Source organism: Microcaecilia unicolor, unplaced genomic scaffold, assembly GCF_901765095.1.
Source record: "Microcaecilia unicolor unplaced genomic scaffold, aMicUni1.1, whole genome shotgun sequence".
NCBI classification, from domain to species: Eukaryota; Metazoa; Chordata; class Amphibia; order Gymnophiona; family Siphonopidae; genus Microcaecilia; species Microcaecilia unicolor.
Window position 1 is genome coordinate 149,460 of NW_021963111.1, and position 54,430 is coordinate 203,889.

At 44.5% G+C, this 54,430-nt stretch overlaps 1 protein-coding gene across 1 annotated transcript; it reads left to right on the forward strand.

Annotated features, from left to right (window-relative positions):
- The first annotated feature begins 1,318 nt into the window (after positions 1-1,318).
- Positions 1,319-40,652, forward strand: LOC115458944 (ancient ubiquitous protein 1-like). The gene is made up of 6 exons (XM_030188803.1): positions 1,319-1,487; positions 10,264-10,401; positions 10,950-11,100; positions 20,366-20,553; positions 34,923-34,995; positions 40,572-40,652. Exons 1-6 carry the CDS (start codon positions 1,447-1,449, stop codon positions 40,650-40,652), a joined length of 672 nt encoding a protein of 223 aa, XP_030044663.1. The 5' UTR covers positions 1,319-1,446.
- Positions 40,653-54,430: the final 13,778 nt, after the last annotated feature.

Consider the following 54,430-nt stretch of genomic DNA (forward strand, 5'->3'; position numbering starts at 1 on the left):
ATGTTGGCCTCTTCACTACAGACTTTGCTTAGAACGTCAGACAAAGAATAATACAGAATTTAGAAAGGTATCCTACATATTAATTACACAGAAAAACATATTCTAAAATAAGCATCCTTATAAGACATATTCTAAATATCAAAAACTTGTAAATACTAATCTATTACCTCTCTCTCTAAATAGTATTTTCTTCTAAGCATTTTAAACTAATCCTAAACAAACTGCCTGCAATATGCCGGCTCATAATAGAATACATATGTGTTTGCTTAGCAATCCATCAATCACAAGGGTCTTTCTGACCTTTCTAACCCAGCCCGGCAAACGCTAGACTTCTAGTAATTAATTCCAGCCTGCATTCCTTTATCTTGCTTGCAAGGTAAAAAGCTAGAATTCAAACACCACTTTTAAACCCCAGATTTTAACAGAATTAACCCTTAATATGATTTCTCAGAATTATTCTTTGCCCATGGCTGCCTCAAGACCACACAGGGAGGGGGGAGGTATCTCTGTCATACACTCTCTCACGGTCAGTGTCTTTCTCTCTCACTCACTATGACTCACACTGTATCACATACACTCTCTATGTGTCACACAGGCGGTCTCACACACTCGCTCTACTACAATCTCGGACTCACAGAGAGTCTGTGTATTGCACATATATTCTCTCACACTCTGTCTCACACACACACACTGTATCTGTGTAAAACACACTCTCTCACACAGTCACTGTCTCACATAGGCACTCGCACACACTCTGTCTCACAGACACACTCGCACCCTCACTCACTCACTCTCTGTCACACACACACTCGCACACTCTCTCACACACTCTCTCTCAAACATACACACTCCCAGGAAAACCTTGCTAGCGCCTGTTTCATTTGTGTCAGAAACAGGCCTTATTTCCTAGTTTATAACAAATTACTACTCTACCTACGAAAAGTAGTTCCGTTATTATACTTCCTCGGTGTACAACCGTATGCTGCACAAGCTGGCATGTTTGAAACAATAAGTGAGATTAAACAGAAATGCTACCAACAATAAAGAACGACAACGTGGATGCAGCAGCACATTGGTTTGCTTGCTTTGTTTTGAGTGTACTCCGAACTAAGGCTGCGTGAGTGCGTGGGGAAGGGGAAACACAGACCAACAGTGGCTTCAATGTTTAGACGTCAGGCCGTCTCCTGTACCTCATTGGGCTCATCTCGTCTCCAGTTTTCATCCAATCCCCTGGGTGACGCGTATCCGCACGCCCACCCCGGAAGGAATCCTTTTCAACTTTAACTCTGGAAATTGTACCATGGGAGCCCCCCCTCCCCCGGGCTGCGTCACACTTCCGGAAGGTGTCTTTCCATTCCCCCAGCGTGCCCCACGCGGGCTAGCAAGCGGCGGGTGAGATGTGGGGTGTTGGCGGCGAGTGAAGGCACTGGGCCCGGCGGGAGAGAGATGGAAGCACCGACGGCCGAGAGGCTGTTCGACTTGCGGAGGTGAGAGCGGTTGCTGCGTGTCTCCCCGTTTGGTTTTGAGAGAAGATGTAGCCAGTTTGCTCCGTTCCCTTCCACTACGGAGCTGATAGGCAAGTGGAGGGGGGATAGTCGTGGCCTTCGACCCCTTTGCTCGCTGATCCTGCCGCTAATATATTCAGCACTGTGAGGGTCAGGCGGCTGCGCCAACACCTGCAACGGTAATGTTTCCCACACCACCTCCATGAGGCGATAAAGAGAAAAGAGCACGAAAGTAGGATTTCATCATTGGGCTGGTGCTCAGTAAGGAGTGGAAGTGCCAAGAAATCAAGTACAAGGCCACAAACTGAACCCTGTGGTTGTTCATGCACTTTGGATGTCTATCTGTATATACGTTTTAAATAGGAAAGGCTGTGCTTTTCAAAAATATTTAGTTGTGGTATTAAATTCTGGGTCATGTACCCTAGTGGCTGGCTCTCTGTAGTGGAACTGGTCGCTTTTTGATTTGGGGTTACCAGTTTCATGGAACCGGAGACACGGAGGGCGCCGATTCAGTTAAATCAACAATACGTCGCTGTTAAATTTGTGTGGATTCAGTTGACGATGAAGTTGTTTTTTTAATTATACTTGCTCCTCTTAGCCACTCCCATCGTGAGGCTAACCACATAACAAAACGGAGTAAGTGTGGTTCCAGTGCACATCTGTCTCTTGCGTGCATGCAGCATTCTAATCTATATATAGGGTTTCGAAAGCGCGTTCGTTGTGCCTTTTGTCATTGAGTAAATGTAACTAAACGTGGCAGCGAATACCTTAGTCCACAGGAAGGTTATGTGCTACTTTCGGATTCCTAATATCTAGACTTGTGTAAACGTATAAAACTTAGTGGTAGTCACATATGTTAGCAGGGACTCCCTGCTTTTTTTGTCTGGCTACGTAGCGTTCTTAACTGTTGAGCCAATGCAAACTTATTTTCTCCGGTTACAACTTGAAAAAAAAGACATTGGGGCTCATTTTCAAAGCACTTAGCCTTCGGAAGGCTAAGTGCTTTGAAAATATGCCTCATTGTATACCTTTTTGCAATCTAAAAAAAAAAGCCCTCAAGACTGAAACAATTGAGAAATCTTTGAAGTAAACGTTTTTGTTTTTTGGTGAAAACAACAATACAAATACACATGTCAGTATGCACTAACTGCCAAAGAGGAGCAGAACAATTACCAACATGAAAACATGAGCATCAGCATACAATTTTCAGGGTATCTCCCCCCCCCCCCCCCCAATACTGCCTCCATCCAATGGCAAAACAGAACAAATGTAATGCAAATGAATGGTGTCTGAAGCAGTGCCTCCCCCCCCCCCCAAACCCTCACCCAAAACTAACCCATTCATAGTATGGAGTCACAGAACTCTAGGTAATAAACCAAGGATAATATAGAGCAGTGGTTCCCAAACCTGATCCTGGAGGCATCCCAGTCAGGTTTTTGGGCTATTCATAATGAATATTCATACAATATACTCAACAACTATTGCACTTATATTTATCTTTATTACATCAATTAATCTCATAAACTAAACAATTGTTGTCTAAAATCCCCATATATCTATCATTCATTCAATCATTCACTCTAATTCAAATCTAATATCAAAAAATTATTACCAACTCTATAACATTAGAATTCCTGGAGTCAAAGTTACATTTATAGTCTTTTAACAAATTATACTCTTATCATTAACAACACTGGTGTGAAACTTTGTTAATTGCTCTGTCAGTCAAAGCACTATTTCTTCTTTGCGATCGTATCTGAACTGATGCAGGTTCTCTGTGGCCGTGTGAGAATCAATCCATTGATAAAGTCAATTACCCACCACAGCAGGTTTAAAACAAAGCTTTACAGTCCATCGTAAACCATGACTGATTTACTAAGTGCAATAATACTGAATGACAGCAGTTCCATTCACCGTAACTCCACTCTTCACGGGACTAATGTTGAACCTTTTCCTAGAACTTCAAAACTGCTTCACAGAAGTTGTCTTCTCTTTTGTTAACTAAAACAATTGTACTCAGACAGACCCTACACGATCGTGTTTCGCAAGATTTGCGTCTTCAGGGGTCGATAATCTAAGTAAACAACAATAATACCATACATTTGTATTACACACAAATTATTTCAACCCTTTTAAAACCCAATATTGTAAACTCTTACCGGCTGTACAAGTAGCCAAACATTCAGAATTTCATGCCATGACATTAATAGAATATTGTCGGGCTTTACGTATTCCTAGGGGTCTACGGCTATATAAAGAGCCGAGATTCCTAGAAGATTCTGACTATGTGAAAAGGTGGAATGATATAATTTCAAGATGTTCTTTGGATTTAATGCTCATCACAATTGATAAATTAAATAAGTTAGTAGATGATAGTACTTGTGAACTAAACACAAAATTGATTGAGTTGAAAAACATGTCAACAGTAGATAATTATGAAGCTAAATACAAAGAACACATGCAAATGATTGAGAAATATCGAGTAGAAATTAGATCTCAAAAAGTATCTAAATACAAGAGAGATGAGTTAGATTATACGAAGGGTTTCATCTATCCGTGGATGAATCAAAGTAGGAAATCTAGACGTAACAAAAAAGGTAAACGAGTCACATTTATTAATTCTTCAAGTGACTCATCAGGAGAAGAACATGGGAATGAGAGTAATATAATGAGAAATGTTGGTGGCCACACTGAGACATCTTTAAAACCAACCATTTTAACAGGGCAACAAATAGCAGAAATGAATACACAGCCCGTAGTACGCCCCAAACGACAGGGCAGAAAGATTCATTGATAGTGTTTAATCTATCATCGAAGTCTTTGAGCCCTATTCAATATCAAATCTTAAGTTTGGGGCTTACATTTGTTCCTACCCAGTTTCATAATGCGTTTGATATCCGCATTAATTTACATAAATTTTTTAGAAAACTACGTTTGAGACTGTTTTTTGGAGAGAATAACCCTATTGAATCTGATATTTCATCTAGTCAATCTAAGTCCTTCTTGCAGACGCACCGATTGCCCTCTACATGGCTTCCTCATGGTCCTATAGATTCGGCTATTGTGACGTTTCAACAATGGGTACTACATGATCTTGAAAAATTAGAAGCAACTTTGGGGAGACAGTATGGTAATTTGACAGCTTTGCAGCGGCAAGCAGTTGTAGATTTACAGAGGGACGAAAACATTATAATTTTGAGAGCTGATAAAGGGGGAGGAGTTGTGGTACAGGATAGATTAAAGTATGAACAGGAAGCATTCACTCAGTTAAATGATTCAACATTTTACAATCCGTTACAGGAAGATCCTACTGCCCAGTATCAATCACGGGTGTATGAGTTGTTAAAGGATGCTTGTGAGAAAGGTGTTATCTCCATTCAAATATTTCGATACTTGTTTAAACAATTTCCAAAAATACCCACCATTTACTTCACCCCAAAAATACATAAAAGTTTGGAAAATCCTCCGGGCCGTCCCATTGTTTCTGGATGTGAATCGCTGTTTGAACCGCTTTCTCAGTTTTTGGATTTTTATTTACAACCCTGTTTAAAGTCCATAACGTCTTTTGTGAGAGATTCAGATCACTTGCTTAATATTTTGCAAAATGTACAAGTTGATGCTAATTTAGAGGTATGTTTGATAACATTAGATGTTACTGCATTATACACAAACATTCCACAAAGGGAAGCTGTGATTATGATCAAGGGATTATTGGAAACTTTGGAGTTATCTAATCAATTAATAACTTTACTTGGCCAAATAGCTGAGTTAGTTATTTACTATAACTTTTTTAAGTTTAAAGAGAAATTTTTCCATCAAATAAAAGGAGTTGCGATGGGGGCTACAGTAGCCCCTACCATTGCATGTTTGTATATGGACCAGTTAGAGAAGCAGTATATATATACAAATCAATATTTTAAGGGTGTAGTTAAATGGCTGCGATACATAGACGATATTCTGGTAATATGGCAAGGGACAGAAGATAATTTATTAAAGCTGCTGGAAATTTTAAATACAGTGAGCCCCCATATAAAATTTGTACACTGTATTGGTCGTCGAGAGGTGAATTTTTTGGATGTTAATATTCAATGGGATGATGGTAAATTTATTACCAAGATTTTCCGTAAGGAGACAGATCGTAACACAATACTGCATTATCGCAGCCATCACCCTTCTGGCTTAAAAAATAGTATACCTTCGAGTCAATTGCTACGAGTCCTTAGGTTGTGTAGTTCTCGTGAAGAATACACTCATCAAGCCTTTCAGATGATCTCACGTTTTCAATGTAGAGGTTATCCTGATAGAATTTTAAAGAAAGCGGCTAAGAGAGCGTTTAATAATTATAATGAATGGCATCCATCTTGTGATAACCAAAAGAATAGATCTGTAAAAAACGATCCGTTGACTTGTGTGTTACCTTATACTAAATCATCTAGCCAAATTATACAAATTATGAAACATCACTGGTCTATATTAGGTATTCATAAAGTTTTTCAACAGTTCCCTCGTTTTGCATTTTCTCGAGGTAGAAATTTAGGTGAACAACTGGCAAGTCACAATAATGCCTGTAATGTAATACATGGGGATTCGGGCCATGTGAGTTGCAATCGGTGTGTATATTGTAGTTATGCTATGCAAGTTAAGGAAGTGCATGTTCCTCATTCAGAGAAAATATACCGTTTGCAGGCTCACACTGATTGTAATACGGCTAATTGTGTGTATGGTATAAAATGTCCTTGCGAATTATGGTATATTGGGTTAACTACTAAGAAGATTAAAATTAGGATAGCGCAGCATCTTAGTAACCTTCGTACTAAACGAATGGAAGCTCCACTGGTTTCACATTGGGTGGATGTTAAACATGAAGTACAGGATCTTCGTTTTGTAGTTTTGAACCACATTAGTTTTGAAAGGGGAGGAAACGTGCCTCGTATGCTGTTGCGAAAAGAACAAAGGTTAATTTACCTTTGGAACACTGTAAGCCCTAATGGGTTAAACAAAGAAGTAGAATGGTTAAACTTGTGAGAGGTTATTCTAATTCAGGTTCTTTTGAAGTTCTGGCATGCATATGCGTGGGCGTCTTTGGAGGCGTGGCCACCGGCACGTCCAGGATCAGTAAATTTGAGCTAGGGTATTTAAATTCAGTCTCCCTGAAGCCTTGGTATGCGCATGTGTGGGCGTCTTTTCAGGCGTTGCCACCAGCACATCCAGATTGTTGAATGTTTGGCTACTTGTACAGCCGGTAAGAGTTTACAATATTGGGTTTTAAAAGGGTTGAAATAATTTTTGTGTAATACAAATGTATGGTATTATTGTTGTTTACTTAGATTATCGACCCCTGAAGACGCAAATCTTGCGAAACACGATCGTGTAGGGTCTGTCTGAGTACAATTGTTTTAGTTAACAAAAGAGAAGACAACTTCTGTGAAGCAGTTTTGAAGTTCTAGGAAAAGGTTCAACATTAGTCCCGTGAAGAGTGGAGTTACGGTGAATGGAACTGCTGTCATTCAGTATTATTGCACTTAGTAAATCAGTCATGGTTTACGATGGACTGTAAAGCTTTGTTTTAAACCTGCTGTGGTGGGTAATTGACTTTATCAATGGATTGATTCTCACACGGCCACAGAGAACCTGCATCAGTTCAGATACGATCGCAAAGAAGAAATAGTGCTTTGACTGACAGAGCAATTAACAAAGTTTCACACCAGTGTTGTTAATGATAAGAGTATAATTTGTTAAAAGACTATAAATGTAACTTTGACTCCAGGAATTCTAATGTTATAGAGTTGGTAATAATTTTTTGATATTAGATTTGAATTAGAGTGAATGATTGAATGAATGATAGATATATGGGGATTTTAGACAACAATTGTTTAGTTTATGAGATTAATTGATGTAATATAAATATAAGTGCAATAGTTGTTGAGTATATTGTATGAATTTAGTGCAACTATTTATTGAATGATACCTTAGACAACATTGTAATGAATATTCATGAGAGAGATTTGCATGTAGTAGAGCAGTGCGTGCAAATATCTGTTATGAATATTAATTGTTGATATCCCAAAATCCTGACTGGCTGGGGTGTCTCCAGGACCAGGGGGCCAGGCTTGGGAACCACTGATAGAGTTAAAAAATATATATATAACCAGTCCCCAGTTGCAAACTGTGGGAGGTGGTGGAAATGAAAACGGTAACGGAATTCAAACATGCGTGGGATAAACATAAAGGAATCCTGTTCAGAAGGAATGGATCCTCAGGAGCTTAGCCGAGATTGGGTGGCAGAGCTGGTGGTGGGAGGCGGGGATAGTGCTGGACAGACTTATATGGTCTGTGCCAGAGCCGGTGGTGGGAGGCAGGGGTAGTGCTGGGCAGACTTATACAGTCTGTGCCCTGAAGAGGACAGGTAGAAATCAAAGTAGGGTATACATAAAAAGTAGCACATATGAGTTTATCTTGTTGGGCAGACTGGATGGACCATTCAGGTCTTTTTCTGCCGTTATCTACTATGTTACTATGTAACTGAGAAATCTTTAAAAGACTCGACATGGGCCGTGTTTCTGCGCTTAGTGGCATCTGCCTCAGTGGTCTGACAGAATAACTTCATAATACAATGTAAACATATATATTGGATTGCAATAGTCAGGAAACAACCAAGTGTACTGGTGTCCCTGCATATAATCGTTATACTTCAAAATAAGTGTCAAAAATATGGCAATTATATGCAGGGACACCAGTACACTTGGTTATTTCCTGACTATTGTATTCTATCTAATATATATATTTGGATTTATTTACCGCCTTTTTGAAAGAATTCACTCAAGGCTGTGTACAGTAAGAATAAATCAAACATATATGTTTACATTGTATTGTAATATTTTTTTGTCAGACCCCTGAGGCAGGAGCCACTCTGCACTGAAACATGGCTCATATTGGGTCTTTTGCATTAAACATTTCTCCATTGCTCCAGTCTTGAGGGATCTTTTTGGTGGGGGGGGGGGGGGGGGGGGTTGTCTTGGTTTTTGTATTTTTGGACCCTCTCTTTTATTACTTATTTCCTTTGCTATATGATCATATGTATATATTAGGAAGTTTACAGTCAACTATTCTTTTGTGAGCAACACCTAAGACACTAAGGGCCCTGTTTACTAAGATGCGCTAGCGTTTTTAGCGCGTGCTAAACGCTAGACACACCCATATATTCCTATCGGTATCTTTAGCGTTTATCATGCACTAATAACTCTAGCGCACCCTTAGCACTGCTTAGTAAACGGGCTCCTAATTGCGAATCTGAGTGTACTGACAGAAATGGTTAATTTTAAAGGCAAATTGGTGGTGGTTCTGCTTGAAATGTTCCCTGATTGTGGGCTTCTGGTATTGTGCAACTCCACAGCCACGTTAGTGGCTGTTGGTTACGTTTACTGTATTGTTAATATTCACCTGGGTAAGTTCATTGCAAAACATTGCGCTTTATAGTATTTTCATTTTTTATGGAACGCATTACCTAAAGCCTTTAACGTGCGGCCACCTAAACTTCCGGAAATCACTAAAAACTAACCTATTTAGGAAGGCATACCCTTCCGATCCAACCTAAATGCCTAACCTCAGCAACATGAGCAAACTAAAGCACGTAATGGTCATAACACAACTCTTCCATTCTACGATTCCCTAATGTGGCTGTGCCACATGTACTTTATCTTACCACGACATCACCTTGTATTTGTTCACACTGGAGCCTGACTCTGTGGAGCATTGTGCTCCTTCCTGGCTCATTTTGGCAGGCGCAGGGCAGCTGTTTTCTTGGGCACGCATGCGCACCTGAGTGTGCAATCTTTCCTGCCGCACTACATGGCAATGCTGAAGCGCCAGCGCTCCCTTGGGGCCCTATTCACCTGCGATTCCGGCAGTTTTATATGCAGGCCTTTCAGAAGATGTGACTGGGGAACTGAGGTGGATCACTCCCAGTTTCTTCATATTTGGTATTTAAGGGTTTCTGAGAAGGAGGCCTGGGGCAGTTTCCAGACTCCTGTGGGAGTCCTCAAGTTTCCCACAGCTTTGAGTCTCCTGCAGCTTCCCAAGGGTGAGGTTGGAGGCCCAGTAGATCCATGTGGCTGTTCTGTGGCAGCGAGAGCCTTAAGCTGCAGCTTGGAAAGTACTTACTCTGAAAGTCTTCTGGTGGACATGCTTGTGCCGTGCTAGGTGATTTATGGTTTGGATGCACCCCCTTACATTTGCACTAAGAATATTTCTGGACTCTCCTCGAGGAGGTTCAGGGTGTGTGTACATTATTAATGGAGGGGAGAAAGGGATCAGGATTAGGGATCCTACTCTAGGGTTTTCACTCTTTTTTTTTTTTTTTCCCTTAGAGCATGGCAGTACAGATAGGGTTTAGCTAGTCAGGCTGTTGACTCCATGTTTCTGTGAGAAATGCTACATTTTTAGGCTACTGAATTGCACTCAGTCACCATGGTAATTCTGCACTCTGTGCTGCCCTGGTGGCATTTGCTCTGTATGCACTGTACATCAAATTAGTTTTATTAAGGAAGGTGGCTTGCCTTTCTGCCTAAAAATTACAGGTTCAAGGGTGGTTTATCCATCCTGTTAGAAACTGTGGACTCGGCTATGTTTCTAATGGGGCATATTTTATTTCATTCTCTTATTGCTTGCCTGATTGGAACAGTTATCACTACACTATTTTACTAAACATTGTCTAATACATCCTGAGGTTAGATGCCTTTTTTTCCCCTCTTAACTCTAGGTTTCCCAGCGATGGAGTCCTTCTCCTGCTCCTCTTCCTGTACACCCCAGTTGGTCTATGCCTGCTGATTCTCAGGATTTTCATCGGTGTTCATATTTTCTTAGTGAGCTGTGCACTCCCAGACAACCTCATCAGAAGGTGAACAATTCTTGGTCATTGGAATTATCTAACAACCAGCCAGGGGCTCTTTTGTTTTCCCCTTCTTTTACACAGCCATCATATAAGCTCCTTGATATTTTTATTGCTGTAATTATTGATAGAAAGGCATGGAAAAGATATTTCTAAACCTAATTTGGTGATTTCTATGGGGTATTTTACCTGGTCAAGTTGACCACACTTTTATGAATTATTTCTATGGCTAGAAATTGTATCTGAAATACTGGGGATCCTTAAAATGCCCACACATCAAGTGCTAACGAGTTTTAGTATTTTTCTTCAAAAGATGGTACAGTTAGCATAATACCCACTTATCCCATGCTGGGACATTGGGTCAATACTAAACAGAAAAATGGCCCTTGTGAGCTACTAATGCCACTTTCTGCGAACAGAGTACTATAGCTCCAAGCCTTTTTCTCTGATGTTTTATTATTTGTCAGTCTGTCTGTGATTGTGTGACCTCTTCTCTGATTCATCATGCATGTGATGTGCTGGAATCTTGCTGTCTTTAGCATCTTGTCTCTCTGCAGATTCATCATGCGGGTGATGTGTTCAGTCCTGGGACTCTGTGTGAAACAGAATGACCCCAGGCTAAGGGATTCAGCTGTGAAGGTGTACATTTCCAATCACATCACACACTTTGATCACAACATCATTAACCTCCTGACCTCATGTAACACGGTGAGTAATTTTTTTTAAGCTCATTTCTCTGTAAAGATCTTGTGCAATAATACATCAGTTTGTACACCTGTGTTCCTGTACATCCTATGAATGCTAGGACAGACATCTGCTTTACCTTCATTCTGTATTTTTAGAGGTTCCTTTCCTAGCAAAAGAAAGGTATACACATTTTGCTATACAGAACATTTACCAACTGGTTCAGCTACCTCTGTGTATAGCAAAAGATCTATTGAAACTTTTTTTCCCCTAGCTTTCAAAGTAGGAACAAAATTTTGCATGCATGAGAAGTTCAGTGGGTTTTTATCTGGGATATCCCAACATGACAGTTCATATCTTAAATGTAAGAGACTTAAAAGACCTTAGGCTTTTGCAGCCTTTGTGTAATTAGGTGGGAAAAGTTAGCTCACCTGCAGGGTCTGGCTGCTGTGTCCTGGTCTGGCTCTGCTGCTGGGGGTGGCTGAAGTAACAGGCTTTGGGTTTGCCATGACTAGGTTTAGCAGCCAGGAGGCCTGGGGAAGCAGGCAGAGGGCAGAACCGTATACCTGTGTCCCGTAAGTGCCTGTGTCTGTGCAAACCAGTGGCATGCCAGGTCTGGTGGGTGTTGCAGGAGGCAACAGGCAGTAGAATTGGGCCCAGAAGCAACAGCCTAGGACTGGCAGAATGCCATAGCACTCACTAGTGTTGCACGGTGGGAGTCCAGGAGCCGGCACATGCACAAGTAAAGAATGAGGGCCAGGAGAGGCCGTGCTAAGCATACACATGGCCTTTAAGTGATTCTGGAGAGGCCTAGGATAGCCATGGGGAGCGGCAGAGGCAGCTGGGGTTCCGCCTTAGTTCGGGCACTAATGGGAGGCCCGTGAGTGCTTGACCATCTACAGCAGTGCTCTGGAGCTGCTGGGGCCCCAAGATTGCTGCAGAAAGCAGATGGCCCAGGACACTGTTAATGGGATTGTTGCATGTTTGAGGGCTTGGATTGTTTGGGGGGGGGGGGGGAGTGGCATTGTAAGTTATTATTTTTTTTAATTCGGGGGTTTTAGCAAAGGTTCAGGGATATGGGGAGTCATGTTAACCTGGTCATGTGCAAGCCTGCTTTAAACAGGGCACTAGGGCAGAGCTGTACGTGGGAATGAGCAGTATTGCGGCTGGATTTTTGAATGTTTGTGGGTGTGTGGGCAGTATAAAAATGGTCGGGAGTGTTTTGGGGCTCTGGTAATATTAGGTGTGTAACTGGTAAGAGAAAAGTGATTTAAGAAATGTTGTTAGGTGGCATACTGTCTAAAGTAACATGGTAAGTGCTTGCTGTGATGTCATCAAGACTGATGACACCTTTAGATTCTAAACTGCACCGTTTTGGCAGTTGGGAGGGTGAACCTTGTTAGGCAGAATGTGTGCTGCTTATTGTCTGTTTGGGTGGCTAATAGGAGTTTGTCTAGTGTGTGAATGGAAGTGACAAGGTGCCTGTCAGAGTAATTGTGTGAGCTAATTTAGAAGGTAGATAGCTGACAGGTATAGATAAGCTCTGCAGACACAGAAGAGAGTTCATGATGGAGGAAGGAAGCAAATATATTTGAGATCTAATTACAGGCTAGCAACCTTTTAGCTGGTAATTGGGAGAATTTGTCTTCCAGTCTGTACTTTTCCTAAAGCTGGAGGCAGCTTTTTGATAACTGGCACTGACAGTTGTACTGGCAGTTCAAAGCAGAGCTGAGCAGGCAATTGACACAAAAGCAGAAGTACATAAGTATTGCCACACTGGTACAGACCAAAGGTCTATCAAGTCTAGCATCCTGTTTCCATCAGTGGACAATCCAGGTCACAAATACCTGGCAAGGTCCCAGAAAAGCTCAATACATTTTAAGTCAATTTAATAATGGTCTATGGACTTCTCCTTTAGGAAGCCTCCAGACCCTTTTTAAACCCCGCTAAGCTAAGCGCCTTTACCACATTCTCTGGCAATGAATTCCAGAGTTTAATTACATGTTGAGTGAAGAAACTTTTTCTCCGAATTGTATTAAATTTACTACTTTTGTACTTTCATCGCATGCCTTTTTGGAAAGAGTAAGCAAACAAGTCACATCTACCCATTCCACTCCACTCATTTTATAGACCTCTATCATATCTTTTCTGAGCCGTCTCTTCTCCAAGCTGAAGGAGCCCTAGATCCCATCCCCTTTATCATTTTCGTCGCCCTTCTCTGTACTTTTTCTAATTCCACTATATCTTTTTTGAGATGCGACGACCAGAATTGAACACAATATTCGAGGTGCGGTCGCACCATGGACCGATACAAAGGCATCATAACGGCCTCACTTTTGTTTTCCATTCCTTTCCTAATAATACCTAACGTTCTATTTGCTTTCTTAGCCGCTGCAGCACACTGAGCAGAGGATTTCAACGTATCATCAACAACAATGCCGAGATCCCTTTCTTGGTCGGTGACTCCTAAGGTGGAACCTTGCATTACATAGCTGTAGTTCGGGCTCCTCTTTCCCACATGCATCACTTTGCACTTGCTCACATTAAACGTCATCTGCCATTTAGATGCCCAGTCTCCCAGTCTTGTAAGGTCCTCTTGTAGTTTTTCACAATCATCTCGCGGTTTAACAACTTTGAATAACTTTGTGTCATCAGCAAATTTAATTTCCTCACTAGTTACTCCCATCTCTAGATCATTTATAAATACATTAAAAAGCAGCGGTCCCAGAACAGACCCCTGAGGAACCACACTATCCACCCTTCTCCATTGAGCATACTGACCATTTAACCCTACTCTCTATTTTCTATCCTTTAACCAGTTTTTTAATCCACAGTAGGACACTACCTCCTATCTCAGCTGAGTTCTTTACATTTAAGGCAGTAATGATGAAAGCAGTCATTTTTAAGTTATAGAAGTTGGCTGCTGTTGCCTAAGCTTTATAAAAGCTGAGAAAGAATGTTCCATTTTGTGTCTTCCTGGAGGTGCCTAGCATTAGAATTATTTTTAAAGAGGAGCACTCTAAAGCTTACACTGTAGTCACCACCTCATCTAGGGTGTTCCACAAGGCTCCATCCTTTTTCTTCTCCTTTTCAATCTGCTTCTTGATTCCAACCATAATAGTGGTTTTTTCCTTTGCTGCGCCTTTTTATTGGAATTCACTCCTACTAGACATTTGTGCTGAAACCTTTCAAAACAAAACTAAAGAGTTCTGTTTTTGCTAATGCCTTTTCTGCAGAGTAAAAATCGCTGTCGCTCTCTGTCCCCTTCCCTGTCCTACCCCTCTGTGTCTCAACCTTTCTATTCTGTCTACTTTCTTGTAAAACTTTGTAGTTCCATTCCTTTTCTCAAACTTGTTTTGATTTTATTGTAAACCACCGAGAGCTGCCAGTCACTCATGGCGGTATAGCAAATTCAAATAAACTATAACCATAGATGATCCCCGGTGTTATAACTTGGTGTTTTGTTTTGGCTTAATTATCCTTGTAAATGTGTTACAAGTACCAGGCAGTTATCAGCTTTTCTGGATTCAGTAGGCTCTCAGTCACATCCTTCTGACCCAATAACTGTCCACTCCATAGAAGTAATGTCTCACGTTTGCTTCTGTTAGGTTATATTTTAATATTATGTTGTCATTTCCTGATTTTTCTTCCTTGTTCCTCTCCTTTAGCTTGTGGACTGTATTGAGGGGGCATTTTTCTTTTTCCTATTTATTTTAAGGGGCATTTTTGATATGACATCTCAAGTCGGATTTTGGATATTTTACACTAAACACCCCAAATGCAAATAAGAAATATGGCCGTTTTTGAAACAGCAAAATGTCTCCCCCCCCCCAGCAAAAAAATGACCACATGCAAGATATTTTCGTGCTTTGTGCATTTATCTTTTGGGGCTATTTTTGGGAAAAGAAAAAGTCCAAGTGAAAAACTTAGAAAATCAAGCCATTGGGATGTGGGAGGAGCCAGCATTCTTAGGACCTGGGATGTCCCTAGGGTGAGGAGCCACACAGACATCCCAGCAGAGCAGTGGGAGCATCATAGGGGGCACTGCAGTGGACTTCATATAAAAGCTTTCAGGTACACATCTCAACGTTACCCTCTTATACTGTATGCTGAGTCCTCCAGAACCCACCAAAAACCTACTGTACGCAACTGTATACCACTGCAGTAGTCCTTATGGGTGAAGGGGTCACCTATATGTGGGTACAGTAGGTTTTGGGGGAGTGTGGGAGAGCTCTCACTTTCCACCACAAGTGTAAGGTAGAGTGGGATATGGGCCTGGATCTTCCTCTCTGTAGTGTGCTGCACTGATACTACACTACTCCAGGGACATGCTTGCTGCTCTAATAGACCTGGCTATAACATCTGAAGCTGTCATAGAGGTGCTGGCAAGTAATATTTTTAATCATATCTTTGGGGGGTGGGAGGGGATCAGTGACCACTGGGGGAGTAAGGGGAGATGATCTCTAATTCCCTTCAGTGGTCATTTAGGGTTTTTGTGCCTTATTCGTTCTTTAAAAAAACAGGTCTAGTCCAAAACGTGAAAGTTTCACCCTAGTTCAGTGGTTCCCAAATCTGATCCTGGAAGCACCCCAGCCAGTCAGGTTTTTGGGATATCTAGCATGAATATTCATGAGAGAGATTTGCATTCATTGGAGGCAGAGTATGAAAATATCTCATGAATATTCATGGTAGATATCCCAAAAACCTGACTGGCTGGGGTGCCTCCAGGACCAGGTTTGGGAACCACTGCCCTAGGTGTTTTCATTTTGCTACATTATGGCTGTAAAATGTCCAAGTGTTAGGAACACCGTAAACCCACCCCTGACACTTGCCCTTGCAATTTGGACGCACTGCAGACTAGTTGCATAGATAAATATCTGCGAAATATGTTTCAAGATAGGTTTAGAAAATACCGATTTGGACGTTTTGAGAAGAAATTCATCCAAATACTGCTTTGACACTTTTTGCAACATTTTTGTGTTTCGAAAATGAGCCCATTGGTTATACTAGGGTTGTTGTAGTATTTTTGAACCCCTCTTGTTTTCTGTATCAAGATGTTTTTTTGTCTTGAATGTAATCTCAAATTTATAAATAAAGTGTCACTGTTCATTTTAGAAGGTTTATGGCTGCTTATAGGTTTGATATACTGTTCTCAATAAACATGTCAGAAGGGAAGGTTGAAAATTTGTAGTGGACTGGTTGATGCTCTGACAGTAGAAAGGCCAAATGTCAAGAAGTTTTAAAGAACCATTGAACTCGGGTGCAACCATTAAGTGTGGGACTACTTAGGATCACTTGATTTATTTTCCTAGTTAGATAGGAGAGAGCAAAGTGATCTTTCATAATTGACAACACCCACTGAGAAAGAGGGTAACTTGCATAATAGGACAATCCCCATGTAGCAGAGAGAGGTAGTTTATTTATGTTAAATCTATTTTATTGATTACAAATAATAAACCAACTATAGGCAACAAAAACATCAGATTGCAAAAACATGTAATATCAGCCAGGAACCCACAGAATTTCTTCATTGTCACCCCCTTATTATCCTAATGTCCCACACAGTATGGTACCTAACACGTGATCTCCCTCTGCCCAGCCCACCTTACCAACCCGATAAATCCCACAAAGACAATGTGCATAGCCACATATTTCAGAAGAGTAAACAAGAACTAGGAAGAAACTAAGGACAAAATAAAGGACCACCTTCCTACGATTCGCAAGCAAAATGGGGAGAACAAAAATAACAAGAATTTGCATGAGAGAGTCTGGGAAATCAAGAGGTGTAGACTAACTAGTTCTGCCTATTAGTCCAAGACACAAAGAAGTAGCTGCTTAAGTTAAACATTAGCTGGGAGATTTTGAAGAACTGCCTTCACTGAAGTAAAAATAAGTGTGTTTAACCATCATAGGCAACCTTAATCGCGCCTGATAAAGTAATGCATTTGAAATCTTCCAAGCATGTAACAACACATAGAGGAACAAAAGCTTTCTGTTGGGTGTGCACTTTGACAGTATATCATGGAAACAGAGGACTTTCCGATTTATCATATTCCAAATTCATCCTTTGACATAGAGCCTTTAGAATAATCTGCTTGTGCACCAGATGGAAAACATGGAACACAGCCACAAAAGGGTGTGCGGTATCACCACTCTTAAAACCTATCATTTGGGCCCACTCAGTTTTAAAGGTATCCTCCAACAACCCCAAATTCAGGATTTTGTGAGCTAAGTCTGCAAATGTCCCACGAGGTCCTCATCCTTCAAAGATTCTGCATTTATAATTCTGTGCAGTATTCTGCTACTTCCTTCATGCCACCCAGCTGCCAAAATTTCTGAGGAGAAAAATGTGGTATCAAATGTGTAAATGTTGAGGGAAAACCACTGATTAGTCCAAGATTTTTTTTCATAATGTTGCAAACTTGTACTACTGTTTGGTGACTTTTGAAAGATTCATATATTTAAATTTAAAACAAGTGTATGTACATATCTGCTTCCATTTTAAGTACAAATGAAGCCCTGCATTATGTGTATAGGAGCAAGTTCACATCTGGCTCTGCCTTGCCTTCAGCTCCACTTTTCTTTTTCTACAAATTAAGCCCTGGCCACACATTAAAAGGCTTGGGGAAAGAGACAGGCTTTCACTTGCTTCCTAAGGTGGAGGTAGGTGAGTTCAGCATGGCCGTTCTGGGAGTGAGTTCCATAGTGTAAGGGCTACTCCTGAGAGCGTTTGCTGGTGAGTTTCACATTATGCAGTTTCCTTTGAAGGTATAGATGGTGATGCGTCTTGAGAGGACCTTCAAGGTGTGTAGAAAGCTAATTTATTCTTTAGGTACTCGGGGGCAGCTAATACTCAAAGCTTACTGCGCTAGCAACGTCTGATTTAAACTGGTTCTACCCAGTCGTGCAATCATGTTATTCAGCGTATAATTCACAAAGGGGTGCTGCATGGTTTTTATTGTTCGGGGTAGCGGCTAGTCCTATGCAAATGTATTACAGACAGCTCATTAGTATTAAAATGAGCATTCCGAGTGATGCATAGAAAGGAGCACCTGCCTTTAACGTGGAAAATTTTCTGTCTGGTCTGGAGGCCTCATGTGAGGAAGACTTCTGGAAGCAACAGTTTGCTTGTATTTTTCAATAGCAAAACTTGTCGGAGAGCAGAGAACAGCTTACAGGGGCAGAGAAACAGCTGGGGAGTGGCTTTCAGCAAGATGATTTTTTTTCTTTTTTCAATAGCAAACTGTCCCAGAGCACCAGAGCAGAGAACAGCTTAGGGGTGGAGAAACAAGCAGACAGCCTATCAGCTAGGGGGGGATTTCAGCAAGAAGTAGATTCCCAAGTGAAATGGAGGGACAGAGGGAAGACAAGCTGCAGGAGGAAGGTTGAGCCAGCACCAGAGCACTGCAAGGGAAAGGAGACGGGAGGATGTTGGACAGTGGAGCCAGCAAGTACTGAAAGGGAAAGGTAAGAGTACACTAGTCCTACCACATGCGCAGAGCAGGGACAAGTTACTGAGAGAGTGTTCTGCACATGTGCTAGGTGCTTTTCCTACCAAGCTGCTCACTAAAATTGCGTGCAACTCATTTGCATGCTTTTTTCCTTTGAGCATCGCTCGCTATTTCCAAGTTGGTAAGTTCTACTGAGAATCTAAACGTACGCAGTTTTTAATGGGGACTTTGTGCATCTGGCCCTCAGGCTTATGTTGCCTGAGTGCCTTGAAATCGGTGTTGAATTTTGACCCTGTAAGTTATGGTAGCCAATTTTTGTTATGATAGCAAAAAATATGAGACAAGGTTTGTGTGTGTTGGGATGCCATGCCTTGTCTTATTCTTTCTTAATATGTGGCTTTTGATGTTAGCTTTTCGATTGGCTGCAACATAGTGTCATACCCATCTGTCTAGGTCTTTGTAGCCAGTCTGATTCCAAAGCTGTATGAGATTTTATGGATTGTAGATTGAATTTCATTTTCAGTCTTATGTAGTAATCTTTGCTGATCTTTATTTTTTAGCAGCGTTTATATTTGTCGCTCCTAGATATTTACATACCTTCCTGTTCAAGTTCTTCTACATTTATCTTCTTAGAGGTTTTTAGTTTTCTGGTAAGGAAGGTTTCCTTTGCTCAATTGTTGAGATCAAGTCATTCTGATGCCTGAGAAATTCTTCATTACTCACGGTACAAATTCAGATTATCCTTAAATTATGTTCATTGTTACCAGAGGGGTCCTTGGTGTTTCTCAAATTAAAGCTAAATCCATAGCAAATGAGTTAATAAAGGTACTGTTTGGTTTCAAAACAAGAATGGTGAAAGGGATTCTCCCTGAAATATTCCTTGCTAGATCTAGGTGTTAAAAATGACAAGTTGTACTTCATAAATCTGATGAAATGTAGCCTTATGCATTTTTGAAGTTTAAGCTTGCTATAGTTGACCACTTCTGGGTTCATTCTGTATGTTTCAAAATAGGGTTGTTTTTTTTACAAGATCCCACGTTTCTGGATGATTTTATGGTCTAGCCATACTATACTGAGGTTTCATTATTTTACAATTCCTCATGATCTTTGTTCAGCACCCACTGTTCTTTGACTTCTATTTTATTGCACTTCTGTTCTGCTGCCCTGTTTAGAATATATAATCACAAACGTATGTAAGTCTCATGCTGAATAACTTAAAATCTTAAGTTGTGAGTAGTTTTGGATACATCAGTTGGGTCTGTTTGGAAGAACACTTCTTCCAAACAGACCCAACTGTCATGTTAACCATTGTGGTAATGGCTGCCTGAACCTCTTTCTAGTTTATCAATTTTGGTCGACAAATATTTAATGTTTAAGGCAAAAGTTGGGCACTCCATCAGCCAGGACGTTTCTCATCCTAATTTCCAAGTTCTCTAGTTGAGTAACAAAGAAAGCACTGATATCTTGGACATGTGGAAAAACAACATATTTCAGTGGAAATCAGTTGCACTGAACAAAATATTAGTCATAACATGTTGTAAGGGAACACCATGTGGAGTAGAACAACAAAGAAAAGAAACCGAAAATAAGGCAGAGCAAAAACCCAGATGATAATATAAAGCAGGGTGAAACTGATTTCTTTTGTTGCAGCCTAATTTTTTCCCCCTGTTATTAATGTATGATTTGGCTTTGCAGTTCATGGTTTAGTTTCCTTACTGTGTTTTATACTTACTGTTTTGCAGTTAAGCTAGATGTTCTTTTGTGCAGTTTCTTTCATGGAGATTTTGTTTTGAGTGAATTTGTTTGGTTGATGCTCACTTTGTGTATTTTTTTTTCAGCCTGTTTCGAAGGGGGCTTCTGGTTTTGTATGTTGGGCCCGGGGTTTCATGGAGTTAAGTGCCATGGGTAACCACCTTGAGCTGATCGAACACCTAAAGCAGTATTCCTCCCAGGGGTACAGCCTACCCCTCCTGCTTTTCCCCGAGGAAGAAACCACCAATGGCAGGGCTGGCCTGCTCAAGTTCAGGTAACTGAGCTCACTCCAGGATAGAGTTGGACTTTTCTATTGGACTTTACCAGCTTACAGTAAACTATAGGTCAAAATTGTTTTTTAAAAGGAGAGGGTGAAAAAAATCAGCCTTCTACCTGAGGCTAGTTAAGTGTTTTTGTTCAGGTGAGGTTGTAAAACACTTGCTCGGTGCTTCGGCAACCATAGTATTTTGGGCTAAATTACTGGAGAATAATAGAATATAATCAAGGGGAATACAGATGGGAAGAAACATGCAAAAGTTCTCTTTTCTAGAGAAAGGTACCTTGTAAACTTCTTCCCCATGTTAACCCAAAGGTAATAAGGCATGATCCCACCCCACTGTTCTGGGATGTAAAGGAATAGTCAGTGGTGACAAAAATATTTGTCATGCAGCAGGATATTTGGAGTACCACTGTAAATGGCATGCCAAGTATCTTTTATGAGGATATGTGTATATGTTGAATGTCAAACACAGCAGTGTGAAGTGAAAGCTACCAATGCAGGGGATTCCAGATGGCTTTTTCCTGAGAACCTAACCCAGACCAAGGATCTTAATTAAAATTAAACTTCAGACATATCCCTCCCGGGTTTTTGTATGAGTGTAATACGAGCTACTCGCAAGTCACTGTGTTTCATTTGCAAATCATATAGTGCCTGATAATAAACTTGGGTGCAGAAGTAAAGGCCCAATAAAATTCAGCTGTATAAAATCGGGCCTAGGGATCTTAGTAGGTGAGGCAGCTAGTATGTCTTTGATCTCCTTCACCACAATGGGCTTCTTAAATTTCAAACTTGGCAGTGCTTTTTTTTGAGGTTTTAAACACATCCAATGTCACTCCTGACACTCGCTTCAGACTGGAACAGCGAGGTATGAAATTTTTCAAAGCTATTTGAGAATCGTGCTAAGGTAACCCCATCTCATCCCTGTGAGTAATGAGCTGTTGCCTGTGCCCTTTCAAAAATGAGCTAATAGCTGGCCTCCCTTATCTTCCAGCATATTAATGGCCAGATGTTTTAATAAAAATAACCTGACCTGCTTGCTGTCTCAACAGCTTATTGTACAAGTATTTGTGCTTAAAGCCCACCTCTTCAAAGCTGCCTTCGGCACCTAACTCTTACCTTCTGGATATCCAGACTGCCCCAATTTGACTGCCCCTATCGAACTGACTATTCACTTGTCCTTTAGATTGTAAGCTCTTTGAGCAGGGACTGTCCTTTTATGTTAAATTGTACAGCGCTGCGTAACCCTAGTAGCGCTTTAGAAATGTTAAATAGTAGTAGTATAGTAATTTTGAGTATAATCTAATGTCTGATTTTGATATATTGACTCTCCAAAGACCTGATTTCCTGATCTAAATTATTAGGGTTTTTTAGGTCCTGTTTATTGGCTATTCCTTTTGGCAGAAAAATCTCTCCCCGAGAGAGGCCTAGCTTCTCACACCAATTTGGGATGAATATAATCTTAATTCTTCCTCTGGAAGAAGTCTGATTTGCACCTGCGAGTTTTGACATTTACATTAGTCTAACAGCCTATTATTAAAGTAACAGTATGAAGCTGTAAACAATCTGAGTGTTACGTTCCTCACCTGATTCCAGGCCTGCGCGTCTGATTTGCTGGCGAGGTGCGGTCCGGCAGAGCTAGCCGGCTTTTTGATGTTTCTCCAGGATGGGTCTGTTTCAGTTTCCCAAGTCTGGCAGCCGTCATTTGGCTTGGAGCACGGGCAGTGGCCATCTTGGCTAGCTCAGGAGGGGACGGCCATCTTGTATAAACAAGATCAGGAAGGAGCTCCATATTTGGTCTTGGGAGGAACTCCTATGGGGGCAGCCATGTTGGCTTCACCTGAGTTTGGTTTGCTCAGATTGCTCCACTATTTAAAGCACTGCCTCCAGGCCTTCATTGCTTTGGCCTCATTTGTTCTGAGGAGTTGCTGTCGGAGTGCTGTTCACCGACTTCCTTCAGTTCCTGTTTTCCTGTGTTCCAGACCTTGGCTAGTTTTCTCGGATTTCGCTTGTTTGCTGCCTGCCTTGACTTTGGACTGAATTGACTATTCTTTGCCTGTTGGAGTACTGGTTCTGGACTGTGTCTGTTTCCTGCTATCCTGGTCAGCGGCTGTGCAACCCCGCCGGTTCCTAAAGTCCTGGTGGCCGCCTGCAGCTGGGGGCTCAACTCCCGGTGAACGGTGGTCGCTTCCCAGGTGAAGCTAGGAGTTGTCTGGCTGCCTGACCGAGTGCGGTGTCACTCCATCTCTGCCATGCTCACTCGGGGCACAGGGGCTCACTACTACCGGGTCATATTACTGAGAATGCCAGTTGAAAGAAAATAGCTGCATGGTTGGATATGTGAACTGAATGGGTCTTGACATTAATAACAAATGGCTTGGTGTACTGTAGTAAAACATGGCTCATAAATAGGCCTTTCCTTGTCATCAAGCAGATGAATCCATTACGAGTGGGTTGTGTCCAACCAGCAGGGGGAGATAGAGAGCACTGAAAAACCATAATGCCTCATGGCCAGCTAGCTCCATCTGCCTCTATCTCCCCAGCAGGGTGGTTGCAGCTTGTTCAAGCTCCTTCAGAAAATCTGCCTGGGGTGGTTCCTGTGCTTTTGCCAGTTGTAGCAGGGGTGTTGTGGCTGATGGTGCCCACTTTAAAGGCAAATAGGTTAGCCCTTTCCCTGCCTTATCCGGCCCCCGATGTGGAAATAGACAAATAGGCAAGCCCTGTCCCTGTCTTTGCCCACGCTGTGGATGCAGGCACATAGGTTCGCCCTTTCCCTGCCTTACCCACGCTACTGATCCTCCGGAGTTGGAAATTTGCCTCTTTCGCTGTTGCTTCAAACTTTCCTCACAGCGTTAAAAAAAAAAAGAGAGGTTTTCTTCTGATTGTGCAGTGTGACCAGAGCTCGGAGACTTGGTCTGGTGAGGTAAGACCATTTTGTAGCTCTTCCGGGGAGGGCCCGCGTTCAGGACGATTTTGAATTCCGCCGCTTTCGGCGATGGCTGCTGAGAAAGTTAAGCGCTGTTCCATTTGTGGCAAGCGCAAATCTTCAGCGGTGCTCTGTAAGGCGTGCTTGTCAGAAGGTAGAGCCGGCCCAAGCATGGCGAGCGATGTTTCTTCCCGCTCCTTGGAGCTGGCAGTGGGCGCCATTTTGGAGCAGCATGGCACGACCCCCGCTGAGGCGGAGGGGTTTGAGCCTGGAGAGGCGCCTCGTGTAGAGGCTAATAAAAGAGCTGTTTCCCCCGGACTGGAACTGGGAGGTTAGGGTGAGCCATTTTCCCCTGAATTTGTTTTATTGCTGCATACATGTTAAAAAGAGCTCTTCCGCAGGGGTCCCCTGTGGCCCTGCTTTCTGTATCCCCTCCAGTGGAGTCTGGCCTTGGATTACCATCAGGCGTGTTTTCCCCTGACAGATGGCCGCAAGAAAAGCGCAGAAGGGTGGATTCCCCTTCAGAGAGTGGCGCTCCCCCCCCCCCCCCCCCCCGTGGTCTGGATGTGAGGACTCTGAGGGGTCTGGCAGGCCTTCGTGGTCTGGAGAGCCAGAAGAAGGTGCAGGATTGCCAGCGGATCCAGATGATCCTTCCGCGGTGAGGATTTTCCACCGCGATGAGCTGCCAGCGCTTATTAATGATGCCTTGCAGGTCCTCTCTATAGAAGACCCTGGGAGTACTGAGACCTCCTCCGGTAATCCGAGGATGGCAAGTACTAAGAAGCCTGCTCGAGCCTTTCCTTTGCATGACTCCATCCAAGAGCTTATCATGGCTCAATGGGCTGACCCCGAGGGGCCTTTGAAAGTCGCCAGAGCTATGGGGCAATTATACCCTGTAAGTGAGGAGCATTTGGCGCGCCTAGCAGTGCCTAAAGTGGATGCCCTAGTCATGGTTGTGACAAAGAAAACTACCCTCCCAGTGGAAGGAGGAGTTGAAGGACATGTAGGACCGTCGCCTGGAGGCAGCTGTGAAACAGTCCTTTGAAATTTTCAGGCCTATCCTTATGGGCATCTGCATGCAGCTGCTATGCTGCCTGAGCCTGCCTCGCTTGGTTACAACAGGCAGTGGAACAGCCCAGAGATGGAGCGTAGCCGCGAGGTGGCACTGCGGATGGAGTCGGGCTTGTCATTTTTGGTTGACGCCCTTTATGATCTGGTCAGAGCTTCGGCTAAACAGATGGCTGTAGCGGTGGTGGCTTGCCGTCTTCTGTGGCTACGGCATTGGGCAGCTGACATGGCCTCTAAGCAAAGGTTGGTGAAGTTGCTCTTTCAAGGCCTTCTCCTGTTTGGTGAGGAGTTGGAGAAAATTGTGAAAGGCCTGGGGATGCCAAACCCCAGCGCTTACCCGAGGATAGGCCGCGGCCTTCTTCCAAGGGTCAGGCGGTTCCCTCCTCTTACAGACCTTGCTTCCGTGAAGCTAGAAGGTACTGCCCAGGGCGTTTTGCTGGGTTCACTTCACGTGGCCATTCTCAGCAGAGGAACTCCTTTCGCTTGGACAAACGTTCCGCAGCAGCAGGCTCAAGACCTGGAGTTCAAGGGCGACACTCTGAATGATGGTGCGCCAGCCCCCTCCTCGATTCCTGTGATAGGAGGACTACTTTCCCTGTTTCTCGAGGAGTGGGCCAAGATTACCTCAGATCAGTGGATCTTGGACCTGATTAAAGAAGGCTACAGAATAGAATTCAATGCCCCGATAAGAGACATGCTTGTGGAGTCCCGATGCAGTTCTGCTGCCAAATGGGCAGCGGTAGAGGAGACCTTACAAGGCTTGAGTCACATAGGGGCGGTTTTCCCCGTGCCTCCCGCCGAATGCGGGTCTGGCCGTTACTCCATTTACTTCGTGGTGCCGCGAAAAGGAGGGTCTTTTCGGCCTATCCTAGACTTAAAAGAAGTCAACAAATCTCTGAGCGTGCGGCATTTTCACATGGGAACCCTGCGCTCCGTCATAGCGGCAGTACAGCCAGGAGAGTTTCTCACGTCTCTGGACCTGAAAGAAGCTTACTTGCACTTATCAATTTGGCCCCCGCACCAGAGATTTCGGCGTTTTGCAGTGATGGGAAAACATTTCCAGTTTCGGGCCTTGCCATTTGGCCTTGCCACAGCTCCCCAAACCTTTTCCAAGGTAATGGTGATAGTAGCTGCTTTTCTCAGGCAAGAGGGTATCCGGGTTCACCTGTACCTAGACGACTGGCTCATCAGAGCAGACTCTGCAGAAGAGTCATCAGGTTACAGCCTGAGTGGTCTCAGTACTGCAATCTCTGGGCTGGGTCGTCAATATAGCCAAAAGTCACCTGACCCCCTCTCAATTTCTAGAATATTTGGAGGTCCGGTTCGACACAGCCTCGGGCATGGTCTTCCTACCCGAGCAAAGGTGGTGCAAGCTTCAGAACCAGGTCCGTCTGCTCCTGAGGATGCCTCGCCCGCGAGCTTGGGACATAGTCCAGCTGTTGGGGTTGATGACGGCCACTTTGGAAGTGGTGCCTTGGGCGAGAGCGCACCTGAGACCTCTGCAGTGTTCCCTGCTTCAATGGTGGTCTCCACTATCTCAAGATTATCAATGCAGACTCACGTGGCTCCCTGCGGCCAGGCTCAGTATGGAGTGGTGGCTGTCAGACAGCATGCTGCGGCGAGGAATGCCGCTAGCGCTCCCTGATTGATGCCTGGTGGTAACAGATGCCAGCCTGAAGGGCTGGGGCGCACATTGCCAGGAAGACGTGACCAGGGTCTTTGGACATCCAAGGAGTCTGAGTGGTCCATCAATCGCTTGGAGTTAAGTGATTTTCCAGGTGCTTCTGGCCTTTCAATTGACCCTGGAAGGATTGGCTGTCAGAGTTCTGTCAGACAACACGACAGCAGTGGCCTACATAAATCGCCAAGGAGGCACTCAGTGCATTGCACTAGCAGCGCAGGCCGCACAGATTTGCCACTGGGCCGAGCTTCATCTGCAGTTTCTGTCAGCAGCTCATATTGCAGGTCAGAGCAACGTGCGAGTCGATTATCTGAGCAGGAATTAAATTGACCCAGTGGAGTGGGAACTTGCAGACGAAGTATTCCTGCAGATATGTGCCAAATGGGGAAAGCCCGTAATGGATCTTATGGTGTCAAGCACAAATGCCAAAGTCCTGTGCTTCTACAGCAGACGGAGAGATCCTCGCTTGGCAGGGTTGGATGCCTTGGCTCAACCCTGGCCTCAGGGCCTCCTGTATGTGTTCTCTCAGTGGCCCTCGATAGGGCGAGTACTCCTGCGGATTCGGCTACATCAAGGAGAGGTGGCTCTCATTGCCCCGGATTGGCAATAAATAAATAAATGCTGGTGGAGGCTCCCCTGCCGTTACCTCTGGTTCCGAACCTGTTGTCACAGGGCCCGGTGACCATGGAGAACGTCTGCCGCTTTGGTCTTACAGCATGGCTATTGAGAGGGCGCAATTGAGAGACAAGGGATATGCCAGTAAAGTCATTTCCACTCTCCTTCAGGCCCACAAGCGTTCCACTTCCGTGGCTTATGCCAGGATTTGGCGCTAATTTGAGGCTTGGTGTGCTTCTGAAGCGATCACACCCATGCGGGCTACTGTCTCACCGATACTTGACTTTTTGCAGGATGGTGTACAAAAAGGCTTGGCCTATAATTCCCTGCGTGTTCAAGTGGCAGCCTTAGCATGTTTTTGAGGGAAGGTCGCTGGCTTCTCTCTGGCTGCTTGCCCGGATGTGACACGGTTTCTCAGAGGGGTGCTTTGGCTCCATCCTCCCGTGCTGGCTCCGTGTCCGGCCTGGAACCTGGGGTTAGTTTTAAAGGCCCTTCAGTGTTCGCCCTTCGAGCCGCTTAGGCGAGCTTCGGAGAAGGATGTGACCTTAAAGACGGTCTTTTTGGTCACCATGACATCGGCGAGACGAGTATCTGAGCTCCAGGCGCTGTCCTGTCGAGACCCATTTCTGCAATTCTCAGAGTCCGGAGTAATGGTACGTACGGTGCCTTCCTTCATCCCTAAGGTGGTTTCAGCGTTTCACCTAAACCAGCCTATTTTCCTGCCCTCCTTTTCTAAAGAGGAGTTTCCAGAAGCCTATGTGCAGTTGCACCTTCTGGATGTGCGAAGGGCTCTGTTGCAATATCTGCGCATGTCAAATGCCTTCAGGACCTTGGACCATCTTTTTGTTCTTTTGTCAGGTCCGCGCAGAGGGTCTCCAGCGTCTAAGGCCACTATAGCCCGTTGGCTCAAAGAAGCTATCTTTTCAGCATATCTGCTATCTGGCCGGCCTCCGCCTGAAGCCTTTAAGGCACATTCCCCAAGAGCGATTTCCTCTTCTTGGGCTGAAACTGGAGCACTCACTCTTCAAGAGATATGTAGTGCAGCTACTTGGGCATCGAAGCTCTCTTTTGCCCGACATTACAGGCTGGATGTGGCTGCCTGGAGAGACGTGCATTTTGGAGCACAAGTGCTGGCGCGTGGTGTGGCTTGTTCCCACCCTATCTAGGGATTGCTTTGATACATCCTACTCGTAATGGATTCATCTGTTTGATGACAAGGAAGGGAAAATTAGGTTCTTACCTTGGTAATTTTCTTTCCTTTAGTCATAGCAGATGAATCCATGAGCCCTCCCTCAGTGGTTCAATGTGTGATTCATGTTACTTTTATGTTCAGTTTTTTCCTGTAGATATGTTCCCTCATTGGGAGAAGTTGGAAAACAGTCTTCAGGATTTCTGTTCAGTTACAGGAGGATGAGTTCATTCCCTCCTTTGAATTATAGCTCCAGTTTTGGGGCGTTCATCCGCTGTGAGGAAAGTTCATGTTATTATGCTTTGCGATGTTACACTGCTTTGGAATCTTCAAATACTGAAGAGGCAGATGGAGCTAGCTGGCCATGAGGCACTATGGTTTTTCAGTGCTCTCTATCTCCCCCTGCTGGTTGATGGACACAACCCACTCGTAATGGATTCATCTGCTATGACTAAAGGAAAGAAAATTACCAAGGTAAGAACCTAATTTTTTCATTTAAACCCTTAGGTTTTACAGATGCCAACTTATAAATCCATCATTGTTCTCTATAGTACAGACTCTGCAGGTGTTACCACATAGATCACTCGGTCGTAGTCCATTGAATGTTGCCGACAGTGATTATTGTAACCTATGGTTAACCAATGGAGCAGTTCATTTCCTTTGTAATCAAACTTTTATGTTCCATTTTAATCTTAACTTTGTATTTCTAGTCATGCATCCAGTATAAGTTCACACGGACAAATGATGGCATATATTACATAACCTTTTTACAATCGGTTTGATCCATTCTCCAAATTATTTCTCTGGTGGTTTCTAAGTTACCCTACAAAGTGGAGGTATACCAAGGGCAATCTCTACAGGCTTGGTGACCCTCATTTGAGGATCTTTATTCCTAGTTTCATGTTTGCTGCCCAGAAGTTCTTCTAAATTTCTTCAACACTAAGGAATCGATGGTCTCTCTCTGAACTCAAAATACTCGATCTACTGGCCAAAAACGATGGATTTCAATGATAAAAAAAAGTTAGCAAATAAGTTAAATTAGTTAATATAGTGGATGTAAAGATATACAAGATGGAGATCAATTGAGTACTACATTGTTTCAAAATTCAGTTGATGCAATATTTTTTTTTTTTGTTTTGATCCATTTTAGATTAAAAAGCGATTCCTATGACTCAAGTTTTCATCTTAAACATATTTTTTATGCAAGATTTAAAATGTTCTAAAGAATTTTGTTCAGTTGAATATCAATATGGATATCAAGTGAAAATTTTGAAACAAGCTTACAAATGAGCAAGATTTATTAACCAAGTTTCTCTTTTGAAACCTGGAGAACACACTATTTCTATGCAGTAGCATTCTTTTTATTTTGACAAATAACTCATACTTGGACCTCATCTGAAAAAGAACCTGGTTTTGTTTTTTTTAGTGGGGGGGGGAGGGAGGACCTTTGGTACCAGCTGAAACCCAGCATCTATTTTTCTCTCTCCCCTACTAGGGACATATATGAAGCTACTATATTCTTTAGCATGGCAATTTACATCAGATTTTTCCTTTTGCTAATCTTAACGCCTGCAAACCAGTTTAACTGGAAATTGCTACTGATGTAAAAAAAAAATTGCTACATTTATAACATGCTTTTTTACTTCCCTTTACTACTGAATTTTTACTCCAGCTCGAGTCTGGAGTGAAGATTCTGAGAGCAAAAAGGGTCATTTGAGGTGCGATGTGTAGCGCTTCACACCTCCAATAACCCTGGCCAGGAAAGATCCCTGATCATCTTAATCACCGATTACTTGCCTGTGGTGCCACAATGTTGCAAAATGACAACACTTAGTTCCTAATTATGCATCAAAAAGTGCTGCTAGTGGTCGGCCTGTTAAGTAAGATAGGTTGCCATAGATCACAAGGGGCCAGGTGTAGCCATGTGCTTGACAGGAAAGGAGAAAAACGCCTGACAGAAAAAGGAGGCAGCTTACTGTAGCAGGGTGTGCTGTGTTTTCTGTAATCATACATTTTTATAATGCAGTGCATGCCATTAGTTTACTGCATCGAGAGTAACACTTTACTCTCCGAGGAGAAGCAGGCTGAATAATCCTCACAAGTGGGTCGGCAATCCATGCCGGCCCATGAATGGGCATTCCAGATAGCAGAAATCTTGCTAGAGCCTTCTGGGCGCGACGTGCGCCCAACTGCGCATGCACAGAGTGCCTTCCCGCCCACCGTGCAGCCACGCTCCTCAGTTGTATTTTTTTCTGCATGAGGAGCGGCAGTTCTTTTCTGGCTCCGCTTCTTCACCCGGTAGAGCCTTCAGTGCCTTGCTTTTCCCGCGCTTAGTCTTTCTTTCTTTTTCTTGCATTAAAAAAAAAAGTTCCCCCTTTAATTTCTTAGTTTTTTGTTTGACCCGCGTAAATTTCCTTTCTTTTTGTCACGGCCGTCTTTAGTCCTACTTGGCCAGGTATTCTCTATTTTGTACTTCTTTTTCAAGCACCATCGCGTTTTTTGATATGGCTAGGGCAGTCTTCTCTTCCATGTCATCGAAGACTCCCAGTGGCTTCAAACGCTGTTCTCAGTACAACTGGACCATCGCAGGCACTGATACTCATTCGTGGTGTATTCACTGCCTTGGGCCAGGCCATAGCCCAGCTCGTTGTGCCCTTTGTCTTCGTATGAAGAAAAGGACTCAACTGGCTCGAGAAGCCCAGAGAGAGAAGCTTTTTGGGGCTCGGTCTGGTCCTTTGGCATCGGCATCGAGGTCATTGGCATCTGCATCGAGATCTGTAGTGGAGGTAGGCATGGCTACTGAGAGACCCCGACACTGGGAGCAGTGAGGCATCGAGTGGGACTCCACCTGCCTTGAGGCCTCCTGCTAATCAGGCCCCCCGGGACCATCCATCGTTGGACCCGACCCCGAGGAGATGTGGGAATATGATGTCCTCGTCGGCACCGAGGAGCCTCGGTGAGGTGCATCGAGTGAAGGCTAAGAACACCAACCCCATTCTCCCTCAATGCATGGTGCTGGGAGCTCCAGGGCGCTGCGGGCATCGGCACCTGAGAAGCATTGGCCCTGTAGCCTTTTCCAGTGGCGGCTCTTGATGAGCGCATTCGGTTGGGAGGGAGGTTGATATTTTTTCACCAAAGGTGGCTTCTCATAACCTCTGACCAGTGGGTTCTTCAAATAGTCCAGTTAGGATACACCCTCAATCTGGAATCCAAACCTCCAAATTGCCTACCGAGAACTCATTCATTCAGCTCTCCGCACAAGCAGGTACTTGCAGAGGAACTCTCCCCTTCTGTAGTCAAACCCGTTCCACCAGGAGAAGGGCTGGGATTCTATTCCAGGTACTTCCTTGTGTCCCAATCCCCTAGACCTAAGGACCCTGAACAAATTCCTGGTCTGAGAAAAGTTCAGGATGGTTTCCCTGGGCACCCTTCTTCCCATGATTAAGGAAAACGATTGGTTATGCTTTCTGTACTTGAAGGATGCCTATATGCACATCCCGATACTTCTAGCTCACAGGAAGTATCTTCGATTTCGGTCGGGAATGCAGCACTTCCAGTACAGTGTGCTGCCCTTTGGCCTAGTGTCAGCACCCAGAGTGTTCACAGAATGCCTAGCTGTAGTTGCAGCTTCGCTACGCAGACTGGGAGTGCATGTGATCCCTTACATTGACAATTGGCTGGTGAAGAGCACCTCGGAGGACCGTGCTCGGGAGTCCATGCAGAAGATTATTCAGATGCTGGAACTATTAGGGTTCGTAATAAATTAACTCAAGGCCCATCTCACCCCTGTTCAGAAATTGGAGTTCATTGGGGCATTGCTCGACTTGAAGACGGTCCGAGCCTATCTTCCAGAGGCGCGGGCAGACAACCTTCTGTCTCTAGTGTCCAAGGTTTGACCGTCACAGCAAGTCACAGCTCGGCAGATGTTGAGACTTTTGGGGCACATGGCCTCCACAGTTCATGTTACGCCCATGGCATGTCTGCACATGAGATCTGCTCAATGGACCCTAGCTTCTCAGTGGCATCAAGCCACGGGGAATCTAGAAGATGTCTTCCATGTGTCCACCGACTTTGCACATTCTCTTCAGTGGTGGACGATTCGCTCCAATTTGACCATAGAATGCCCATTCCAAATTCCTCAGCCATAGAAAGTGCTGACAACGGATGCATCTCTCCTGGGGGGCGGGGGGGGGGGGGGGCTATTGTAGATGGGCTCTACACTCAGGGAGCCTAGTCTCCCCAGGAAACAGATCTTCAGATCAACCTCCTGGAACTCCGAGCTATCTGAAATACTCTAAAGGCTTTCAGAGATTGGCTGTCCAACCAAATTATCTTAATTCAAACAGACAAGCAGGGGGGCACTGGATCTCGCCCTCTATGTCAGGAAATCATCCAGATGTGGGTTTGGGCATACTGTCACGGTATGTTTCTCCAAGCCACTTATCTGGCAGGTGTAAACAACAGTCTGGCCGACAGGCTGAGCAGGGTAATGCAACCTCATGAGTTGTTGCTGAATATGGCCATAGCCCACGAGATCTTCCGAGCGTGGGGCACCACCTTGATGGATCTCTTTGCCACTCAACTAAACCACAAGGTCCCTCAGTTCTGTTCCAGACTTCAGGCCCATGACAGACTAGTGTGAGATGCCTTTCTCCTACATTGGGGAACAGGCCTTCTGTATGCATATCCTCCCATACCTCTGGTGGGGAAGACTTTTTGCTGAAACTCAAGCAAAACCATGATCCTGATTGTGCCATACTGGCTGTGTCAGATTTAGTTCCCTTTTCTTCTGGAGTTGTCCTCCGAAGAACTGTGGAGATTGGAGTGTTTTCCGACCCTCATCACTCAGAACGAGGGGTCACTTCTACATCCCAGTCTCTGGCTCTCACGGCCTGGATGTTGAGAGCCTAGAATTTGCTTCCTTAGGTCTTTTGGAGGGTGTCTCCCGGGTCTTGCTGGCTTCCAGGAAAGATTCCACTAAGAAGTGTTATTCTGTTAAATGGAGGAAGTTTGCCATCTGGTGTGACATCAAGGCCATAGATCCCCTTTCTTGTCTACAAAGACTCTGAGGCATATTTTCAAAGCACTTAGCTTTCCAAAGTTCCATAGGTTTCTATGGAACTTTGGAAGGCTAAGTGCTTTGAAAATATGCCTCCATATCTACCTTCTTCACTTATCAGAGTCTGGTCTAAAGACCAACTCCATAAGGGTTCACCTCAGTGCAATTAGTGCTCATCATCAGTGTGTAGGCTCTGAACAGCCTTTAGTTGTTTCTCTTCATGAGAGGTTTGCTCTTGTCAAAGCCCCCTGTCAAACCTCTGCCACTGTCATAAGATCTCAACTTTGTTCTCGCCCAGCTGATGAAAGCTCCTTTTGAGCCACTGAATTCCTGCCATCTGAAGTACTTGACCTGTAAGGTTGTTTTCTTGGTGGCTGTTGCTTCAGCTCGTATGGTCAGTGATCTTCGGGCCTTAGTAGTGGATGCACCTTATACTAAGTTTCATCACAACAGAGTTCCTACCAAAGGTGGTGTCGGAGTTCCATCTGAACCAGTCAATTGTCTTGCCAACATTTTTCCACCGACCTCATGCCCACCCTGGCGAGAGCAGCTTGCACACCTTTGGACTGTAAGAGAGCATTGGCCTTTTACATGGAGCGGACGACGCCCTTCAAACAGTCTGCCCAGTTGTTTGTTTCTTTCGATCCCAACAGGAGGGGAGTCGCCATTGGAAAACGCATAATCTCCAGTTGGCTAGCAGATTGCATTTCCTTCACTTATGCCCAAGCTGGGCTGACTCTGGAGGGCCATGTCATGGCTCATAATGTTAGAGCCATGGCTGCATTGGTGGCTCACTTAAGGTCAGCCTCCATTGAAGAAATTTGCAAATCTGCGATGTGGCCTTCAGTCCACACATTCACATCTTATTACTGCCTTGAGCAGGATTCCCGATGCGACAGTTGGTTTGGGCAGTCAGTGTTGCAGAATCTGTTTAGGGTATAGATTCCAACTCCACCCCCCTAGGCCCATTTTGTTCTGGTCCAGGCTGCACTCTCAGCTAGTTTTGTATATAGTTTCAGGTTAATCTATGTTATGTCCTCGCCGTTGTGATGCCCAATTGATCAATGTTTATTATTTTGAGTGAGCCTGAATGCTAGGGATACCCCACTTGTGGGGATTATTCATCCTGCTTGTCCTCAGAGAAAGCGAAGATACTTACCTGTAGCAGATATTCTCCGACGACAGCAGACTGATAATCCTCACAAACCCGCCCACTTCCCCTTGGAGTTGTCTTCTCTGTCTTTCTTGTACTCTTAACTGAAGTGAGGAGCGTGGCGGGTGGGAAGGCACTCTGTGCATGTGCAGTCGGACGCACATCGTGCTCAGAAGGCTCTAGCAAGATTTTTGCTACCTGGAATGCCAGTTCCTGGGCTGGTGCTGATCGCCGACCCACTTGTGAGGATTATCAGCCTGCTGTCGTTGGAGAGCACCCGCTACAGGTAAGTATATTCGCTTTCAGCGTGTGTTAAGAAATGGTGAGCAGAAGCTCGGCATACAGTTCTAATGCACAGTTCATCACATTGGCCCTCAGTGTGTGACTGAGACTGTTTAGCTGTTTTTTTTTTTTTTTTCTTAGGATTGTAGGAATTTTGGGTGAAGCATATTTTGTCACATGTAGCACTGCTGGGTCCAATAGTATAACATTATTAATAGTACTAGAATTATTTAGTAATAATGGTACTTTTCTGGTCTTGTTCTTCCTCCCTTTCTCAGTCTTCACCCCCCCCCCCCCCCCCCCCCCAAAAAAAAAAAAAATCCTTTAGTTCTATTCAGATAATTAAGCTGACCAAACTAACTGTATTTTCTTAAACTGCAAAATGTTTTTCAGCTCCTGGCAATTCTCGATCCTGGATGTTGTTCAGCCAGTAGCATTGCAGGCCCAGAGACCCTTCATAGCTGTGGTGAGTACAGGAGCTAGGAGGGACAGTGGGAAGTGTTGATTTTATATTATGCCATGCAGACAAGGTACAGAAAATGTATCCGAGGACAAGCAGGACATTGTTTGAAAGAATTGGTTGACATCATCTGGTGGAATGTAAGAATAACCATATTGGGTCAGACCAATAGTCTATCTAGCCCAGTATCCTGCTTCCAACAGTGGCCAGTTCAGGTTACAAGTACCTGACAAAATTCCTAATAGTAGCAAGATTCATGCTACTGATCCTATGGACAAGCAGTGCTTTTTCCATGTCTATCTCAATAGCAGACTATAGACTTTTCCTCCAGGAACTTGTCCAAACCTTTTTTTAAACCCAGATACATTAAATGCTAATACCACATCCTCTGGCAACGAGATCCAGAGTTTGCCTATTTGTTGAGTGAAAAAAAATTCCTCCTGTTCGTATTTATAGTAGTACCATGTAACTTGAGTGTCCCCTATGTAATTTTTCAAAGAGTTAAAAATCAATTCATGTTTACCCGTTCTACACTAATTAGTAGTATTTTGTAGACTTCTATCATATTCCCCCTCAGCTGTCTCTTCCAAGCTGAAGAGTCCTGACCTCTTAAGCCTTTCCTCATATGAGAGGTGTTCCATCTCCTTAATGATTTTGGTCACCCTTCTTTGAACTTTTCTAATTCTGCATATCTTCCCATTCCTCTTGTGGGGAAGACTTTGCTGAAACTTAAGGAAGACTGCAGGACTATGATCTTAATCTCGCCTTACTGGCTTCAGCGGATCTGGTTCCTCTTCTGGAGTTTCCTCCAAAGAACTGTGGAGATTGGAGTGTTTTCTGACTTATCACACAGAACGAGGGATCTCTTGTACATCCCATCCTTCAGTCTCTGGCCCTCTCGGCCTTGATGTTGAGAGCCTAGAATTTGCTTTTCTCGGTCTGTCAGAGGGTGTCTCCTGAGTCTTGCTGGCTTCCACAAAAGATTCCACTAACAGGTGTTATACTTTTGCCATCTGTTGTGAGGGCAAGGCCCTAGATCCTGTTTGGTGTCCTACACAGACCCTGCTTGAATACCTTCTGCACCTTTCCGAGTCCGGTCTCAAGACCAATTCCATAAGGGTTCACCTCAGTGCAGTTAGTGCTTATCAACATGTAGAAGGTAAGCCCATCTCTGGACAGCCTCTAGTAGTTCGTTTCATGAAAGATTTGCTTTTGTCAAAGCCCCCTGTCAAACCTCTACCCGTGTCATGGGACCTCAGTGTCGTTTTCACTCAGCTGATGAGAGCTCCTTTCGAGCCACTGAATTCCTGCCATCTGAAGTACTTACTACTACTACTACTACTTAACATTTCTAGAGCGCTACTAGGGTTACGCAGCGCTGTACAAATTAACAAATAAGGACAGTCCCTGCTCAGAAGAGCTTACAATCTAAAGGACGAAATGTCAAGTTGGGGTAGTTTAGATTTCCTGAGAAAAGGTGTAGTGATTAGGTGCCGAAGGCGACATTGAAGAGGTGGGCTTTGAGCAATGATTTGAAGATGGGTAGGGAGGGGGCCTGGCGTATGGGCCAAGTACTTGACCTGGAAGGTCATTTTCTTGGTGGCTGTTAATTCAGCTTGTAGGATCAGTGAGTTCCAAGCACTAGTAGTGGATGCACCTTATACTAAGTTTCATCACAACAGAGTATCCTCTTTCCACACACCCTAAGTTCCTAACAAAGGTTGTGTCGAAGTTCCATCTAAACCACTCGATTGTCTTGCCAACATTCTTTTCCTGACCTCATGCCCATCCTTGTGAGAGCATCTTGCACACCTTTTGACTGCAAGCAATCATTGGCCTACTACATGGAGCGGACAAGACCCCACAGACAGTCTGCCCAACTTTGTTTCTTTTGATCCCAACAGGATGAGGGTCGCCATTGAGAAATGCACAGTCTCTAATTGGCTGGCAGATTGCATTTCTTACACTTATGCTCAGGCTGGGCTGACACTGGAGGGTCATGTCAAGGCTCATAATGTCATAGCCATGGCTGCGTCAGTAGCCCACTTGCGGTCAGCCTCCATTGAAGAAATTTGTAAGGCTGTGACTTGGTCAGCCCACACATTCACATCTCATTCCTGCCTTAAGCAGGATACCTGACACCACAGTCGGTTCGGACAGTGTTGCAGAATCTGTTTGGGGTCTAGAATCCAACTCCACCCCACACTAGGCCTGTTTTACTTGATTTGTATATAGTTTTAGGTTGATCTCAGTTATCGCCGTTATGAGACCTAGTTGACCAATGTTTGTTTTCTGTGAGCCTGGATGCTAGGGATTCCCACTTGCGAGAATTAATGCCCTGCTTGTCCTCCGAGAAAGCGATGTTACTTACCTGTAGCAAGTATTCTCCGAGGACAACAGAGCTTATATTCTCACAAACTCTCTCACCTCCCCTAGTTGTCTCCTGTTTTTATTTTTTCTTGCTGTAGTATTTAACTGTGGTAGCTGTACCTGAGCAGCAGGTGAGAAGGCACCCGTGCATGCACGGTCACCAGTTCCTAATCCGCAACAGAACATGAAGCAAATTGAGGCAAGGCTTACCTTGGCTGAATCTGTTGACTCTGTCCCATTAAACCATGTTTATCTGTGTTCAGTGATTTTGTTCTTTATAATAGTTTCCACTATTTTGCCCAACTCTAATGTCAGGCTTTATCAGTCTGTAATTTCCCATATTACCCCTAGATCCCTTTTTGTTTAAATCTATCTTATATAATCAATATCTCAAATACATAATTGCAATTTTAAAATATAAAGCTATCATTCCAAAACTAGAATGTCACAGAGTATGCAAACCTATATGCCAACTAAGCCCTATCCCCTCAAAATTCCCCTTTACCTTTTCCAACCCCAGGTATTCTGAGACCTATAATCCCCACCTTTCCCCGAACACCTGCCGATTTAACATATTATGAACCAGCAAAAACAATGAGTTGATTTCTTAATAAAAGAAGTTGGGGGGGGGGGGGTTGGAGGTGATTTCTTCTCCAAGTTGTTTAAAATAACCAATTGTACTTGGAACAGGAAGGGTGTCCATGAATAGTGTCTAAATCAGAAGAAATTTCTTTAGATCGTCCTCAAAGTTTGTTCATCCACAGTAACTCATGCATCTGGTTTCTCCATTGCACCAGAGTTGGAGTAGTGAATCCATTGTAGAAGTATGCAATGTTTAGCAATCAGTGATGCCTTGTGCAAAAACACTCAAGTTTCTGGTGCCCTCTATTATATCCAACACACAGATTTGCAGAGTGGGCTCCCAAGTTCAGCGATACATCCTTCCTAGATTTGTCCAGGCTGCAATCCAAATGTTTATAGGAAGTGTCTGGTGTGCCACACTTAAGACAGGTCCCATCTGTAGGGAGATCCATCTTTTTCATTCTGGAAGGATGGGGTATACTTTTGTAATAAAAGCTTGTAATGGAGTTCTGGTAGTTGAATGCTTTTAGCCAACTGCTCAGCAGAATGTAAAGAGCCAAAGTCAGTAACCCTGAATCCATTTTTAAAAGTAGGCTTTACATTAGTCACCCTCCAATCTTCAGGTGCTATGGACGATTTTAATGACAGGTTACAGATCACTAACAGCAGATCTTCAACTCCATATTTGAGTTCTTTCAGTACCCTGGGGTGTATACCATTGGGTCCAGGTAACATATAACATAGTAGATGACGGCAGAAAAAGACCTGCACGGTCCATCCAGTCTGCTCTTTACTTTGTCGGGCTACCACTTGCAGTCTGTGTCTTCGCATGAAGAAACGGACCCAAGCATCTCAAGAGGCCCAACGAGAGAAGCTTTTTGGGGCTCAGTCTGGTCCTTCAACATCGACATCGGTGCCGAGGTCAGCGGCGTCGACATGGAGGGACACATTGACGTCGGGAGCGAAGGTAATGGCTGCGGAATGACCAACTCGTGCTGGGAGCAGTGAGGCATCGAGTGGGTCTCCACTTGTCTCGAGGCCTTCTGTTATGCAGGCCCCCCAGGACCGACCTTCGTCAGACCCGGTCCTGCGGAGACGTGAGGATTCCACGTCTTCCTCATCAGTACCGAGGAGTCTCGATGACTAGCATCGAGTGAAGGCGAAGAAGCACCATCATCGTTTTCCTTCGACACACTGTGCCGGGAGCTCCAGGGCGTCGAGAGATTCAGCACCCGAAAAGCGTCGGCACCGAGAGGATCGCTCTCCCTGTATTCAGGAGGTGCCGATGCGTCGGTCTAGCAGTCCGGTACCTGCTCCCGAGCCTCAACAGATTCTGCCACCGGCTCTTTTACCGACCCCGCAGCCTTGTCCGATGGCGGCTCTCGACGAGCGCATTAGGGCCCTGCTTCCAGAGCTTCTGGAAGGGTTACTGCGCCAGTCTGCTTCTGTGTCAGGAGTGCGTGCGCCTTCCAAACCATCTGCTACAACGGTATCTGGCCCTTCGCCTGTGGTGAGGTCCCCGACCTCGGTGCCGCCTGCCACCCAGGTCGACTCCCCTTCGACGTCGGTGGAGGAAGCTTCATTGGAGTCCAGGCGGACGTCGACTTCTCGGCACTGCCATCAAGGACGTCGTTCCTCGGCGTCTAGGCAGGCTCAGTTTCGGACTGCTCTGAGAGATGTCTTGTCTGATACTGAAGCTGAGCGATCGTGGGAGGAAGAGGAGGATCCCAGGTACTTTTCATCTGATGAGCCCTATGGGATTCCTTTTGAACCTTCACCACCACCAGAAAGGAGACTTTCTCCACTGGAGAGTCGATCATTTACCTCCTTTGTCCGGGAAATGGCTGCGGCTATTCCCTTCCCTATGGAGGTTGAGGATGAGCCCAGGGCTGAGATGCTCAAGGTCCTGGATTATCCTTCTCCACCTAGAGAGGCTGCAACGCCTCCTTTGCATAATGTACTGAAAGAAGTCCTTATGCGAAACTGGTCGTTCCCTCTGTCTAACCCCGTGATCACAAAAAGAACTGAATCCCAATATCAGATCCACGGGGAACCTTGGATTGATGAAGTCTCAGCAACCTCACAATTCCATGGTTGTGGACTGTGCTCTCAATTGTTTGCTGCAATTCCTGTGTCTCTAAATGGTTCAGTTGCACTGCCTCTTATCTCTTCCTTTTATCAAAAGTACTACAAGAAGTACTACTACTACTATAAATCACTTCTAACTTAATGTTGGATATTTTATGTTGGATAGTTTTTACTGTTCTTGTGAGACTGGCTTAGAGTAAGAGAACAAGTTTAATGGCAACTCAACTGTGCAAATCTTTCTAAATCTTTACATTTTAGAAGATTATTGGGGGGGGGGAAGCTTCTTTAAGAACAATCTATTCAGCTTGAGGTTTTGAAGTAGGATTTGGTAGAGGTTGGGAACTCCATTTGAGTGGTAGTACTCTCCTTCAAAATACTCCCTGTGTTGATCTTTGTTTTGAGGCCAGGAAATCCATGGCCAGTGCTTTGGAAAAAGTTATTTCTGTCTTGCATTCTGTGCTCACTTTAATTTATTTCTCTGTGCTATTCATTTCCCCTGGTTATTTCAGGTCTCTCACCGTTCTCTCTATCTCCCTTTACAGAGTTTGGCAGACTCTTCTTGGATCACAGAGCTCCTTTGGACCTTCTTTGTTCCCTTCACAGTTTTTCAAGTAAGGTACTAACTATCTCTCACTATCATGAGGGGAGGGGCAGAAGAGAAACCATGGTTAAGGGCAAAAGCTGTAGCTTTCCTGGTGAGAGAAGACAAAAGGCCACCTACACACAAGCTATTGAACCAAGAAGGAAGCTGGTCAAATTAAGTAATACTTAATATCACAATAAGGTGTTCATACACTGAAAACAACAAATGTTCAGCTGGTAATTAGTCATTTACCTCTTGAGTTAAATGTTTTACAAACATTCAGTTTATCAACAATTTTTTTAACTTGAAAATTAACACTTGTATACCCAGATATTTTTTGAAAATTAATACTGTTTATAAAAACATTCACTTCAGTTCAAGAAGTAAACTATTTTTTCTTATCTTCACCAGCGCAGAACAGGTGAGTTATACTCATCAGCCAGCAGATGGAGATAGAACAAAACATTGTGAGATCTACTCTACTACCCTATAAAGGCACCATGTAGAGAGGTCATCTGTATTTCTGTCGCTAGCAGATGGTGACCATCATACCCTGCAGCTTCTAGTCTAGTTTTGAAGTGTTAGCTCCTGGCCCAGTTGGAGAACTGGTAGCCACTTAAGCAGCATTCTGCTACTGCATCTTTGAGACACTTGGAGAAGTCTGAGCCTCTTGCTGGAGGCTTTCCCCCTCCCCCCCATTAATTTTCTCTATTCTTCCTTGGAAATTGCTACTGTTTAAGGGTTTTAGCCTGTGGAGACTGGCTGAGTTGTCGTCGTCCCCCCACCCCCCCAGATGTCTTTGCTAACTGGCCTAAACGGATGGGTTATGCACTTCTACCACCAGGTGGATGAAGATTGAAAGCTACAGACTTCTTGTGGTGCCTATAAGTTAGCTGTACAGTCCATCTGAGTCTATTTCTGTGTCTCCCAGCAGGAGGTAGAGGTCTGAACCTGTGCAGTCTCGACTGGTCTGGTAGGCCTGGAGGTTTGTAGCCCTGGGTGGGTGGGGATGGGGGGGGGAAGAAACGTTACTGGGGTCAGCAGTGTTTGTAATTCATTGTGGCTCCTAATTTTTCAGCTTTTTCCTCTGAATGTCATGCAGTGCAGGACTCACGCACACCATTAGTGTGGTTCTCAAAAGGATAAAATGGTGTGCGCGAGTCCTGCACTGCATGACATTCGGAGGAAAATTCTGGAAAACATCAGACGGTTTGTAATCAGTCTTTGAAGCCTTTTAGTCATTGGTGTGACCCCTGATGCATGTGCGGTAGCACCGAAACACGGCCCGTGTCTGGTCTTCCTCCAATCAAATTCTACTATTAAAAGTTTTTTTGAATGAAAGAACTGTGTTCCCTCTGTTTTTAAAGGCCCTTTGTGCTCGTTTTTTTGTTTAATTTCTATAAAACATATATAATTTAAATTCTCACCCTCTCGCAGACTCATTCTTTCTCCTTATTGGTCTCACAGAAAGTGGAAGCAGTTCAATCAACTCTTCAAAATCTTTTAGACTGGGTGCAATGGTTCCTGCTCCAGAAAAAGGAGCCAGGACTGGTCAGGTGTTCCATTTATTTTGTGGTTCTGAAAAAAGAGAAGTGTTCAGTTTTTAACTATCAAAAAGTGACAGGGCACTTGATGTCTCTATTCAGAATGGAAGCCTTGCAGTCTGTGATTGTGGCAGAATAAAAATAGTTATTCCTCTGTTTCTTTGGATCTTGAGGAGGCATATCTGTTGGGCCCCTTTATCAGTGTTTTCTGAGATTTGCAATCCTGGGGCAACATTTCCAATTTCAAACAATGCCCTTGAGTCTTACTAAAGCTTTGAGGGCCTTTTTTCCAGGGTTATGGCTGAAGTAGTGGCTTTCTTTCAACATCAAGGAAACCAAAGTTCATCTGTACCTGGACGCTTGGCTTATTCATATGTCCTTTACACTGCAAATCCCTTCTAGCAATGGATCGTGTGGCTCAGTTGCTTCATTGTCTGTACTGTCATCTACACTGACCCCTCATCCCCCTTTTAAATCTGGTTCTAGTTGAGTTCATGGCTGCAGGGGGTTGCATTAACTTTTAAAGATTTTTTTGAGGTTCAGATTCTAAATACACATCAATCACATTTTTTAGAATTGCTATCTTGTAAAATTAGCGATGTTTCACTTTCAGGATATTTATATTGAACTGTGTTCTGTTGCCCACCTGGGAAATAGAAAGAGGCTAAAGGAGATTTTTATGATCTATTAATGGGTCAGGGTTTGAAACCTGGTGGTCAGTTCATTGTGGGCGATGTAAATATCCATTTACAGGATTCGAATGATGTTTCAGTGCAGAATTTTACATTTTTCTTATATAAGGATTACTTCTTTTCAGAGTACCCACCAGATGGGTCATCAGATTTTGTGGCTTGGGGTACAGGTAACGAGAATCTGGTGAAATTAGAAGATAGAAGTTGGGTTCACCTAATATGATCTGACCATTTTTTCGTATTTTGTAATTTATTGGCAAGACATTAGTATTGGAAGGAAGGTGAAAGTACGTAATAGAATTGATTGCGTCTTTTTGGCTAACCATAGAAGATAAATTAAGAGAATTGGATTATCTTGTTAATATAGATTAATGGAATGATATTGTTGAAGCAGTATTAGATGAAATGGCCCTGAAGATGATGAAAAGTTTAGAAAACAGGGGAAAGTTTGTTCGTTTAATGAAATATTATTGAAATTATCTACTATAATAAAACGCACCCTCAACGTTCTGAAGACAAAGGTTCTGAAGTCACACCACAACGAGAAAGGGTTCGTAAGTTCATGGTGGTGAAGCCATCCCACTGACAATGCCTCCCTGCCCTGCCCTTGCGTCAAACGTGATGACGAGGACGGCAAAATGGAACAAAGCTGAAACGTTGCCAAGCAATGCAATGCGACATAACACGGACCTATCAGAAGAAAGTACACGGCAAGAAGGGAGTAGCAGTGCACACTAAGAAACCACAAACGTTACCAGGCAACGGAATGCGACATAGAACGGACCTATCAGAAGAACAAACAGCACAAGAAGGGAGGAGCATTCAGTTGTAGAACGCCTCATTGTCTGTGCAGCATGGAGAGCAGACGAACACCGCTAGAAAGATAGAATAAACAAGCAGTGGGTATGTACGGAAATACACTATATTGTTATTGACGTGGAGCTGGGGGAGCAAGAGAACAGCTTGCCCCTCGCCATCTGGGACGTGGGCGGCTAGGACTACCTAAGCGACACCTGCAAACATTCCCCCCGACCTAGCCAGCATGAAAGACCGACCCAGGCGGAGGGAGGAGTACTCCTCCCCTGCCTAGGAATCGCTGGAGACTGGCAGGCAACCTCCATCATTACCAAAAAAATGACATTAAAGCAAAATATACAAAACCACGGAGTAACCAAACATCATAAAGAAAAAAATCACTATTTCTCACGCCGATGCAGGAAACTCCACCCCCCCTCCCCTTTTCACGAACCGACCGAGGATGAGCAAAACCATCCCCCGCCTCAGCAAACCCGTCACCCACCTTGGGGATGCACCGAGCACACGGCACAACACCGCGCTGCTTCCCACAGCGCATTCGTCTTCCATCGTTCAAAGACAGCCGGCCTGTAACGGACCGGACATACCGGTTCCACATCCGACGGCCCCAGAGCGCCCTACTCTCCCTTCTGCAAACCACACCACCCAGAACAAGACGCCGCTGCTTCCCACAGTGCTTCCCTCTTCAACCGTTCCCCTCCAGCCACACTAACACACACCGAAAATACCGCTAACACAACCGACGGCCCCAGACAGTGCTCCTCTCCCGCCAACCTACAAAAACCATCCTCGACATAAGGCAACCCCTAACCCACCTCTTGAATTCCCCGACCTCCTTCACCACAGAAAAAGACAGCGCCACTTCACGCAGCGCATTTCTCTTGAAACGAAAACCTACAGCAGCCCTAAAACGGCAAAAAAAAAAACCAACGCCAAGAGAATGAGCCTCCCTTCTGCCCACCTAAACAAACACTGCTGCCTCAGCACAACACCTAAGACACTTTAAAAAAAAGAGAAACATCTATCCACCACTGAGCAAACGCTGACCCCCCCCCACCCCCCCCCCCCCCCCCCCCCCCCCCCCGCCTAGCAAATGCTGTCTGCAGAAATCATTCGGAGGGAGAGGGGAAACTTGCTCCCCCCCCAGCACGACCTCAGGCATGCAACAATAAGCAGCATAAAGTAATGAGACAAGGGCTGTATCTGTTTTCTTTGCTGACCTCAGTGAAGCAGCACAGAAGATGGGGAGGGGCAGATATACAGAACAGTGAAGCGCTCAGCCGCTAACTTTCTGCTCTCGAGTCCCGGACTTGGGCTGCCGGTGTTATTATCCCTGGCCTGATCCAAGCAAACTTTTTGAAGAGAATGTGTGACATTTTAATAACAATGGTAATAATTTGTTTTATTTGAGGTGGACAGTTTTTACACAGAGATGATGCTGCAAACCTCAAGTACCTGGAATACAAGAAGCCAGGGGGCATTACAAACCAGTTCCTGTTGAAGAAATCCTTTATCCTCTTCCTCTGACTGCAGCAAAGGAATGGGGAAGAAGAGGGCGGGGTTCAGATAAGAGACAAATGGCCCATCCAGTCTGCCCATCCTCAGTAACCACTAACTCTTCATTTCATAAGGGATCCCACATGCCTATCCCATGCTTTCTTCAATTCTGACACACACTCGCAACTTCTCTCTCTCTCTCAAACATACACACTCCGAGGAAAGCCTTGCTAGCGCCCGTTTCATTTGTTTCGGAAACGGGCCTTTTTTACTAGTATGAAATAATAAAATATATTCTGTGTATTAAAAAAGGAAGGAAGACCAAATGACAGCCGGCATGGTTAAAAAGTGAGATGAGGGAAGCTATTAGAGCTAAAAGAAAATCCTTCAGAATATAGAAGAAGGATCTGACTGAAAATAATAGGAAATTGTAGAAAGAATGGCAAGTCAAATGCAAAGCGCTGATAAGAAAGGCAAAGAGAGACTGAAAAGAAGATTGTGTTGGAGGCAAAAACGCATAGTAAACACTTTTTTTTAGGTGTATTAAAAGCAAGAAGCCGGCAAAAGAATCTGTTGGACTGCTAGTTGACCTGAGGGGTGAAAGGGGCACTCAGGGAAGACAAGGCTATAGCGGAGAGATTAAATTAATTCTTTGCTTCGGTCTTCATTGAAGAAAGATGTGAGAGATACCGGTGCCAGAAATGGTATTCAGTGCTGACAAGTCAGAGAAACTGAATCAAATCTCTGTAAACCTGGAATATGTAAGGGAGCAATTGACAAATTGAAGAGTAGCAAATTGCCAGGACCGGATGCTATACATCTCAGAATATTGATAGAATTGAAAAATTAACTTGCAGAACTATAGTTAGTAATATGTAATTTATCTTTAATATCGAGCATGGTACCGGAAGATTGGAGGGTGGCCAATGTAACGCCGATTTTTTAAAAAGGGTTCCAGAGGTGATCCGGGAAATTAACCGATGAGCCTGACATCGGTGCTGGGCAAAATGGTAGAGACTATTATACAGAACAAAATTACAGGGCATATTCAGAAGCATGGTTTAATGAGACAAAGCCAACATGGATTTAGTGAAGGGAAATCTTGGCTTACCAATCTACTACTACATTTCTTTGAAGGGGTGAACAAACATGTGGATAAAGGTGAGCCGGTCGATATTGTGTATCTGGATTTTGAAAAGGCATTTGACAAAGTACCTCATGAAAGACTCCAGAGGAAATTGGAAAGTCATGGGATAGGAGGTAGTGTTCTATTGTGGATAAAAAACTGATTAAAGGATAGAAAACAGAGAGAGTAGGGTTAAATGGTTAGTTTTCTCAATGGAGAAGGTAGAAAGTGGGGTTTCACAGGGATCTGTGTTGAGACTGCTGCTTTTTAACATATTTATGAGTGACCTAGATGTGGGAATAACTAGTGATGCGTCCTGCCCCTTAAAAAATGGGTGCTATATACGGCCCTATTCTACCCGACTGTCTTCAGTCACACATTTAAATAATGATTGCTTACCAAACCTGAGGATCTTATCCTATATAGTAAAATTCACCCTCAACGTTCTGAGGACACTGACGTCACTGTCAGGTCCTCCGGGCACTTCCTTCCGGTTCGAAGCCTTTGTGGTGGTGAAACCACCGAAATCACTGTGTATGGGCCCCGCCCTCGCGTCAAATGTGATGACGTCGAGGGCGGACCCATGGCGTCAGTGGCTTCACAACCAACAACGGAGGACTCAGGAGATGGAAGGTCGTGTGTTGCCATGCCACAGAGCACACGCTGAAAGAATAAGCTCCGTGCTCACCCCCCCCCCCCCCCCCACAAACGGCGAAAAGTGATTGATAGCAGTATCAAGGCACTCCGAAACAAAGTAGAAGAACGAGGAAGCGCTCCTCAGACGATATCACTGGACAGTGAGAGAAGAAAAGCCGGAATGGCAGCAAAAACAGTCTGCAAGGAGCGACAGAAGCAGAAGTTGGTGCCCAACAAAATGGCCGACCCTGGGAGTACCGGAGAACCAACACCCGGATCAGCTTCGGTAGGTGAAATAGCGGCGGAAATTAAAGCGGCGGAAGAAGTGCCCTTACAAAGTAAGCTGCAACAACTTTATGATCGCACGGAGGAAGCACATGACACGCTGCACTCGGTGAATTTGGATGCGGCCCAGCAACGCACTTCGCGCTCTCCTATATCCACCTAAACGTAAGTTAACACAACATCGTACAACAAAGCTATTTCACCGGGTGAATGAAGCAACAGAATATGTGCAAACTTTGAACATGCTGCAGACGGAAGAGGAGAGCACAACCGAAACCTGAACACCTGCACACACTGAGATGGACTAATGCCACTATAACAGAAGGGGTATGTCAGAATGGGGTACAGGTTAGGCTGAATGGATGGTGGGAGAAGAGAGAATGTACAATTAAAGGAGGTTTAATAACAGAGGAATGGTAATATACAAGAGAATGAAGTTAAAAGAAGAATTAAATGGGGGGGGGGGGGGGGTTGCCAATAAGACCTGAGTAGCCAAAGGGGAGGATGATTTGGCGGGTAAATGGAGGGGGGAAGGGAGGGGGGGTCGATTGGGAATGTTTAAGAAACAGTTCACTCAGAAGGGAAAAATGAAAGGACTCAGGAGATGAAGGTGGCATGCGTTGATGAGGTCCGCAACAATGGCGGTCAGCGGCTTCACAACACAGAAGGGGTGGGTAGGGAGGGGGGTTTCGGGATGAAAACCTTGCTAGCGCCATTTTCATTTGCTCCAGAAATGGGCATGTTTTACTAGTATATATACAGTGGTGGAAATAAGTATTTGATCCCTTGCTGATTTTGTAAGTTTGCCCACTGACAAAGACATGAGCAGCCCATAATTGAAGGGTAGGTTATTGGTAACAGTGAGAGATAGCACATCACAAATTAAATCCGGAAAATCACATTGTGGAAAGTATATGAATTTATTTGCATTCTGCAGAGGGAAATAAGTATTTGATCCCCCACCAACCAGTAAGAGATCTGGCCCCTACAGACCAGGTAGATGCTCCAAATCAACTCGTTACCTGCATGACAGACAGCTGTCGGCAATGGTCACCTGTATGAAAGACACCTGTCCACAGACTCAGTGAATCAGTCAGACTCTAACCTCTACAAAATGGCGAAGAGCAAGGAGCTGTCTAAGGATGTCAGGGACAAGATCATACACCTGCACAAGGCTGGAATGGGCTACAAAACCATCAGTAAGACGCTGGGCGAGAAGGAGACAACTGTTGGTGCCATAGTAAGAAAATGGAAGAAGTACAAAATGACTGTCAATCGACAAAGATCTGGGGCTCCACGCAAAATCTCACCTCGTGGGGTATCCTTGATCATGAGGAAGGTTAGAAATCAGCCTACAACTACAAGGGGGGAACTTGTCAATGATCTCAAGGCAGCTGGGACCACTGTCGCCACGAAACCATTGGTAACACATTACGACATAACGGATTGCAATCCTGCAGTGCCCGCAAGGTCCCCCTGCTCCGGAAGGCACATGTGACGGCCCGTCTGAAGTTTGCCAGTGAACACCTGGATGATGCCGAGAGTGATTGGGAGAAGGTGCTGTGGTCAGATGAGACAAAAATTGAGCTCTTTGGCATGAACTCAACTCGCCGTGTTTGGAGGAAAAGAAATGCTGCCTATGACCCAAAGAACACCGTCCCCACTGTCAAGCATGGAGGTGGAAATGTTATGTTTTGGGGGTGTTTCTCTGCTAAGGGCACAGGACTACTTCACCGCATCAATGGGAGAATGGATGGGGCCATGTACCGTACAATTCTGAGTGACAACCTTCTTCCCTTCGCCAGGGCCTTAAAAATGGGTCGTGGCTGGGTCTTCCAGCACGACAATGACCCAAAACATACAGCCAAGGCAACAAAGGAGTGGCTCAGGAAGAAGCACATTAGGGTCATGGAGTGGCCTAGCCAGTCACCAGACCTTAATCCCATTGAAAACTTATGGAGGGAGCTGAAGCTGCGAGTTGCCAAGCGACAGCCCAGAACTCTTAATGATTTAGAGATGATCTGCAAAGAGGAGTGGACCAAAATTCCTCCTGACATGTGTGCAAACCTCATCATCAACTACAGAAGACGTCTGACCGCTGTGCTTGCCAACAAGGGTTTTGCCACCAAGTATTAGGTCTTGTTTGCCAGAGGGATTAAATACTTATTTCCCTCTGCAGAATGCAAATAAATTCATATACTTTCCACAATGTGATTTTCCGGATTTAATTTGTGATGTGCTATCTCTCACTGTTACCAATAACCTACCCTTCAATTATGGGCTGCTCATGTCTTTGTCAGTGGGCAAACTTACAAAATCAGCAAGGGATCAAATACTTATTTCCACCACTGTATATTGCGTTGTTTCAAAGATCTGTAAGGTGAACGTGATCTTTTGTCATTGCTGTTCTTTCACATAATTTTGGGTGAATGCATATCTGTGAGATGTACATCTCATTACATGTAGCTCTGAATTTTCATCTGATAAGATTCTACTCTTCATATATTACATTTTGTAGGCTGTAGGAATTGTATTATAACATTATTCTGATGTTTCTTTGTCGGTTCTGGAGGGCTGCTTGTTTGACCCCTTTCACTGCTCTCCCAGCAGAGAAATTCCTTCTCCATGGAATGATGTATATGACATTAATTGGCCACTTTCTATTACTATACATTTTTTCCTCTGTTTATTTCTTTGGCAGCATGGAAACTATCATGATCTTGTAGTCACATAGTCGCTGTGTAATGGTAATATATTTTGGATATGTCTGTTCGAAAATACCTTAGACGTCCTTGGATATGGGTGTCTTTGATTTTCGGCCATTTTCAAAACCAAAGACGTCCAAGTCTAAAACGTCCAAATTCAAGCCATTTGGACGTGGGAGGAGCCAGCATTTTTAGTACATTTGTCCCCCTGACATGCCAGGACAACAATCGGGCACCCTAGGGGGCACTGCAGTGGACTTCATAAAATGCTTCCAGGTAAACAGCTTCCTTACCTTGTGTGTTGAGCCTCCCCCCCCCCCCCCCCCCCCAAAAAACCCACTATCCCTAACTGTACACCACTACCATAGCCCTTACGGGTGAAGGGGGGCACCTATATGTGGGTACAGCGGGTTTCTGGTGGGTTTTGGAGGACTCGCTGTTTCCTCCACAAATGTAACAGATGGGGGGGGGGGGCCTGGGTCCACCTGTCTGAAGTGCACTGCACCTACTACTAAACTACTCCAGGGACCTGCATGCGCTGTCATGGACCTGAGTATGACATCTGAGGCTGGCAAGTAATATTTTTAATCATGTTTTTTGAGGCTGGGAGGGGGTTAGTGACCACTAGGGGAGTAACGGGAGGTCATCCCCTATTCCCTCCAGTGGTCATCTGGTCATTTCGGGCACCTTTTTGTGGAGTGGAGGAGTAGCCTAGTAGTTAGTGCAGTGGACTTTGATCCTGGGGAACTGAGTTCGATTGCCACTGCAGCTCCTTGTGACTCTGGGCAAGTCACTTAACCCTCCATTGCCCCTGCTACAAAATAAGTACCTGAATATATGTGCATAACAGCAATGAGCAGCTTTAAAATAAGTGCACACTGAAAAGAAAACTATTACAGAAAGTACGTTGCTGCTTGCCCAGTTCCCCACCACCACCACCACCTTTGCTCTCCCTCTCTCCACCCTCAGGAGGGCATGAGGTCCTTGAGTTTCTTTAGCATTTTTGGCTGTGGATCAAGGGGCAAGGAAGAAAGGAGAAATTGGCTTCACTGTCCCCCGTTACTACCACCCTGTACACATAAAGACTTATTCCTGACATATTCCTTTCTCTTGTACAGTATGGTTTGTTTTCTAAGAAACCCTTCCCTATCCCAGTTCATATATTCTTGGGCACTGCTGCCAATGTGTCTTTCACAGTTTATATTACTCCTCTTACATGTCCTTAGTAATGCTTTTTACTATCTAAGCAGATATGCTTATCACAGTTTATAATGTTCTTCTTACATGTTTCTTCTGTAATGCTTTTTACTATGTAAGCCGCACTGAACCTGCTGTATGTGGGAAAGCGCGGGGTACAAATGTAATTAATAAATGAATAAATAAACCGCTTTGAATGTAGTTGCAAAAACCTCAGAAAGGTGGTATATCAAGTCCCCTTTCCCTTATTCGTAATAAAAACAGGTCTGGGTGAAAACGTCCAAATTTTAGTCCTGGACGTCTTTGCTTTTTTCCATTATGGCTCAAAGACGTCCAACTCTTTGGAACACCCAAGTCCCACCTCGACCACACCTACAATATGCCTCCTTGAGATTTGGATGTCCTTGTTACGGACTTCTGAGAGAGACTTCCAAAATTGGGTTTCGATTATACTGTTTTGGACGTCTCTATGAGATGGACGTCCAAGTGCCGATTTGTCACTTTTTGGACGTCCATCTCTTTTGAAAATGAGCCTGTTTGTCTAATAAAGCTAATATATATACAAATATATATATCTACTATAATAAAACTCACCCTCAACGTTCTGAAGACAACGTTCTGAAGTCACTCACTGAAGGGTTCATGGATTCATGGTGGTGAAGCCAGAACACTGACCATGTCTCTCTGCCCCGCCCTCGCATGACGGACCAATCAGAAAAAACACACTCAACATTCTGAAACACAAAGGACCATCACAACACCGTTCCCAGGCAACACTAGGCAACGTAAGATGGACCAATCAGAGGAAACTACGTGGTAATAAGGGAGGAGCATTCCCCAGCAGAATGGCTCATTATCTGTGCAGCACGGAGAGCACAGAACCACCGCTGGAACGAGAGAAGAATATTCCTGCTGTGGGTATGTGCAAAAATAGACTGGGGGAGAGGGGGGGGGAAATTTTTAAATGCCTAATGCCAGTACTGAAGAGTGCCAGAGGGCCTATAGCACAGACTATATTTGGGATCGCTTGACATGGAGTCAGAGGAGCCGGAAAACAACGTGCCCATCACCATCTGGGATGTGGGCGAACAGGACAAGCTGTGGCCCAGCTGGAAGGATTACCCGCGACCCAGCCAGCAGCAAACAGCGACCAAGGAAGGGGGAGGAGCGTGTTTCCCTACTCCTTCCCTGCCCGGGAATCGCTAGAGACTGGCTGCCAAACTAACGAAACAACCGCACACCGACGCACCACCTCCATCATTCGAAAGGCATCCACTCTTTCTTCAACAGAAATACAAACTAATAATACAAAACAAACAAAGATTACATGGTTTCTCAGGCGGCTGCAGGTAACTCCCCACCCCCTTCCTCTTCCCCTTTTGCCGAAGCGGCCAAGGACATGCCCAACCATCCCCAGCCTCAGGCAAGCTGTCTCCCACCTCGGGGATTCCCCGAGCACCCAGAAAAAGACGGCGCTGATTCCTGCAGCGCATAAATGTTCCAGCATTCCCCTGCAGCCGGCCTGAAATGGACCAAACATATCGGATCACCCCCCGACGGCCCGAGACTGTGCTCCTTCTCCCTTCCGCCAACTTAAAACAACCATCCCCGTCCTCAGGCAAGCCGTCACCCACCTCCAGGATGCCCAGAACCCCAGCCCAATGGAAAAAGATGGTGCTGCTGCCAACAGCACATTTCTCTTCCAGCATTCCCCTACAGCAGCCCTGAAACGGCCAAAATATACCGACAGACAAAGAACGTGCTCCTCTACCTTCCGCCCATCTAAAACAACACTGCTGCCTCAGCACAACACAAAAAAAAAAACACTCAACAAAGGCTGACCCCCCCCCTACAACCACATTTACATTTCACCAACAGAAAGATCCCCCTCCACAAACCTCCTTGACAGACAAAACCACACACACACAATACAACAGAAACACACCCTCAAAGCCACACACCAATCCAACCCACTTTGCCAGCACAGCACATCCCCCAACCCCCAAGCAAAAAACAAAATAAAACAAAAAAAGACACACATCAACAACCTGCACACACACCGCACCCTCTCACACTCACACACACACACAAAATAACTCCGTGACACATACACACACACATACAAAAAGAACCACATGCTAGCGCCCGTTTCATTGGTTTCGGAAACGGGCCTTTTTTACTAGTATATATATATATAGATATATAGATATGTTTCATTGAAACACTAAGGAGTTTGAAAAACTACAGAGTGGTTTTATTAAAATGCTTTTTCTCCTGTAATGAAAAATGGAGTAGCCATTTCTTATAAATAAATCCTTCCAAATTTGCTATCAGGACAAGAATTATTTGATATTGAATTTATATGCCCCTTCTAGTGATGATTTGTTTTTCTAGATATTACATATTGAATTATTGGAAATGTTTCCTGGAAGTCTAATAATTGCTGGAAAACGTCAATACTGTCTTAGACAGGAAACCTAATAGACATTCTTAACACCCTAGTAAGAACCTAACAATTTTAATTGATGACATGGGATTGACGGACATTAGAAGACTGTTACATCCTATGGAATTGAGCTTTACTTGTGAACAAAAAGTTCACGAGTCCATCACTTTCTCTATAGTTAACTATTATTTCTCCGAGGACAAGCAGGCTGCTTGTTCTCACTGATGGGTGACGTCCACGGCAGCCCCTCCAATCGGAAACTTCACTAGCAAAGTCCTTTGCTAGCCCTCGCGCGCCCGCGCGCACCGCGCATGCGCGGCCGTCTTCCCGCCCGAAACCGGCTCGAGCCGGCCAGTCTTCTTTTGTCCGCACTCGGTACGGTCGTGTTTCGCCGTGTCGGGCCCCGGAAAGTTGACCTCGCGCGTCCAAATTGTTTTTTGAGCGTGTTTTTTTCTTCGGAAAAGCTTTTCTAAAGTCGGGAAGTGCTCCGGAAACCCTCCACCGGGTTTCGTGTCAATCCTCCCCGTGCTTCCAGCTTTTTGCCCCGGTAAGTTTTCTTTCGTCGTCGGGGTAGGCCTCTTTTTGGCCTCGGTCGAGATTTTTTCTCCCTCTAAATTTTGGTGCTTCAATTTTCGCCATTTCGGCTTTTGATTTCGCCGGCGTGATTTTTCCGCCCATGACATCGAAGCCTTCCAGCGGCTTCAAGAAGTGCACCCAGTGCGCCCGGGTTATCTCGCTCACTGATCGACACTCGTCGTGTCTTCAGTGTCTGGGGGCCGAGCACCGCCCTCAGAACTGCAGTCTGTGTTCCCTGCTTCAAAGGCGGACTCAGGTAGCGAGACTAGCCCAGTGGAACGTGTTGTTCTCGGGCTCT

What these genes read in the sequence shown, in the direction of transcription:
- LOC115458944 (XM_030188803.1), top strand. Translation starts at nt 1,447, where the DNA reads ATGGAAGCACCGACGGCCGAGAGGCTGTTCGACTTGCGGAG. An exon ending in CCAGACAACCTCATCAGAAG is followed by an intron (nt 10,402 to 10,949) that starts GTGAACAATTCT and finishes GTCTCTCTGCAG; the next exon opens with ATTCATCATGCGGGTGATGT. An exon ending in AGAGACCCTTCATAGCTGTG is followed by an intron (nt 34,996 to 40,571) that starts GTGAGTACAGGA and finishes CTCCCTTTACAG; the next exon opens with AGTTTGGCAGACTCTTCTTG.